Source organism: Hordeum vulgare, chromosome 3H, assembly GCF_904849725.1.
Source record: "Hordeum vulgare subsp. vulgare chromosome 3H, MorexV3_pseudomolecules_assembly, whole genome shotgun sequence".
Taxonomy (NCBI): domain Eukaryota; kingdom Viridiplantae; phylum Streptophyta; class Magnoliopsida; order Poales; family Poaceae; genus Hordeum; species Hordeum vulgare.
The window spans coordinates 568080182-568152270 of record NC_058520.1 but is presented as its reverse complement, the minus strand read 5'-3'; positions in this window follow the sequence as shown (position 1 = coordinate 568152270).

Here is a 72089-nt window from a genome sequence, read left to right as displayed (position 1 = left end):
GCCTCTAGGGCATATTTCCAACAATAATACCACCTCAAAGGATCAAGGAAGAACAAATGCACTTGAAAATGCAAGAGAACGGATACTTGAGAAAAGAATAGATATCATGAGTCACTCCGGAAGAAGAATTGAAATCATTTGATGACACAAAATAAGAATTATGTTATGCTAATCCTTCATCAAATTAAATTGATGACAAGCAACGGATCTAGCATACAACTTATTCCTCTTGAAAGAATTTTGAAGAGATAGAGAGATAAGCACCACTTGAGGCCTAATTGAAGGAAGCACCGGTAAGAATTCACAATTGAATGGAAACACCATGAATCAATGGAGATACATGAGAATGAAGAGATCACGAGCCACCTGAGAGAAAACTTGAACAAGGCACCGGATAACCGAGAGACGAACGAAGAGACTACAATTGAGAAGAATTGAGGATGAAAGCTGAAAGCTGAGAACGAAGAATCTTCTAAAATGATGGCCTTCAAAGGAACGAGAAGTAAAAACTACTCATAGAAGCACCGGATAGCACGAAAGGGATTACTCATTATTGGAAATAATGAGAGGGTAACACGAAGCTGAGATGACAATCTTCACAAGAACGGAGCAAGATTTACGAGGAACACTCCTTCGAATCTTCGAAGGAGAGAATGACGAGGAAAACATCACCAAGAATACTGAGACACTCCGGAATAAAGAAAAATGCAAGGTTGAGCCAATATGAGAATTAATTCTAATTGATCTAGAAGAAGGAATATGACTGATGAAAATCATACTTACGTCATAGTTGAAAGGAATTAATGATCTCCGGAAGATTGCAAGAGCTATAACAGATCCTGGGAAAACCTATGGGTTATGGGCCACTCAAAGAAATCCACCATTAGAGAAGATTGCTGGAAAGATTGATATTGCACCGGTATGAAGAGGACTAGATGAAGTTAGCACCCCGAAATAATTAAAAGAACTGAAAATGAGAAACTACTGAAATATCTACAACACACCGGATAAAAAGGAGATGAATGAATAACAGGATAGGCTGATAAGAATCTATAACATAGGAAGAATTACAAGGATGAATAGGATATGAAGACACGGATAATTGAATTAAATTCATCGGTAAAGATGACAAGAATGAACAAATAAGACACGAAGCTCCTGAGAATCTTCACGATGAATCACCGGCTAAGAGAGAAAAAGCACACAGCGGAAGCCCAATGAAATGAATGCGCTTGGATGAAATCCAATCATCGAAGGAAAAGGGCGGGAGGGCGGGGAAAACAAAGACGACTTGGGACAGAAGAGACGAACTCCGGATGAAAAGAGAACGATCTTGCAAAAATTGGAGAGGATTAAATCCACTTGGAGAGAAACACACCGGCTGAATGGAATTGATACGACGATCTGATTGAGCAAAGAATTTGCATTCCCATAAAATATGAGAACACAGATTAGGAAAGATCTGAAATCACCACTTGACATGGAAGCAACTTGAATTACCATAGTTCAACAAAACAAAGGGTGTGGCTTACGAAACAAGCCAGAACAAACTCATGAGAAAGATTTCGTCCGATATTTTCGTGGACAGGATCGCACGGGCTCGATTTTACAGTGGCCATCAAGTGCAAGGCAGTGCGCTCGACATACGAAGCGTCCCCGAGTCGTAGCAAGCTACAAGGACTCTTTAAGACACAACGTGTACCGCTGTAAGTCGACCGTGAACAAACAAATCCACTAGATGTCGAACCCCAACCTAACATCATGCCTTTGTTGGAAGATTGTCCTATAAGCAACTACTTGAATTCCCACCTATGAATTCCCGAAATATCTGGTCATGAAATCTGGTACACGGATACAAGGAGTAATATCAGACAACTCCTATACTAACCCGTCACTTGTATCACATCCGTCAACACACGACCAGAATCTCGGACCTTCATCTACAACAGACCCTCGTGATCACAATGATACAAAGTATGGCAGTACCCCCGAACAATCTGCACCAGTACTGGGGACATCGGGGTTATCTCGCCACCAGTAGTATTGAAGCAATTATGAACATCCTTTGTCCTGAGATACTAAGAAATCTGAATGATAATGATGTGCTCAAGAATCCCCTGGAGCTCAACTCCCCGGAAGAAGATCAAGTCAGACAGGAGGCACCTAGACAGAACTCCGTCACATCGGCATCATATAGATCCCAAGAATATCCGCGTGATCCTAAAAAAAATTTGAGTGGGAAGAGGAGTAGAATTAAAACATTACGTCAAGAATCCTCACCAGAGCATAGAAGAGGAGAAAAAAGAATCCTACTCTCCGATATATAACTAGACTCAAATTAGTCTTTCACTACACTCGACTCGGCCAAGTTCGATCAATCAAGGGGGCTCCTAGGTCGGTCCTTGCTCTGATACCAACTTGTCACGCCCAGATGCGACCCTATCCTCAATTAGGCACGAAGGCCTCGTCAGGGATAGAAGCGCATCTTGTCGTGTTGCAAGAATGGATATCGTTACAAGTACATGTACTAAAAAGAAGAGATATATATACAGAGTTGGCTTACACTCGCCACAAGCTACATCAGAGTCACATCAGTATATTACAACATCATCAAAAGTAAGAGCAGGGTCCGACTACGGACGAAAACAAACGAGAAAAATAAGAACGACGTCCATCCTTGCTATCCCACGTTGCCGGCCTGGAACCCATCCTAGATCGATGAAGAAGAAGGAGAAGAAGCAACTTCAAATGTACAATCAACGCGCTCGCGTCAAGTAACCTTTACCTGTACCTGCAACTGGTGTTGTAGTAATCTGTGAGCCACAGGGGACTCAGCAATCTCATTTCCAAAGATATCAAGACTAGCAAAGCTTAATGGGTGAGGTATGGTTAAGTGGTGAGGTTGCAGCAGCGGCTAAGCACATATTTGGTGGCTAAACTTACGAGTACCAGAAATAAGAGGGGGAAGATCTACGCATAACGGACGTGAACTACGAATGATCAAATGTATGATCCTGAACACCTACCTACGTCAGGCATAACCCCACCGTGTCCTCAATCGGAGAAGGAACTCACGAAAGAGACAGCCACGGTTACGCACACAGTTGGCAAGTTTTAATTAAATTAACTTCAAGTTATCTAGAACTAGTGTTAAACAAAGTTTCCACGTTGCCACATAACCGCGGGCACGGCTTTCCGAAAGATTTAACCCTGCAGGGGTGCTCCAACTAGTCCATCACAAATTACCCCAAGCCGCATAGAAATCCTCAATCACGAAGCTCGCGATCTCGTCGAATTCCCTAGTGGAAAACCTCAACTCTGAGATTACTCAAAGCATCACCGGAATCCCGATGCACAAGATATCTCGTCAAAGGAAAAACTAATCCAGCAAGGCCGCCCGACGTGTCGACGATCCCGATAGGAGTCGCGTACCTCGTTCTCAGGACACGACGGATAAGCGATGCGTACAAGTGCCAAACCTCGAGTTTCCTCGCGGTGGCCCCGCACAGTGCTCTGTTTTGGACCAACACTCATGAGCAGCACTGGCCCGGGGGTTGATTAAATTATCCTCGGGGCCCGGGAAGTCCCTATGCAACTTTATTAGGCGATTAGGAAAATGTAGTACCAAAGTTGGGCCTTGCCAGACCAGCTTTAATCTAAAACAAATTATCAAGGGGGTCCCCATAACAACCCCGATCGTGTTTGGAGCGCTCATTTATGGAACATAACACCGGTAGCCGGAAACTAAGGGGGCAAAGGTGGAACAAAACACCAGGCTAGAAAGGCCAAGCCTTCCACCTTTTACCAAGTATATAGGTCCATTAAATTAAATAGCATGTAAATATGGTGATATAACAAGGAACCCATGTTGTCACATGGAAGCAACTGCACCTGCAACTAGCAACGCTATCAACAGGGTTAAGCACGCGGTAACATAGCCAATCAGTGGTTTGCTAGGTTGAACAGGTTGAAGGTTTCATGGCATTGTTGAGAGGCTGATATTTAACATGTGGTAGGCAACGAGACATAATCGATAGAAGCGATAAAACTAGCATGGCAATGATAGTAATGGTATCTGAGGAAATGGTCATCTTGCCTGAGATCCCGCTTGGAAGAAGAATGCCTCCGTGAAGCAGACGAACCGACGTAGTCGAACGGGTCCTCACATCCGACACGCTTGCGGAACTCTATCGAGACGGAGCAAACCGGAAACACAAATCAACACACGAAATTCACCACACGATGCACAACACATATGATGCATGAGCTACTGAATACATGCAAGTCACGGCAGGACAAATCACACAATCAAACACTACACATTAAGTGAAGTTCAATATGCACGAGTTGCATTTTGACGAAACTCCACGTTAATTATTTAGTTCACTCCCGGTTATCTACACGGCAATATTAGTGTTGTCAAACATGCAAGAAGTGAAGCGGAAATTAAACTACCTATCTAGGCTTTTTGAGTGAGGTCGGAAATGACATATAGCACCTCCGAAACGACCTCACATGTTAATTTACAATTCTGTCCAGATCTGAATTAACACCTTTAATTAGTTGTTAAACAGCAAAAAAAATAGGATCACGTGATTCTACGCGTCAAGGCAAACAATCTACACATAAAGAACATCTCCAACGGAGCTACGGTTCAAAAGATACAAGCACCGCAAGATATGATGGCATGAATGCAATATGTGTGCAACGGCGGCTACGAGCACTTCAAAACATACAAACACCAAGAGAAAATGAAACTACACGAGATTCTAAGCAAGTTTCATGTAGGACACGATCTAATCGGAGCTACGGTTCAACATCTACAAGCAAAACAAGAAAACACTACAATCTGCCAAAATCAGCCACATAGCATTTTCAACGCCTCACAACTACGAGGTACACAACTCCGACAAACTCAAGCAAGGCATGGCATGAAATAGGGCAAGACGCACTACTACAAACAACTAACAGCAACTAGCATGGCCGCAAGGAGCACTAGGAAAAGAAGACACAAAATGGCATCTCACGCACTATTTCAGACTTAGTGAAAATTACACCTCGTGAAAGTGCAGTTTTCGATCTGAAGCAATATTGACAGCAGCAAAACCTATAGCTACGGGAATCCAAATGTCATGAAACTTTACAGCATGCTAGAGAAACACAAGGGGTACAACTAACTCCATTGGACCAACCTCAAAAGAGCTACAGATTACAAGATGCAAGCAAGACAAGACAGCAACAAAATATAACAGATTCCAGACTTAGAAATATTTCAGCTCCTCTAAAACAGCACTATTCTAGCAACTTGAGAGCAAGCAAACAACACCTAAACATGCATTTCTATTGCAACTAAAAAATACCAGGGGCTAAACAAAACATCCAAGATCAACTCTCTAGTTGACAACTCCGTCAAACAACGCACGGAATAAATCCTACGAATTAATCAAAAGGGCAACATAGCAAAATATCTCGCGAACTAATTTACTCGAAAGCTAAAACTAATCGCACAGAAAAATCCATGGGATTTTTCTACCCGGAAACATATAAAATATGTGGGGTTTGCAACACAAAATAATGCCACACATTAATGCCGGAAAAATAACCTATATACGGAAAAATTAACTACCGGCAATCCATACACGCAAAAATACAAATGACCGCTCTAAAATGCATGGAAAAATGGTCCCTAAAACATGGGCATTTCTAAAACGGCATCCGGGCAATACGGTCTAGCGCGAAAAATAAATACGGCCTAAATCCTATTGGGACAGCACGCTAATCTATGCATACAGCACGCTAAATTACGTCAAACAATTGTGCAAGTTGTGAAAACATATTCTACGCGCAAAACCACCCCAAAACCATATAAAGTTCACCTCGATCCGACTTACGGAATATAAGTTACGGGGGTCCTAATATATGTCTAATTCTGAAATTATCTAAACCGAAAATAAATGAATAAATCCTATAGAGCTACTGGGCCGAAACTGAGGCGTCAAACAACTAAGAGGCGCCTATGCGTAATTAAAAAAAAGGGGGGCTGGGGATCTCACCTAGCGGGCCTCCACTTGGGCCGGCCTGGTGCTGCTGGTGGAGCAGGCCGGGGGGAGAGGCGAGGCGGGGCCGAGCCGCCTGCTGGGCCTGGCTCGGGGGAGCTGTGGAGGCCGAGGTGGGCCGCTGGGGCGCTCTGGGCCGCCGTTGGCCTGCTGGAGCTCAGCCTAGGCCAGCGCCTGGGCCGGACGGGGCAGATCGGCCCAGCCGGGCGCGCGTCACGGGAGGCTCGCGCGAGCAGCTCGCAGACGGGAGCCATGGCGGCGCTACAGGAGGGCTCGGCGAGGCCGGCGACCTCCAGCGAGGCGAGGGACGCGAGGGGCGTCGCGGATGGCCGGATCTGGCCGGATCCGGGGCGGCGGTGGGGCTACACCGGCCGGTGGCGGCGCGGCGGCGCTAGGGCGCGGGCAAGGAACCGGCAGACAGGAACCGGGGAGCTCCAGCCGGCGGTCTCCGGCAAGGCCACGGATGGCGACGGGGCGCCTAGGCCAGGGACGCACGGGGGCCGAGGGTGGCGCACTCCGGCAGCGGCGGCTGCTGGCCGGCAGCGGCGCAGCGACGGAGAGGAGCTGCAAGGAGCTCGGGAAGGCGGCGGCGGCGGATGGGTGCTTCGGGCTCGGATGGGCTCGGGCGGGCCCCACGCGGGCTTCGCGGGCCCGGCGGCTGCTGGTGGGAGACAGGAGAGAGGTGGGAGGCTAGGGTTAGGGGCGCGGAAAACGAGGCAGGTTAGGGTTGGCTGTCTAAATGTGATGGTGGGGGTATATATAGACAAACGGGGGGGCTCGGTTAACCGGAATCGCGCTCCGGATCCAACCGCGGGGTCGGATTCGGACGATTCCGAACGCGGGAACGGGTACGTGGCCGTGTCGGGTGGTTATCCGAAGATGAGAGGGAGAACGGGCAACGCGACACGAATTTTAAAACACCGACAGACGTCCGACGAATAACCAAAGACGGTGCCGCTATGGGCGACTGTTCGGGTACCAGACGGTCTCCGATCGCGACGAAATTCGACAGGCGGCCTCGCTATAACTAACCACGAACGCACGTCAAATCTCAACCCGATCAGAGAAAGTTTTAAACGCACTTTAAAAACAGGTTCCGACGGTGCCGCGGGCGCGTGCAAGTGCGGTCAGGCTCGAAACAAACAACGACGCGAACCGGCAACTAACAACGGATGCAAGTTTTGAAAACTGGCGGCAATGGAGATGTCGATGCAATGCTGATGATGCGCATGATGCAATGATGATGCGACCAATATAAATAGACACACGACGAAAACGGAAAGAGAGGGGAATCTTCTAGAACGTCGGCATCGGGCTGTCACACTCCACCCAGCGGCGGCAGCGGGCGTTGCCGGCGGGCTGGATCCAGGGGGACTTCCTCCCCTCCTCGGTGACGGAGAACGACGTCCTGGAGCTGGTGGAGCACGGCATGGTCGCCAACAAGTCCTGGAGGCTGCCGGAAGGCGAGACGGAGCTGGCGCCGAAGGAGGGGGAGCGCGTTCTGCTGCTCAGCCATGTGGCCAGAGGCTTCTCCTTGCCTCCCCATCCTTTCTTCCGAGGTATCATGACTTACTTCGGGGCGCAGCTCCATCACTTTCCTCCGAACACAATAGCTCACCTTGCTGCATTCGTCACCCTCTGCGAGTGCTTCATTGGATGTCCTCCCCACTTGGGGCTCTTTAAGTATGTCTTCTCCGCTAGATCCCAAACCGTCAAAAAGCTTAGCCAGTCGTACGATAAGACTCACATCCTCCAGCTCTGCGGGGGTTTAGGCTTCCAGAAGAAAACAAAGAGTAGCTATCCCTCCCTCCAGCTATCCGAGTCAGTTAGGAACTGGCAATCGTCCTGGTTCTATTGCCAGGACATTGCTTGTCCGAATGCTTCGAGTGGTTTGCCACCTTTTAGTTTAGACCGTCCGGGCCCTCCCAAGAAGCTTGCGCTCACTAAGGGAGAAAGGACCCAGATCCAGCCTTTGGTCGATGCACTGATAGCCATCGTCCATAAGGGAGTCACCAGCACGGACCTGTTGGAGACTTTTCTAGGTCGGCGCATCCAGCTGCTGCAGGCCCGAGACCACGCCATGTGGCACTACGCGGGGCCTTCGGATTCCACTCGGTCTCATCCAGAGGACGTGAGCGGGGAGACTGTGAGTGCGTGGGTCCGCAGCATCACAGGCACGTGTGATAACCCTGTGGGAGCCCGACGGGTGAAGCCCTTCCGCGCCGAAAATCCTCCTCCGAATGAGGTGAGTACATGTTGTCGAGTGCTTTTAATCTTCTCAGCTTTATTGCTTTTCTTGTCCCGCTGACTGACGTTGCCGACTGTGTTTTGTGCAGGAGTGGACTAACTAGAATTCTGCAGTCTCGAACGGGAATCCAGCCGAGGAAGAGGAGGGCAGCCAGGAAGGGAGCGCGGATAGCGCCGAGTACGTCTTTGACAGTGGGGAGACGGAGGAGGAGACAGAAGAGGAGGAGGAGGAGGATGGAGAGCAGAGCTCGCCACCCTCACCACCAGAGCACCGAACCAAGCGCCGTCATGACCCCACTGCTCCGCCGGCTCCCCCCGCGGCCTCGAGTGCTCCGCCAGCTCCTCCCGTGGCTCCGAGTGCTCGGAGCGTGAAGTGAACCAGGGGTGCTTCTACCGAGCCCGTGAACCAGCCGTCCAAGGTGGCCAAACCTAGTGGGCCTAAACCTCGGAAAGCCTTGCCCCGGATGAGGATCGTTGTTCCGGTCGCCTCAGCGTAAGTATCTTTACTCTTTCATCTTCCTTCAATATCCGATTGAACTCCTCTTTTTGGGAACTCATGTTTATCCGTCGAGTGGATTTCACTCAACAGAGCTGCTACCTCCGCCACCTCTCTGCCGCGCTAGGACGATGATCCCATGGACACGGATAACGCCGCCACGTCCCAGCAAGGTACGTTGTCACGACTCCGAGAGCTGCATTACTGTTTCGCGAGTGCTGTCTTTGATCTTGACCTTTTTCTGTAATTTTATTTTGTTCGGTCGGGCTTCCTTCGGAGGTGATCCATCTGGACGATGACGACCAAAGGAGGTCGGAGCCAGCTTTGGCGCCTATCCCTGGGGTTATCCAACCTGCTGTTGATCCCGCCATGAACGTGCCGCCGACTGAGACGGTGCCGCCGACTGAGATAGTGGCCCTCATGGCGGAACCGACTGGAGTGGAGCTCGGGATGCCCAGGGAGCCTTCTGCCGCGTCGGGTCCGTCGGCTGTTCAATATGATGCCCGACGCCTCCCGGAGGATTAGGTAGGAGCCGCCAAGGACTCCATGGTGCAGGTGGAGCTGATGGTGGGCGACGCCAAGGGAGCGTATGATTCCATCGCGTCCCTGTATAAGAAGATCTTGGAGCTTCGGGACGACATCCGAGTAAGTGCACTAGTAAGTGTTTACATTCCTCTTGGAACCCACTGGGTGTTACAGCGAGGTACTCGGATGCAATAGGTTTCTTTTGTAGTGGGTTCACTTTGAGTGAACCCAGTGGGTGTAGTCCCCGAGACTTCTGCCGAGTGCTTGCGCCGGCAGTTGTCTTTATATGTATTTTCCGTAATCTGAACATATCAGAGCTGATCTGCCCAAATGGTACCAGTGGGGGCACTCCGAGTGCACCCAGTGGGTGTAGTCCCCGAGAGTAGTGTTACTCGGGTCGAGTAATAGTAATCTCATAATGTTGTTGGTTTGCTATGGAGCTCAATAGGGCCGACCTGTTTGAGCTTCATACCAGTGGGGTCACTCTCAGTGAACCCACTGGGTGTAGTCCCCGAGACCACTGTCAATTGCTTGCATCGGCACGGGTCTGAAGAATTTTGATCTTTGATTGTTTTGTCATATCTGTTGAGACTTTTTCCTTGTTGAATGTGGCTGATCCTCCCTTTGTGTCTCTTTGGCATAAGACTTGTGAAATGGGATCTGCGTACAATGCTCTGAAGGCTGAGAAGACTCAGCTTGCTGCGGACTTGGAGGTGGCTGTGAATGACCTGGCTGGCGTGAAGAAGGCTCTCGCTGACCGAGAGAATTCTTCGGAGGAATCTCTGGAGACCAACAAGGCACTGGTGGCCGAGGTAGAAAAGATGAAGAAGGAGAGATCTGACTGGATGGCCCAGCTGAAGGTGATGAACACTCGGTGCAGAGCGCAGGAGAACTACGTCAGCGACTGGGCGAGGAAGATGGACGCACTGCTTGGTGGTAAGTTCTTGCCGAGTGCTTTTTGACTTTGGAGTTCACTCCGCGCTTATTTTATGCTTGTCTTTTCTTTGCAGATTTCTGTCGGGACGTTGAGGCTGAAGCAAACGAAATTGAACGGTCGCTTGTTCCGAACGTTCCACTCGGCGATGAAGCTAATCGGGACATGCTCCGAGCGCATTCTCGCCTTAACAGGGTGGGCCCTTACATTGGTCGCCTGAGAAAAGTTGTCGGCCGAATCGACAAGGAGCTGTGGCCTGAAGACGACTCCCGGAGCAAAATAGATGGGTTGATGACTCGGCTGGAGGACATTCCAAGCAGAGTGCAGGCATGAAAGAAGTCTGCTGCTCGGTGTGGTGCGGACGTGGTGCGGTCTCTGGTCCGAGTGCACTGCAAGGAAGCCCGCGAAGACAAGCTGAAGACGTTGCAGGTCGCCAACACCAAGAAGCTTCGATTCGAAGATTTCATGGAGACCTTCCTCGACACAGCCACTCGCATTGCATACGGAATCGACCTTGACACCTTTGTGGAGCCTGCCAGTCCCGGCGACGCTTGAAAAAACTTTATGGTGAACCCACATTTACCTCGGTATGCCGAGTGGAATCTGTATTAAACTTTGGCCACTGCTGTTGGCCGTTACATTCGTGGTTCGGTGTGATAAACTTGATTCACATCGAGCCGACTGATCGTAGATCCAACTTGAATTCGAATCGGATATTTTGCTCTTCTTTCGCTGAGTTTTTTTTTGACACGATTTTGGCTCGTGGTTTTTGTTTGGCGTCTCTTGGTGAAGCCAATGGCAAACATGCGGAGCATGTAGTTGTCAGTTGTCTTCACATCCGCATGAGCCTCAATGAGGGTCTGCTAAGCCTCCGAGTGTATCTCGAGTGCCCACTCGGAGGAATCTTTTTACTTAGGCGATTCTAGTTCGCAGCTAAGTCTCCAAGTGTGACTTTCGGTGCACACTTGGAGCGAGTTTTTACTTAGGCGACTCTGGGTCGCGGCTAAGTCTCCGAGTGTGACTGTTAGTGCGCACTCGGAGCGAGTTGTTACTCATGTAGTTGTCAATTGTCTTCACATCCACATGAGCCTCAATGAGGGTCTGCTAAGCCTCCGAGTGTATCTCGAGTATACGCTCGGAGGAAGCTTTTTACTTAGGCGACTCTGAGTCGCAGCTAAGTCCCCGAGTGTGACTTTTCGTGCACACTTGGAATGAGTTGTTTACTTAGGCGATTCTGGGTTGCAGCTAAGTCTCCGAGTGTGACTTTTAGTGCACACTCGGAGCGAGTTTGTACTTAGGCGACTCTGGGTCGCAGCTAAGTCTCCGAGTGTGGCTTTTAGTGTACACTCGGAGCGAGTTTTTACTTAGGCGACTCTGGGTCGCGGCTAAGTCCTCGAGTGTGACTTTTGGTGCACACTCGGAGCGAGTTTTTACTTAGGCGACTCTGGGTCTCAGCTAAGTCCCCGAGTGTGACTGTTAGTGCGCACTCGGAGTGAGTTGTTGCTCATGTAGTTGTCAGATGTCTTCACATCCACATGAGTCTCAATGAGGGTCTGCTAAGCCTCCGAGTGTATCTCGAGTATACACTCAGAGGAAGCTTTTTTACTTAGGCGACTCTGAGTCGCAGCTAAGTCCCCGAGTGTGACTTTTCGTGCACATTCGGAGTGAGTTTGTACTTAGGCGACTCTGGGTCGCATCTAAGTCTCCGAGTGTGACTTTTAGTGCACACTCGGAGCGAGTTTGTACTTAGGCGACTCTGGGTCGCAGCTAAGTCTCCGAGTGTGACTTTTAGTGCACACTCAGAGCGAGTTTGTACTTAGGCGACTCTGGGTCGCAGCTAGGTCCCCGAGTGTGACTTTTAGTGCACACTCGGAGTTGGTTTTTTAGACCGAAGTCTGCAAACGCAGAAGAATTTTGAATCGGCAAGAAATCAATTTGCTTTGTATTACTTCAATGATACTTGTTCCTTACATTGTCTCCGTTGGCGGTTATGTGTAGAAGCGCTTCAGTAGATCTCCATTCCATGCTCCTGGCTCGTCCGTTTCCCTGTCGAGGTTGTAGAGTCGATATGCTCCGTTGTTCAGCACCTTATAGATGATGAACGGACCTTCCCAGGCGGGAGCCAACTTGTGTGGTCTCTACTGATCCACTCGGAGCACTAGGTCGCCCGCTTGGAATGTGCGGCTCCTGACGTGCCGCGCGTGAAATCATCGTAGATCTTGCTGATAAATTGTTGAACGGATCAGTGCCATCTCGCGCTCTTCTTCTAGAAGATCCACTCCGTCTTGCCTGGCTTGCTCTGCTTCGGCTTCGGAGAAGAGTTCGACTCATGGAGAGTTGTGAAGCAAGTCACTCCGAAGGACTGCCTCTGCTCCATAAACGAGGAAAAACGGGGATCGCCCTGTCGATCTATTTGGAGTTGTGCGGAGGCCCCACAGCACCGAAGGCAGCTCGGTGACCCATGCGCCGGCGGCATGTCCAACTTCTCGCAGGAGTCGAGGCTTCAACCCTTGAAGAATGAGTCCATTCGCCCGCTCTGCTTGCCCGTTTGTTTGGGGGTGCGCCACGGATGCAAAATCTACTCGGATACCTTGGCCTGTGCAAAAACCTTTGAACCTGTCCGAGTCAAAGTTTGTGCCATTGTCGGTGATTATGCTGTGCGGAACCCCGTATCTGGCATGATGTCTCTGATAAATTTGATGGTCGTAAGTGCGTCAAGCTTCTTGATAGGCTTGGCTTCAATCCACTTGGTAAACTTGTCGACTGCTACCAGCAGATGAGTGAATCCTCCTTGGCCTGTTCTGAATGGTCCGACTGTATCCAATCCCCACACGGCGAATGGCCAAGCAAGAGGAATTGTCTTTAGCGCAGACGTTGGCTTGTGGGACTTGTTTGAATAGAACTAACACCCTTCGCAATGGTCGACCATATCTTTTGCCATTTCATTCGCCTGCAACCAGAAGAAACCAGCTTTGAATGCTTTGGCGACGATTGCCCTTGAGGAGGTATGATGACCGCAGGTTCCCGAGTGAATTTCTTCCAAGATTAACTGTCCCTCCTCAGGAGAGATACACCGCTGAAGGACGCGTGAAACACTTTCCCTGTACAGCTGGTCATCAATGACAGTGAAGGACTTCGACCTGCGAACGATCTGTCTAGCTTGGACTTCGTCTTCCGGTAACTCTTGCCTCATGATGTACGCAATGAACGGCACAGTCCATTCGGGAATGACAGCTAAAATCTCCATGATCAAATCAACCACAGCGGGGACCTCGACTTCAGTCGGATCTGTTGAGCTCTTCGGTTGTATTGGTTCCTATGTAAAAGGATCTTCTTTCACCGAGGGGAGGTGTAGGTGCTCGAGGCAGACATCACTCGGGACCGGTCTCCGAGTGGATCCAAGTTTTGCCAATTCATCTGCTGCTTGGTTTGTCAGTCGGGGACCATGGTGAAGTTCCAGACCTTCGAACTTCTTCTCGAGCTTCCTTACTGCGTTGCAGTATGGAGTCATGGTGGGGTTCCTTACATCCCATTCCTTCATTACTTGATTAACCACCAGATCTGAGTCGCCATAGACCATCAGGCGACGGACGCCGAGTGTGATGGCCATGCGCAACCCGTAAAGGAGAGCTTCGTACTCTGCTTCGTTGTTGGAAGAATCAAAATGTATCTGCAACACATACTTGAGTTTATCACCTTTTGGGGATATGAGCACTACGCCAGCGCCGGAGCCATTCAACATCTTGGACCCATCGAAGAACATGGTCCAATGAGCCGAGTAGATGTGAGTCGGTTGCTGTTGTTCTACCCATTCCGCTATGAAATCAGCAAGAGCTTGAGACTTTATAGCTTTCTTGGCTTCGAACTTGATGTCACGGTATAGCATCTCCATTGCCCACTTTGCCACTCGGCCTGATGCGTCCCGATTGTGGAGAATTTCTGACAACGGAGCATCAGATATGACAGACACCGAGTGGTCTTGGAAATAATGAGCCACCTTCTTTGCAGTCATGTAGATCCCATAAATAAGCTTCTGATAATGGGGATACCTCTGCTTGGAAGGAGTCAGGACTTCGGAAACATAATATACTGGCCACTAAACCTTGTACGCTTTGCCTTCTTCTTCGCGTTCGACTGTTAGAACGGTGCTGACGACTTGATTTGTAGCCGTGATGTACAGAAGAAGGGGTTCTTTACTGAGCGGGGCAGTAAGAACCAGCTGGGTGGAAAGCAGGGCTTTGAGGTCATCGAATGCAATTTGGGCTTCGTCTGTCCACTCGAAGGTATCTGACTTCTTCATGAGTCGGTACAGACGTAACGCCTTCTCGCCGAGTCGAGCGATAAACCTGCTCAAAGCCGCTAGGCAACCTGTGAGCCTTTGAACATCATGTACTCCTACCGGCCGCTCCATTCGGACAATGGTCCCGATCTTTTCGGGGTTGACATCGATCCCTCGTTCGGAAACGAAGAAACCGAGTAACTTCCCGCTGGGAACGCCGAATGAACACTTGGCTGGGTTGAGCTTGATATCGTACCTACGGAGGTTGGCGAATGTTTCTGCCAAGTCAGTCAGCGGGTCAGAACCTTTGCGTGACTTGACAACAATATCATCCATATATGCCTCCACGTTTCGACCGATCTAGTCTAGGAGGCATTTTTGGATCATGCGCATAAAAGTTGCTCCTGCATTCTTCAAACCGAATGGCATAGTGATGTAACAGAAACACCCGAATGGGGTGATGAAGGCTGTTTTTAATTCATCTGGACCATACAGACGGATCTGATGATAGCCCGAATAGGCATCAAGGAAGGATAAACGCTCGCAACCCGCAGTCGAATCAACAATTTGGTCAATGCGGTGGAGCGGGAAGTGATCTTTCAGACAGACCTTATTGAGATGCTTGAAATCCATGCACATACGGAGAGACTTGTCCTTCTTGGGCACCATGACAACATTAGCGAGCCACTCGGAGTGGTGTACCTCGCGAATGAAGTTGGCTGCCAAAAGTTTAGCCACCTCCTCTCTGATTGCCTTCCTCTTGTGCGCAGCGGACCGACGCGAGCGTTCTCGGACGGGCCGAGCAGCAGGATCCACGTGCAGTCGGTGCTCAGCCAACTCCCTGGGTACACCTGGCATGTCAGCAGGCTTCCATGCAAAAATGTCCCAGTTCTCACGGAGGAATTGGATGAGCTCGGCTTCCTATTTTGGATCAAGGGTGGTGGAAATGTTTATCGGGGCGGCGGTGTCGTCCGTCGGATGGATGCTGACTTTCTTTGTGTCTCCCGCCGACTGGAATGTGGACTCAAAAGCTGGCTTCTTTGAACGCATCAGGTCAGCGGGGTCGGCGGTCTTCTTGTACTCATCCAGCTCAAGAATAGCCATCTGCTGATCAGCAATCCTCGACCCCTGCTGCAGACCTCCTCGGCCCGCTGCCGATTGCGTGTGACTGTAATCACACCTTTGGGACCTGGCATCTTCAGCTTCAAATAGACGTAACATGGACGGGCCATGAAGCGCGCATATGCCGGACGGCCCAGAATCGCATGGTATGCACTCTGGAAGTCCACCACCTCGAATGTCAGCTTCTCCTTGCGGAAGTTCTTGTTAGAGCCGAAGACGACATCCAACGCAATCTGGCCAAGTGATTTGGCCTTTCTTCGTGGGACGACTCCGTGGAACTGCATACTTCTCTCGCTAAGTTTGGACATCGGAATGCCCATTCCCTTGAGAGTGTCGGTGTACATGATGTTCAAGCCGTTGCCGCCGTCCATGAGGACTTTGCGCAGCCTGACTCCTTCCACCACCGGGTCGATGACCAGAGCTTGCCTCCCTAGGGTGGGTACGTGTGCTGGGTGGTCTGACTGATCAAAGGTGATCGCAGTCTGTGACCACTTGAGGAACATGGGAGTGGATGGGGTTGCCATGTTTACCTCCCAGTTGACGAGCTCCAGTCGACTTTTGCTTTCCACATCAGCAAAAATCATCAATGTTGCATGGACTTGGGGGAACGGATCCTCCTTGTCCTCATCATCCTGCTCGGTGTCCTTCTCACTCGGTTGTCCTTCACCGAATCCTTGGATCAGGAGGCGACACTGCCGAGTGGTATGCTTCGGCAATATGGCATTGCCTTCTTTATCCATCTTCGTGTGGATTGGACACGGTTGATCCAGGATGGGATTTCCTGACTGCCTCTTCTTGGGGGTGTACTATACTTTCCCCTTGCCTTTGAACTTGGCATTTGTAACAGCTGCTGCCTCTGCCTGCGGAGTGGATTGAGCTTTCTGCTTCTGCTTCCGATTGTTGTTCCCATCTCCATCGGCGACTGACTTATGCTTGCCGCTACGTATGCGGTCCTCCTCTTCGCCATTTGCATAGCGCGCGGCTATCTCCATCATCTTGCTCATGGAGATGTCGCCTGTCCGACCAAACTTCAGGTACAGATCTCTGTACCGCACACCTGCCTTGAAGGCGCAGACTGCTTGGTGCTCTGTGACGTTCTCCACCGTGTGGTAGAGGGTCGTCCAGCGCTGGATGAAATCGCGCAAGGGCTCGTTCTGCTTCTGGACACAGTGCTGGAGCTCTATGAGACCAGCAGGGCGTTTGCACGTACCCTCGAAGGTCCTGATGAAGACTCGGGCCAAATCTGCCCAGCTGTAGATGCTTGACAGAGCTAACTGGTTCAGCCAGGCTCGCACCGAACCGTCGAGCATCAGTGGGAGATGGTTCATGGCGACATGGTCATCTCCGCCACCGATCTGGACCGCCACTCTGTAGTCATCCAACCAAGTTTCTGGTTTGGACTCTCCTCTGAACTTGCTGATTCCCGTCGTCAATCGGAAGTTGGGAGGGATGTCAGCTGAGCGGATGGCCCAACTGAAGCACTCGGGGCCCGAAACAACGATCCTGCTTCCACTCGGACGGTCTCCATTGTGACCATCACGGTGGGCTCGACTTCTGTCGACCTTCTTCTCGGTGATGTACCCTCTTGCATCAGGCCTTGGATCATGCGCGTCACCGCCCGAACGACGCTCATCGTGATGCCGGGGCCCGTAAGGCCCACCCCGTGGAGGAGTACGTGAACGGCGACGATCTTCTGGATGAGACCGAATGGGAAGCCGATTCCGACTCGGGTCCCTGGAACGGCTGTCCCCTTTGCGTCGCTGATGAGAGTCGGGACTGAAAACCGACCGATGCGTGTTTGCTTGAACAGAATTGTTGTGGATCCTCTTGTGTGACTGGGAGACCGCCGAATTTTGCTGCTGCGCCGTATGCAACAGGGCACGGATCTGCTCGATTCCTCTACCAGCCTCTAAATCAGTCGGCTGGAGAGAATCGGCTATCCTGGCGGTTGCAGCCAAGTTGAGGATGGGTGTGCGGAACACCTCGATGTTGCTCTGGCGAGTGCGTCGACTAGAAGAATGATGGTGTTGACGACAAGCGCCGGATGATTCTCCGAACTCACGCTCGTTCCGACCAGTCCCGAGGGGACTTTCATGGGAATCGGCCATGAGAACTTCAGCTGCAGGCCCGCGACCCGGATACTCGGAAGGTAGCTCAGTCGGAACTGACTCCAAGCACTGGGATGGCGGCGGGACCACAACCGATTCGAGCACCGCCACTTGAGAGGACGCACTTTGTCGCGCCTGGGCGTGTCACACCCAATGATGGAGCCGCAGACGACGGGATCGCTTTTTGCGGCGTGTGACGGGAGCGAAGATCGACACCGGGGTCGATGGCTGGAGAAGAAGAACACCGCGGGAGCTGGCACGGAAGTGCGTAGCCCCGCGATTGAGAAGCGCCTCGACATCGAGGGGCGCATCCCGAAGCCATGCCGAATCATCGGCGATGAAGGAGAGGGCACCGAAGAGGATCTCATGACCCATGCATATCTCCGCCGGACGACATGACGAAAAGATGAAATCGCAAACTCGCCGGAAGTCGCTTAGACGCCTGCCCCACGGTGGGCGCCAACTGTCGTGGGTATAAGTCTGACAGTAGAAGTATGGGGTACGAAAGGATGGGAAGAGCCTTAGCTACGGCGAGGATGTATGAGTTCAGGCCCCTCTACGGAGGAGGTAAAATCCCTACGTCTCAGTGCTCTTGGGAGCTTTGTGTCGAGTGGGTTATAGGATTACAGCAAGTGCCAACCCTTGCTCCAGTGGGGAAGGGCGGCTTATATAGAGTGCGCTGCCCTTCATAATGGCCCAGTGGACAAGGGTGGAATAGTGGTGAATAAATGCCTACGTTAATATAAGCTTTTATTCACCACTATTCCACCCTTGTCCACCGGGCCATTATGAAGGGCAGCGCACTCTATATAAGCCGCCCTTCCCCACTGGTGCAAGGGTTGGCACTTGCTGTAATCATATAATCCACTCGACACAAAGCTCCCAAGAGCACTGAGACGTAGGGCTTTTACCTCCTCCATAGAGGGGACTGAACTCATGCATCCTCGTCGTAGCTAAGGCTCTGCCCATCCTTTCATACCCCATACTTCTACTGTCAGACTTATACCCACAACAATAATGGTGTATGAAAACGTATGACCGTTGCCCTCCTGGGAGGTTACGATGTACAGAGTGGATTCCAGTCGGTACGTTAGGTATGCTCCGAGTGGATCGTCGCCGACTGGATGATGGGGGCATCCTTAGTTCAGTCGGGACTGTCTAAGGGCCTTGTCTTCTATGAACTGTAGTCCTTGGGTAGGACCTATAGGGCAGACCTATGACCCTACCCTGGGACTATAACCCCATCAGTGACCTCACCCAGTGAAAGAAGGGATAGCGAGGCACGCATCATGTTGTTGCCATCAAGGGTAAAAAGATGGGGTTTTCATCATTGGTTTGAGATTATCCCTCTACATCATGTCATATTGCTTAAGGCGTTACTCTGTTCGTCATGAACTCAATACACTAGATGCATGCTGGATAGCGGTCGATGTGTGGAGTAATAGTAGTAGATGCAGAAAGTATCGGTCTACTTGTCTCGGACGTGATGCTTATATGTATGATCATTGCTTTAGATATCGTCATGACTTTGCGCGATTCTATCAATTGCTCAACAGTAATTTGTTCACCCACCGTAATATTTGCTATTTTGAGAGAAGCCTCTAGTGAACACTATGGCCCCCGGGTCTACTCCACACCATATTTTCAGCCTTACTCTTTTAATTTGTTGCACTTTCCGCCTTCAGATCTCACTTGGCAATCAATCTTGAAGGGATTGACAACCCCTTCATAGCGTTGGGTGCAAGCTCTTTGTGTTTGTGCAGGTACTCTGGACTTGACGAGATTCTCCTACTGGATTGATACCTTGGTTCTCAAACTGAGGGAAATACTTACTGCTCCTGTGTTGCATCACCCTTTCCTCTTCAAGGGAAAAACCAACACAAGCTCAAGAGACGATAGAAGGTTTATGTCGACGTAGCAGAGTTAGACATAATTACAACAACAAGATCAAACAGAGTTCGTAAAAGTTTTTCTTTTGTCTATTTCAGTTTGTCAACTGAATTGCTTGAGGACAAGCAAGGCTTTAAGCTTGGGGGAGTTGATACGTCTCCATCGTATCTACTTTTCCAAACTCTTTTGCCCTTGTTTTGGACTCTAATTTGCATGATTTGAATGGAACTAACCCGGATTGACGATGTTTTCAGCAGAATTGCCATGTTGTTGTTTTTGCGCAGAAATAAAAGTTCTCGGAATGACCTGGAAATTTACGAGAATTTTTGTGGAATATATAAAAAATACTGGCGCAAGAATTACCTGGAGAAGCGGAGCCAGGAGCCCACAAGCCCAGGAGGCGCGGGCCCCCGTGGTCGCACCTGGCAGGCTTGTGAGGCCCTCGTGGCTCCGCAACCTCCAACTCCAGCTCTATATATTCTCTTTCGCCGAGAAAAAATTAAGAGAGAAGAGTTCATCGCGTTTCACGATACGGAGCCGCCGCCACCACCTGTTCTTTCTGTGGAGGGCAGGTCTGGAGTCCGTTCTGGGCTCCGAAGAGGGGAAATCGACGTCGTCGTCATCTCCAACCATCCTTCATCGCCAATTCCATGATGCTCTTCATCGTTTGTGAGTAATCTCATCGTAGGCTTGGTGGACGGTAATGGGTTGGATGAGATCTATCATGTAATCGAGTTAGTTTTGATAGGGTTTGATCCCTAATATCCACCATGTTCTAAGATTGATGTTGCTGCTACTTTGCTACGCTTAATGCTTGTCACTAGGGCCCTAGTGCCATGATTTCAGATCTGAACCTATTATGTTTTCATCAATATATGTGTGTTCTTGATCCTATCTTGCAAGTTGTAGTCACCTACTATGTGTTATGACCCGGCCCCCAGAGTGACAATAGCCGGAACCACTCCCGGAGATGACCATAGTATGAGGAGTTCATGTATTCACTATGCGTTAATGCTTTGTTCCAGTTCTCTATTAAAAGGAGACCTTAATATCCCTTAGTTCCCATTAGGAACCCGCTGCCACGGGAGGGATGGACAATAGATGTCATGCAAGTTCTTTTCCATAAGCACGTATGACTAAATACGGAATACATGCCTACATTACATTGACGAACTGGAGCTAGTTACATATCACCCTATGTTATAATTGTTACATGATGAATTTCATCCGGCATAATTATCCATCACCGATCCAATGCCTACGAGTCTTTTCCAACTGGTCCTGGCTAAGTTGCTTTACCGCTACTGCTGTCACTACTACTGCTGTCACTGCTGCTGCTGTCACTACTGCTACCGTTACTATCACACTACTTTGCTAATGAAACTTTGCTGCAGATACTAAGTCTTTCAGGTGTGGTTGAATTGACAACTCAACTGCTAATAGTTGAGATTATTCTTTGGCTTCCCCTTGTGTTGAATCTATAGATTTGGGTTGAATACTCTACCCTCGAAAACTGTTGTGATCCCCTATACTTGTGGGTTATCAAGTACTCATAAGAAGATGAAGAACAAGGAAGGGTGTGACAATGCCAAGAAGGGCAAAACCACCCCCACCAACACTGCCAGCAATTTTAACCCATCTTATGTTTTATGTCGTGCTAGTGATGGGCATGTTTATGCCAAATTGGTTGGTTCTTATTATGAGTACATTGATTGGGCTATTTGGGCTCCTAAGACCCTTATTTCTAACATCAAAGGACCCATTCAAAAATGGGTACCTAAATCCAAGCATTGATCTCTTCCAGGAGTTTGCTTCTGGTGGAGTGTCATGGTTGCTCGATAGTGGAGAAACAAATCATATGACCGGGAGCAAGGACTTGGTGATGGATGTGCATCGAATACCATCTATGCCCACCCATGTCCAATTTGCTGATGCTTCAACATCAAAGGTAATGGGATTTGGTAAGGTGGTCATCTCTCAAGATTTATCTATAGAGAAGGTCATGCTTGTTGAGTCCCTTGCATACAATTTGCTTTCAGTTCGTGAGCTTGCAATTATGGGCTTTGCCACGTTCTTTAATCTTGATACCGTGGCCCTTTTATGGAGCAAGACTCTTAAAGTAGCCTTTGTTGGATATGTCGAGAACGGTCTCTATGTAGTGAACTTTTCAGAGTGACCTACTAAGACCGCGACTTGTCTAATGGCTAAAGTTGATGTGGGTTGGCTATGGCATCGCCGACTAGCTCATGTCAATATGAGATATTTTTAAAGTCTCCTCAAAGGGGACCATGTTCATGGACTAACAAATGTGAGTTTTGCCAGTGACTGTGCTTACAGTGCTTGTATTGAAGGAAAACTCCATGAAACAACTCACCGTCCCACAGCTATCATATACTCTAAAAAGGCATTTGGAGCTCCTTCACATGGATATCTTTGGCCTTCCGTCTTTTGATAGTCTTGGGGAAGAAAGAATTGCTTGTTGACTATGGATGACTACTCAAGATACACTTGGGTATATTTCTTCAAGAGGAAGAGTGAGACTCAACAAACTGTCATCGACTTTGCTAATGAAGCTCACCATTAACATGAAGCAAAGATTTTGATGATTAGAAGTGACAACGGCACTGAGTTCAAGAACTACACCTTAAATGAATTCCTTAGTGACGAGGGGATCGAGCATCAATATTCAGCACCCTATACCCCCAACAGAACGGTGTTACAGAAAGGAAGAACCAGACGTTGATGGATGCGGCAAGAACCATGATGGTGGAATTCAAATCTTCGTACAACTTTTGGGTCAGAGCCATTAGCACCGCATGTCATGCATCCAATCGGCTCTACCTCCGCAAAGGCTTGAACAAGACTCAGTATGAGATTCTTACCGGGAAAAAGCCCAATCTCAAGTACTTCTGGGTGTTCGGTTGTAAGTGTTTCATACTCAAGAAAAGTGTTCGTTTGTCTAAATTTCAAGTTAAAGCTCAAGAGGGCATATTTGTTGGTTATGCTACAAACTCTCATGCTTACCATGTTCCCAACAAGTCCACCGGACTCATTGAGGAGACTTGTAATGTGGAGTTTGATGAAAATAATGGCTCCCAAGTGGAGCAAAGTGGACTTTGTGATATAGGTGATGAAAATCCTCATCAAGCCATAATGAAAGTGCGTTATATGGACTAGAGGGGGGGTGAATAGGAGATTTTTAGAATTTCATCGCTGAGGAAATTCCTTTTGAGGAAATTCCTCACTGATGACTAACTTACAGCGGAAACAGTTAAGGATCAGACGTGCAAACGTTCACAACAGCAGTATTACAGAGTGAAGATTGTGAAAACAGATTGCACAGTAAGCAGGCACGCAGAATACGGATGATGATTAACTATTGTGAAGAATTTGGGGTTGAGGAAATTCGGAGAAAGTCTTCAGCAAATTCTTCAAACAGTCACAGTGAAAGTCATCAACACATAATACAGAGAAAGTAAAGAGTTGAGGAATTAGAACCCGATTCTTGGTGAAGACTTTTGTTGATGACCCAGTTCCAACTGTTGTGACAGTTGTACATCTGGTTTGGAGCGGCTTGGTATTGAAACCAAAGGACACCCAGTCCCGGGACACACAGTCCGTACCGTATTCTCCTTGAGCTAAGGACACACAGTCCTCGCCCAACACTCGTGGTAAGTCTCCACGGCAGACGTCCAAACCCTCACAAACTCGGTCATCCGGCGATCTACAATTGACTGCTGGATTGCTCTAGACCATGACGCCTAACCGTCTGGAGGATGCACAGTCCTCAAAGGTAAAAGGCTTCAGTCCCACACAGGAACAACTTCTTCAGTGATACTCAATCACTAGGTTTGGTTTGTGGTTTCGGTGGGTGGTGTATTTCCTCACTGATGAATTACTCTCGAAGGTTCTGAGGAATTTGGGTTGCTCTTATGACAAGTGTCAGTTTCTAACGGAGCAGCCAACCAGCTAGTGGTTGTGGGGGCGGCTATTTATAGCCTGGGAGCATCCTGGCATGATTTGACACTAATGCCCTTAAATAATATGACCGTTGGAGTGGATAAGACGAGTGACTTGGCGTGGTTATCGAAACGGTCGGGACCCTCAACTGTGAGAGTCCTCATGTCACTCATATTCCTCACTTGAGGCTTTTGGTAGGATTTGGCTTGGGTTGAGCATCATGAGGAAATACTTTGACCCCCTTTAACAGTACGGTGTTCCTATTCATCAAAATGCAAAGAAAGTAAAACAGAAAACATAAATCTTCACGCTTCAATTTCTTCAAAACGATTTTCTTCACGAACCACCGATCTTCTCAATATCTTCATGAGGGATATCAATTTCATCGCAGATTCCTCGCGATTCATTTCTTCAGCTTCAGACCAATTTCTTCAACTGAAGACATATATTTTTAGGGGTCGATATTCTTCAAATATGTCAAACTCCTCAATGACTTATAGATCATGTGTACACTTATAAACACATTAGATACTTAACCTATAAGTCTTCAAACCACCAAAATCACTACCGGGCACTAGATGCACTTACAATCTCCCCTTTTTTGGTGGTTGATGAAAATTAGGTTAAGTCTTCAACAGGGAATAAAAGTGTGGAGTGTAAATACTCAATTGAGGAATTTGAAGACAAGATTCACAGAGACTCCCCCTGAAGATGTGCATACCTTGAGGAATTCTGCTTTTATAGCAGATGCACATTGATGATTTATATCATGGAGATCTCCCCGTGAATCTTGTAAATCATGCATACATATAACATATTATATGAAGAATATGAAGATGCATGATGACAAATGGTATCTGACGAATTCCAGCATGCGTGCATTAAAACTTGAGGAATAAGCATGCGAAGAAAAACGTTCAAAAAGCGTCAGAGTACCATCGGGCTTAAGTTACAACTCATTACATAAGAACTTCAGAAGAGCCAAGAGTTTGTAACTTAAATATAGTTCATAGGGCCCAAAAATAAATCCCGTTTGAAGACTAACTCTCAAGTTTCTCCCCCTTTGTCATCAAGTGACAAAAAGGGACAAACTGAGGACTAACGCCCGTGAAGACTTCATTTCTTGGCGGTTGATGAAGACCCTTGACGCTTCTTGGGTGTAGTCTTCTTCCTTGGGCCTGTTGCGGTGTCGAGTTGTTCCTCATCAGACTCCGCGGTGCGGAATGAGGAGAAGGAGTTGTCTTCAAGGTCTGGCACTGGAATGGGCCTGAACTTCTTCTTGGGAGGCCACGACCAGTCAAAGTCCTGCTCAAAGTTCATTCCTTCAAGCTCAGTCTGGGTCTTCAGATGTGCAAGTGTAGCCCAGGTGCGATCAAAAACCTCATGCAGATAGTGATGATTAATCTTCACAGAGTTCTGGGTTTCGGTGAGGATTTTCAAAATGGCACCAAACTGGCGTTTGAACCATTTGTGATTGTGATCCACCTTCTGATGAAGACTGAGGAGAAGCTCTCTGGTGTTTAGCACGCGAGGAGGAACAGGGATGGGTGGACGAGTCTCAGTATCGTCCCACGAAGAATAAGCGTCTGGTTCTTTAAACTGGCCATCAAGGGGCCTGCTGCCTTCGTCAATCACAGACTTTCCTTTTCCCTCAATAGGCTCGAAAGTCTTCTTGTTGACCCGGATAGGAGGCATATAACCAACATGGTTTTGGAAATCAGTGTGGAAGTTGATGCATGTCCTTGTCCTGAGGAATCTCATGATCCATGGTGCATAAATCTTGTGATCATAGGGGCACATTGCATTGTCAGCCAAAGTCCTCAAGAAGAAATCATGGATATTCATAGGAATACCGTGAATGAGGTTGAAGAGGATATTCTTCAAGAGGCCGACAACATCTTCTTCATCATCATGGCCTTTGATTGGCGCTAGCACACTGCAGAGAATGCGGTAGACGGACCGAGGTGTGTACTTGAGCTCATGGACGAGGAATGTGGTTCTTGAGGGTTGTCCTGCAGCCAAAGGCTTCATGAGGACTTCCATCATTCCATTTGGCAGCTCACGCTCACCATAAAGCTGGTGGGAAACGTCGCATGGGAAACAAAAAATTTCCTACGCGCACGAAGACCTATCATGGTGATGTCCATCTACGAGAGGGGATGTGTGATCTACGTACCCTTGTAGACCGTACAGCAGAAGCGTTAATGAACGCGGTTGATGTAGTGGAATGTCCTCACGTCCCTCGATCCGCCCCGCGAATTATCCCGCGATCAGTCCCACGATCTAGTGTCGAACGGACGGCACCTCCGCGTTCAGCACACGTACAGCTCGACGAAGATCTCGGCCTTCTTGATCCAGCAAGAGAGACAGAGAGGTAGAAGAGTTCTCCGGCAGCGTGATGGCACTCCGGAGGTTGGTGATGATCTCGTCTCAGCAGGGCTCCGCCCGAGCTCCGCAGAAACGCGATCTAGAGGTAAAACCGTGGAGATATGTGGTCGGGCTGCCGTGGCAAAGTTGTCTCAAACCAACCCTAAAACCCCACTATATATAGGAGGGAGAGGGGGAGCCTTGCCTTCGGGTCCAAGAACCCCCAAGGGGTCGGCCGAGCCAAGGGGGAAGGATTCCCCTCCCAAACCGAGTCCTACTTGGTCTGGAAGGTGGAGTCCTTCTTCCCTTTCCCACCTCCTCCTTTTTTTTCTCTTTGAATTTCTTCCCAATGCGCATAGGACCCTTTTGGGCTGTCCCACCAGCCCACTAAGGGCTGGTGCGGCACCCCGAACACCTATGGGCTTCCCCGGGGTGGGTGCCCCCCCCCCCGGTGAACTCCCAGAACCCATTCGTCATTCTCGGTACATTCCCGGTAACTCCGAAAACCTTCCGGTAATCAAATGAGGTCATCCTATATATCAATCTTTGTTTCCGGACCATTCCGGAAACCCTCGTGACGTCCGTGATCTCATCCGGGACTCCGAACAACATTCGGTAACCAACCATATAACTCAAATACGCATAAAACAACGTCGAACCTTAAGTGTGCAGACCCTGCGGGTTCGAGAACTATGTAGACATGACCCGAGAGACTCCTCGGTCAATATCCAATAGCGGTACCTGGATGCCCATATTGGATCCTACATATTCTACGAAGATCTTATCGTTTGAACCTCAGTGCCAAGGATTCATATAATCCCGTATGTCATTCCCTTTGTCCTTCGGTATGTTACTTGCCCGAGATTCGATCGTCAGTATCCGCATACCTATTTCAATCTCGTTTACTGGCAAGTCTCTTTACTCGTTCCATAATACAAGATCCCGCAACTTACACTAATTCACATTCTTGCAAAGCTTGTGTGATGTTGTATTACTGAGTGGGCCCCGAGATACCTCTCCGTCACACGGAGTGACAAATCCCAGTCTCGATCCATACTAACTTACTGAACACCTTCGGAGATACCTGTAGAGCATCTTTATAGTCACCCAGTTACGTTGCGACGTTTGATACACACAAAGTATTCCTCTGGTGTTAGTAAGTTATATGATCTCATGGTCATAGGAATAAATACTTGACACGCAGAAAACAGTAGCAATAAAATGACACGATCAACATGCTACGTCTATTAGTTTGGGTCTAGTCCATCACGTGATTCTCCTAATGACGTGATCCAGTTATCAAGCAACAACACTTTGTTCATAATCAGAAGACACTAACTATCGTTGATCAACTGGCTAGCCAACTAGAGGCTTGCTAGGGACAGTGTTTTGTCTATGTATCCACACATGTATATAAGTCTTTATTCAATACAATTATAGCATGGATAATAAACGATTATCTTGATACAGGAATTATAATAATAACTATATTTATTATTGCCTCTAGGGCATAATTCCAACAGTCTCCCACTTGCACTAGAGTCAATAATCTAGCCCTCACATCATCATGTGAATTACATTGTAATAAATCTAACACCCATACAGTTCTGGTGTTGATCATGCTTTGCCCATGGAAGAGGTTTAGTCAGCAGGTCTGCTACATTCAGATCCGTGTGCACTTTGCATATATTTACGTCCTCCCCTTCGACGTAGTCACGGATGAGGTTGAAGCGTTGTTTGATGTGTCTGGACTTCTTGTGAAACCGTGGTTCCTTTGCTAGGGCAATGGCACCCGTGTTATCACAGAACAAGGTTATTGGATTCAGTGCGCTTGGCACCACTCCAAGATCCGTCATGAATTGCTTCATCCACACACCCTCATTAGCCGCCTCCGAGGCAGCCATGTACTCCGCTTCACATGTAGAATCTGCTACGACGCTCTCGTTGGAACTGCACCAGCTTACCGCACCCCCATTAAGAATAAATACGTATCCGGTTTGCGACTTAGAGTCGTCCGGATCTGTGCCAAAGCTTGCATCGACCTAACCTTTTACGGCAAGCTCTTCGTCACCTCCATACACGAGAAACATCTCCTTAGTCCTTTTCAGGTACTTCGGGATATTCTTGACCGTTGTTCAGTGATCCACTGCTGGATTACTCTGGAACCTACCTGCCATACTTATGGCTAGGCTAACGTCCGTTCTAGTGCACAGCATTGCATACATGATAGAACCTATGGCTGAAGCATAGGGGACGGAGCGCATATGCTCTCTATCTTCATCAGTTGCTGGGCACTGAGTCTTACTCAATCTCGTACCTTGTAAAACTGGCAAGAACCCTTTCTTGGACTGTTCCATTTTGAACCTCTTCAAAACTTTATCAAGGTATGTGCTTTGTGAAAGTCCTATCACGCGTTTTGATCTATCCCTGTAGATCTTAATGCCTAGAATGTAAGCAGCTTCTCCTAGGTCCTTCATAGGGAAACTTTTATTCAAGTAATCCTTTATGCTCTCCAAGAACTCCACGTTGTTTCCAATCAGCAATATGTCATCCACATATAATATTAGAAACGCCACAGAGCTCCCACTCACTTTCTTGTAAATACAGGATTCTCCAACCACTTGTATAAACCCAAATGCTTTGATCACCTCATCAAAGCGTTTGTTCCAACTCCGAGATGCTTGCACCAGTCCATAAATGGATCGCTGGAGCTTGCACACCTTGTTAGCATTCTTAGGATCGACAAAACCTTCGGGTTGCATCATATCCAACTCTTCCTTAAGGAATCGTTAAGGAACGCCGTTTTGACATCCATCTGCCAGATTTCATAATCGCAAAATGCAGCTATTGCTAACATGATTCTGACGGACTTAAGCATCGCTACGGGTGAGAATGTCTCATCGTAGTCAACTCCTTGAACTTGTGAAAAACCCTTTGCCACAAGTCGAGCTTTATAAACGGTCGCATTGCCGTCAGCGTCCGTCTTCCTCTTAAAGATCCATTTGTTCTGAATAGCCTTGCGGCCCTCAGGTAATACTTCCAAAGTCCACACTTTGTTCTCATACATGGATCCTATCTCGGACTTCATGGCTTCTAGCCATTTGTTGGAATCTGGGCCCACCATTGCTTCTTCATAATTTGCAGGTTCATTGTTGTCTAACAACATGATTGACAAGACGGGATTACCGTACCACTATGGAGCAGCACGTGGTCTCGTCGACCTGCGTGGTTCGACAGAAACTTGAACCGGAGTTTCATGATCATCATCATTAACTTCCTCCTCAACCGGCGTCGCAACGACAGAGGTTTCCCCTTGCCCTGCACCACCATCAAGAGGGATGAGAGGTTCGACAACCTCGTCAAGTTCTATCTTCCTCCCACTCAATTCTCTCGAGAGAAACTCCTTCTCGAGAATAGCTCCGTTTTTAGCAACAAACACTTTGCCCTCGGATTTGAGATAGAAGGTGTACCCAGAGGGATGAAGCTTTTTGACATAAGCATCACATCCCCAAACTTTAAGAAACGACAACTTTGGCCTTTTGCCATACCACAGTTCGTATGGTGTCGTCTCAACAGATTTTGATGGTGCCCTATTTAAAGTGAATGCAGTTGTTTCTAATGCATAACCCCAAAATGATAATGGCAAATCGGTAAGAGACATCATAGATCGCACCATCTCTAATAAAGTACAGTTAAGACGTTCGGACACACCATTACGCTATGGTGTTCCAGGCGGTGTCAACTGTGAAACAATTCCACATTGTCTTAAGTGAGCACCAAACTCGAAACTCAGATATTCACCCCCACGATCAGACCGTAGGAACTTGATCTTCTTGTTACGATGGTTTTCAACTTCACTCTGAAATTGCTTGAACTTTTCAAATGTTTCAGACTTGTGCTTCATTAAGTAGACATAACCATATCTACTCAAATCGTCAGTGAAGGTGAGAAAATAACGATATTCGCCGCGTGCCTCTACGCTCATCGGACCACACACATCGGTATGTATGATTTCCAACAAGTCACTTGCACGCTCCATTGTCCCGGAGAACGGAGTTTTAGTCATCTTGCCCATGAGGCATGGTTCGCACGTGTCAAGTGAATCAAAGTCAAGTGACTCCAAAAGTCCATCGGCATGGAGTTTCTTCATGCGCTTTACACCAATATGACCTAAGCGGCAGTGCCACAAAAATATGGCGCTATCATTGTTAACTCTAACTCTTTTGGTCTCAATGTTATATATGTGTGTATCACTATCAAGATTCAATATGAACAATCCTCTCACATTGGGTGCATGACCATAAAAGATGTTACTCATAGAAATAGAACAACCATTATTCTCTGACTTAAAAGAGTAACCGTCTCGCAATAAACAAGATCCAGATATAATGTTCATGCGCAACGCAGGCACTAAATAACAATGATTCAAGTTCATAACTAATCCTGATGGTAACTGAAGTGAAACTGTGCCGACGGCGATTGCATCAACCTTGGAACCATTTCCTACGCGCATCGTCACTTCATCTTTCGCCAGCCTTCGTCTATTCCGCAGTTCCTGTTTCGAGTTGCAAATATGAGCAACAGAACCGGTATCGAATACCCAGGCACTACTACGAGAGCCGGTTAAGTACACATCAATAACATGTATATCAAATATACCTGATTTTTCTTTGGCCGCCTTCTTATCAGCCAGATACTTGGGGCAATTGCGCTTCGAGTGACCCATACCCTTGCAATAGTAACACTCTGTTTCAGGCTTAGGTCCAGCTTTCGGTTTCTTCGTCGGATTGGCAACAGGCTTGCCGCTCTTCTTTGAATTACCCTTCTTGCCTTTGTCGTTTCTCTTGAAACTAGTGGTCTTATTCACCATCAACACTTGATGCTCTTTACGAAGTTCAAACTCTGCGACTTTCAGCATCGCAAACAACTCGCCGGGAGACTTGTTCATCCCTTGCATGTTGTAGTTCAACACAAAGCCTTTATAGCTTGGCGGCAGTGATTGAAGGATTCTGTCAGTGATAGCTTCTTGCGGGAATTCAATCCCCAGCTCAGCTAGACGGTTTGAGTACCCAGACATTTTGAGCACATGTTCACTGACAGACGAGTTCTCCTCCATCTTGCAAGCATAGAATTTATCGGAGGTCTCATACCTCTCGATCCGGGCGTTCTTCTAAAAGATAAACTTCAACTCCTGGAACATCTCAAATGCTCCATGACGCTCAAAGCGATGTTGAAGTCCCGGTTCTAAGCCATACAAGACTGCACATTGAACTATTGAGTAGTCCTCCTTACGTGCTAACCAAGCGTTCTTAACATCCTGATCAGCCGTAGCGGGTGGTTCATCTCCTAGCGCAGCATCAAGGACATAATCCTTCTTCCCAGCTTGTAAGATTAGCTTAAGATTACGAGCCCAGTCTACAAAGTTGCTTCCATCATCTTTCAACTTAGTTTTCTCTAGGAACGTATTAAAATTCAGGGTGACTGTCGCGTGAGCCATGATCTACAACACAAATATGTTCAAAGTGGACTTAGACTATGTTCAAGATAATTAGAGTTTAACTTAATCAAATTACTCGCTAAACTCCCACTCAAAAAGTACATCTCTCTAGTCATTTGAGTGGTTCATGATCCACTTACACTATCTCAAGTCCGATCATCACGTGAGTTGAGTATAGTTTCAGTGGTAAGCATCCCTATGCTAATCATATCATCTATATGATTCATGATCAACCTTTCGGTCTCATGTGTTCCGAGGCCATGTCTGCACATGCTAGGCTCGTCAAGCTTAACCCAAGTGTTCCACGTGCGCAACTGTTTTGCACCCGTTGTATGTGAACGTTGAGTCTATCACACCCGATCATCACGTGGTGTCTCGAAACGACAAACTGTAGCAACGGTGCACAGTCGGGGAGAACACAATTTCGTCTTGAAATTTTAGTGAGAGATCACCTCATAATGCTACCGTCGTTCTAAGCAAAATAAGGTGCATAAAAGGATTAACATCACATGCAATTCATAAGTGACATGATATGGCCATCATCATGTGCTTCTTGATCTCCATCACCAAAGCACCGACACGATCTTCTTGTCACCGGCGCCACACCATGATCTCCATCAACGTGTCGCCATCGGGGTTGTCGTGCTACTCGTGCTATTACTACTAAAGCTACATCCTAGCAAAATAGTAAACGCATCTGCAAGCACAAACGTTAGTTATAAAGACAACCCTATGGCTCCTGCCGATTGCCGTACCATCGACGTGCAAGTCGATATTTTCTATTACAACATGATCATCTCATACATCCAATATATCACATCACATCGTTGGCCATATCACATCACAAGCATACCCTGCAAAAACAAGTTAGACGTCCTCTAATTTTGTTGTTCCATGTTTTACGTGGTGACCATGGGTATCTAGTACACTAGTGGAGAAAGGGGTATTAGAACCGGTTGGTAAGGGCCTTTGGACCCAGATACACATCCGGTGCTACGTATCCGGGACTAAAGCCCCCCCCTTTAGCACCGGTCTCTTACAAACCGGTGCTAAACGCCTCCACGTGGGCGCCGAAGAGTGTGCGCAGGCGGAGGACCTTTAGAACCGGTTGGTAACACCAACCGGTCCTAATGCTTTTTTTTCTTTTTTTTTTCCTTTTCTTTTCAGGGTTTCCGATTCCGTATTTCGGTGTTTCCGTGTTCCGTATTTTCAGGGTTTTCGTTTACGTGTTTCCGGTTTCGTATTTCCGTTTACGTCTTTCCGATTCCGTGTTTCCGATTCCGTGTGTCCGTGTTCCGTTTTTTACGAACACGGAATCGGAAACACCGATTCCGTGTTTGCGGTTAAATGTTGATGCACCAAATAAAAGTACATATATACATGTAACACGAAGTACTGGACCGATTATCATTACATAATTTGAAGTTCGCTTCCTATAGCTATATACTTGCATAGAGAAGGGAGCTGGCTATTGGTTCATAGGATGGAAAAATTCTCCGTCTTCATCTATGACTTGCGTGAGGAGAAATCCTGCCAATTCCTCTGCAACTGCCTTGCAACGTTGGATTGGTCTGAGCATCGCCCGCTTTCGTTGCAGCTTAAAAAGAAGTAGATGAAAACAATTAAGTTATGAACAAAACTAAACATAATTGATGGCAACATAAATAAAGTTGTGAAGATCCGGTTACGTACCTCTAGATTTCTGGAAGTACGGGATTTCTCATTGATAATCCTGTGAATGTACTCGCAAACGTAGTATCCACAATAATCAGTGCCCTGTGGTTGTTGCGGGACGCCCTATATACGAGAACATAATTCAGTCAAATTAATAATAATCAAGAGAATGGTAATGGTATTAAAACCAGGGTACGTAGTACTACTTACTTTGTTAATCTGAAAGTGGAGCTTGTCTGCCCATGTACCGGGTTCTTCCTTGATGAACATTTGCCAAACCCTGGCCGACAAAGAAAAATGAATACAAGATTTAATTATTACTTACTTGATATCAGGAAATGAACGAAAAAGAGGCCGATGAACGAAAGAGGCCGATATATATATACCTTTGAAGCATCTGACGCGCGCTCTTCCATTTGTCAGCGTCCCAGGTTAACGGGTCCCAGACTTCAAGTTGTCCTTGATCGATTCTAATGATGAACAATATGAAGTGGGACCTGCGCACGTGTACACACGCAGTCATGCATACTCATCAATTACACTTAACATCAGGTAAGCAAAATGGAATGTGTACAAGACAGAAACACTCACTTGAATCCGTAGGGCCAAAGTATTTCTTTTTTGGTACTTTGTCGCTTCAAAAACCTTAGCAAATCATCCGGTGTATCCTTGTTGAACTTTTCTATTGTCTCTTGATGAAACGAATACGGGTCAATGAACCCAAAGTCCCAGATTCCTGCCAGTCTGCATTCACGAATCTTCATTCTGCATAGTAGCGTACAAAAAGAATGTCTCGTGAGTGATAATTATACGGGCAATGAACGCGAGCTTAACTAAATAATTAAATTACACAAATAAATCACTTACAAACAGTAGCAGCTAACGATAGCTTTGTCGAGGGCACGTTGATTGTACATCTGGAAAAAATCATCGAACCCAACCACCACACCGTACTCTCCGAACTAGTGTTGATCCTGAACTGCCGCCATGATACAGTCTCTCTTTTGCCTTGCGGCCTCCAAGTACCAACCATGTAAATTCCATAGTTGGGTTGTTAGAGCACTAGGATTTTCGACCAGAGGGTGCTCGGGCTTATATTTATATACCACATCAGCAATAGCGTAACCTACGTCGCCCATGCGTGGACCGGACACTGAAGCCTGGTCAGATAACACCTTGAGCGGGGCAATTGACTGTGCTTCTTGTTGTCCGAGATGGGGAACTTGTTTCCCGCATTTCGTCTGCTCCGCCTGCTTCATCTGCTCCGCCTGATTCATCTGTGCGGTGTGCATCTTTTCAATGAACCGTTCATAGTCTGAAAGGGGCGGCGGTGGCGGCGGTTCAGGATAATATAAGTCGTCGATGGTGCGCTCAATTTTCCACTTTGGTACGTTCTTCAGAGTTTCCTTCCAGATGTCTGGAGGGGGCTTCAGGGGAAACCGTGCGAACCATGCTTTGTTTTTGGCTTTCACGGCCTCGTCTAGTTCCTCCGGAGTCATCAGGCCTGGTAACTTCGGGGGAGTCTTGACTTTATTGGGTTTCCTTTCTCTCTTCTTGGGAGGAGTTCCGTTTCTTCTGAACTGCAGCTTCTGCTTTGCCGTACCCGTAGTGGGCGCATCCGTCGGCTCACTGGAGTGCACGGGCGATGGACTCTCGGCCTCGGGCTCCCTATCTTCGTTGTGGGGTCGACTTGGAGGTGCGTTGGGGGGTGGACTTGGAGGTGCGTTGGGGGGTGGACTTGGAGGTGCGTTGGGGGTGGACTTGGAGGTCGTGCATTCTCTGTACGAAAGTGAAAAAATATTAAAAATAGGCTTACATGTGGTGCAACATTCAGTAATTGTTGGAGGTGGTGCATTTGTACCTGGAGGAGTCGGTGGCCTTGGCGCCGCGTTAGGAAACACGATGTGTTTCTTCTTCCACAAGATGATACCAAGCTCCATTTCTCCCAGTGTCTTCTCGCCTTCACCTCCAGGAATATCAAGCTCAATTGACTGGCATCCCGACGTAATTGTTGACAACCCGACACGAGCATGGGATGCTGGAATCTGACCACCATGGTAGGTTGCTCCAGGTTGATTCGGTAAAGCATAGCCTGACGCCACCATGAAGGATATGTTCCCCATTGGCATATGTATCTCACAGTTTGTCTTCTCCGTGACATCATCCACGGGGTAGTGAGGCGCCGACGGTTCGACTGCAGGACCGTCTTCTAGCTGCAGCTGCGTGGAACCCACGCTGCTTCTATGCTGAGATGGGACGGCATCTGCTACAGGATCGTCTTCTAATTGTTGCTGATCAGCGTCAGGTGCAGGATCTTCTTCCTCCTCTTCAGTGTCAGGTACAGGGTGTCCCCCTTTCTTCAAGAGAAACGCCACCTTTTCTTCTAATGTCGATATCCGTTCCAGCGCCTTCCTCTTGCTTCTACCACGGCTTCTGTAAGTGCCAAGGTCCGCCGGAAACCCTTGGTTCCACGGGGTAGTGGCTCCAAAGCCTCGTGTTCGTCCCCACTTTTCGGGGTTCCCGAGTGCCTTCATCAACTCGTCGTTCTCTCTATCGGGAACAAAAGTTCCTTTTCGAACAGCTTCTATTGCCTTCTCTAGATCTGATACGACTTGTGTTATTTTTTCCGACCATGGTCCCTCCGCAACAATCATCCCAGTCTCAGCGTCCAACGTTGCCCCATGCGCAAACAACCAGAACTTGGACCTATCGGGCCAGTCATGTGTCTGTGGAATGATATTTCTTTTCAGAAGCGCATCTTCATAGCGTCGCCACCTAGGCAGGGCAGTCATGTAGCCACCTGACCCCAAAATATGGTGATATTTCTTCTTCTTCGCATTCTCCGTATTTGTGGTTGATCGGGATGTAAAGACACCCGATTTCTTGTACGCCTTAAAATCAGGCCAAGCGTCTCTTATCTTCACTAGGTGCCCAGTGAAAACTGGATCTTCGTCCTTATATTTCTTCCACAAGTCTTTCTTCCACCTCTGGAATTGTGTGGCCATCTTTTTCAAAGCCCACTCCTCGACTTTCTTCTTCTTATCTTCCGCTACGCTGAAATTTAGCCAGACCGTGTCGCAAAGCACTCTTTTCAATCTGTCATCGACATAAGTAGCTCCAACGTTGGCGCCGGTCTTCGGCTTATTCCATTCTATTAAGTTGATCGGGACCAGGTCTCTTACAACAACTCCGCACTGATTTACAAATTTGCGATAAGTTTCTGGGGCTTCCAGTGGTTTGCCATCAGCAGCAACTTTATCGATCGAGTAACTTGCAGTATCTTTCAACCTTGCGGCCGGGCCTCGTTTCGACTTTGTCTCAGTACTTGCGCTAGGTGTTCCGGAGGGCACCTAAACGGGAAAACAATGATTCGTTAGTAAGTGCAATACAAATTAATTGTTGCGTCAACAGTGACTTGAGATATACATTGGCAGAGTTTGTTCCGGAGGGCACTTCTGCATCTACTACATCTTCTATATTCTCAGCTCCGTCACCGGAGTCGTTCAAAAATTGATTTCTAAACGCATGTCCACCGTCGTCATCATGATATATGGCCGTTGCATCTTCAAAAATCATCTGGCACATGTATCTTTCCTTCTCCGCCTCACCCATTCCCGCGAGCTGATCGGCGTGCTGATCATGTGGTTCTTGGGGATCCATAGCTCAACACCTGCTAGTAACAAGAATTTAACTTAGCAAAATTATTTACGGAAAAGTTTTACGGAACCGTAAATTTTACGGAAAAGTTTTACGGAATCGTCGGAAAGTTTTACGAAATCATCGGAATCGTCGGTTTAGGGTTTTACGGAATCGTCGGAATCGTCGGAGTCACCTCACGTTGCACGAATGTTGACCGACTTCTTGGAGTAGGGGAGCGTCATAGGGGCCGAAAGTGAAAGCTCAAGGAATCGGTGTTGCAACCGTGCAAGTAAAGCAAGAAGAAACAGGTGGCCGGTGATGATGGTAGCCATCACCCATCCCTTTCACCGTCCAATCCATGCCAACTAATATCTCTCTCGATTTTTATGCTAAAATATCAGAGCTCTAGGCGATGTGAATTCTATTTTCTGATTATGTATGCCGCGACATTACAATTTGGAGCTTTGATGCCAAAGAAAGTTCAGGGGACCTTGATAGCGAGAAACACACGAAGTTCAGGGGACCTTGATAGCCAGAGCAACACGTATGGCGATTTTGACTGAAAAAGTGGGTCTACTAGAATCCTCTTCCTCGCTTTAGCGACATAAATGATGAAGGCGGCTTCAAATCGAGCCATGAGAGCATCTCTAGCAGGTACGATTTGTACGTCGATAGAACAAATCCTATATAAACCAATTGAATTTACGACAAGGTCCAACAAAATAGCAGCCTCTCCCGTAGAAATGGCCGAGAATATGCATGATCACGTAACTTTTTTTTTATAGGATGTCCTATTCGGGCCGGAAAAAAACTAATATCGACGGTTATTATACTGAAAAAAGCTTTCGTCCCGTTTTATATACAAAGCAAACCACCAGTCCCGTTTTATATATAAACCAAACCACCAGACCGAAAGTACAAGCATAAGTACAAGCATACAACAATATGGATATACGAAAATATGGATATATCGTACGTGAAGAAGATGAAGTGGGGCGGCGAGGAGGCGGCGTGGGGCGGCGCGCGAGGAGGCGGCGAGGAGGCGTCGCGAGGAGGCGTCGAGGCGGCGACGGCGCCGTGAGGAGGCGGTGAGGAGGCGGCGAGGAGGCGGCGCGAGGAGGCCGCGCGCGAGGAGGCGGCGAGGATCGGCGAGGAGGCGGCGGCGCGGCGAGGAGGCGACGGCGCGGCGAGGAGGCGGCGAGGATCGTCGGCCGGCGAGGCGGCGCGAGGAGGCCGCACGCGAGGAGGCGGCGAGGAGGCGGCGAGGAGGCGACGGCGGCGAGGAGGCGGCGAGGAGGTCGAGTCGGCGAGGAGAGAGGCGGCGAGGAGAGAAGGCGAGGAGAGACGCGCGGGAAGGCGAGAAGTTGGCGACCCCGGAGAGGTCTAGACCCTTTAGCACCGGTTTGTGTTATAACAACCGGTGCTAAAGACCCTTTAGCACCGGTTGTTAACACAGACCGGTGCTAAAGGGTCCAAAAATTGGACGCGAACCGAACCCACCTTTAGGACCGGTTGTTGTTACACACCGGTCCTAAAGGTTTTTTTTCCTTTTTCTTTTTTCCTTTTTTCTGTTTCCTGTTTTCTTTTTCTTTTTGTTTCCTTTTTCTTTTTCCTGTTTCTTCTTTTATTTTTCTTTTTTCCTTTTTTCTGTTTCCTGTTTTCTTTTTCTTTTTGTTTCCTTTTTCTTTTTCCTGTTTCTTCTTTTATTTTTCTTTTTTCCTTTTTTCTGTTTCCTGTTTTCCTTTTATTTTTGTTTCCTTTTTCTTTTTCCTGTTTCTTCTTTTACTTTTCTTTTTTGTTTCCCTTTTTTGTTTTCTTTTACATTTATTTACAAATTGTCAAAATGTCATTTTAACACTTAAAAAATAAAAATGATATTTATCAAAATGGTCAAATTTAGTGGAAACTGGTCAAATTTTTAATATTTATCAAAATGGTCAACACAATTACATAAAAGGTTTAATACATTATTACACATCACCAACAACACCCCCTATCTATTTTTGTTCTTGCCTTTCTTCTGATTGCGCCGTAACCATGGACTATCTTCATCATTTAACGGGATGCTTGGATCATCTTTGACTTTGAAGGGAGGAATTTCATCAAATTTATTGTAATCTTCTCACATGTCTGTCTTGTCCTCGACTCCCACGATGTTTCTTTTCCCTGAAAGAACTATGTGGCGCCTTGGCTCATCGTCTGATGTATTCGCTTCCTTATCTTTTCTTTTTCTCGGTCTGCTAGACATGTCCTTCACATAGAAAACCTGAGCCACATCATTGGCTAGGACGAATTGATCATTGCCGTACCCAAGATTCTTCTGATCCACTGTTGTCATTCCGTACTTCGGGTCTACCTTCACGCCTGACAGGTTGAACCATTTGCACCAGAACAAAGGGACCTTAAAGGAAGGTCCGTAGTCAAGTTCTCATATCTGCTCTATGTAACCATAGTATGTGACCCTTTGCCCGTTGTCGTCTTTTGCATCAAACCGGACGCCACTGTTTTGGTTGGTGCTCTTTTTATCTTGGTCTGCCGTGTAAAATGTGTTACCATTTATCTCGTACCCTTTAAAGGTCAATACAGTCGAAGATGGTTGCTTGGCCAACAAGTATAGCTCATCTTCAACAATGTTGTCATTAATGAGACGTCCTTGCAACCAACCGCCGAAAGTCTTCGCGTGTTCTTTAGCAATGAAATCTTCAAGTTGCTCCGGGTATTCCGAGCATAAAATATCCTTGTGTTCCTGGATATATAGAGCCGCCAAGCTGGAATTAACTAGAACTGTGTAGTGTGCTTGAGTGAAAGATTGCTCGTCCATACATGTTGTTGATTTCTTTCCTAGCGTGCCTTTTCCACGCAGTCTCCCCTCATGGCACGACTGAGGAACACCGATCGGGTTCAGGTCAGGAATAAAGTCAACACAAAACTCAATGACCTCCTCTGTTCCATAGCCCTTGACCATGCTTCATTCTGGCCTAGCACGGTTTTTAACATAATTCTTCAAGACTCCCGTGAACCTCTCAAAGGGGAACATATTGTGTAAGAATACAGGACGGAGAACGGAAATCTCTTGGACTAGGTGAACTATGAGGTGCGTCATAATATTGAAGAAGGTTGGTGGGAACACCAACTCGAAGCTGAAAAGACATTGGACCACGTCCTTCTGTAAACTTGGTAGAGTTGCTGAATCGATTGCCTTCTGAGAAATTGCGTTGAGGAATGCACATAGCTTCACAATGGGTACTCGCACGTTTTCTGGCAGAAGCCCCCTCAATGCAATTGGAAGTAACTGGGTCATGATCACGTGGCAGTCATGAGACTTTAGGTTTTGGAACTTTTTCTCTTCCAGGTTTAGTATTCCTTTTATGTTCGACGAGTAGCCAGACGGGACCTTGATACTGCTCAGGACTTGGAAAAAGATCTCCTTCTCTTCCTTGGTAAGAGCGTAGCTAGCAGGACCTTTGAAATTCTCTAGATTCATCAGGTCGTCTCGTTCGTGCATACGTTGGTGGTGCAGCCGTGCTTTTGGTGTATCTCTCGACTTCTTCCCATGCACGCCCAATAAGTTTAGCAGGTTCACGCAAATATTTTTCGTCACGTGCATCACGTCGATCACAGAGCGAACCTCTAGGAATTTCCAGGTAGGGTAGTTCCCAGAATATAGATTTCTTCTTCCACATGGCTACGTGGTTGTCGGCGTCATTCGGAACAGATTGTGCGCCAGGACCCTTACCAAAGATTACTTTTATATCTTTGACCATGTCATATATATCAGTACCTTTAGGGAGGGTTGGCTTCCTCCATGTATCTGCCTCGCCTTTGAAATGCTTTCCTTTCTTTCTTACGGGATGCCTGTCTGGAAGAAATCGACGATGCCCCGGGTACACATTCTTGCCTATATGTATACTTTCAGTCTCGCCTAAACAGTGTGTGCATGCGCTGTATCCCTTGTTTGATTGTCCTGAGATGTTACTAAGAGCGGGCCAATCATTGATGGTTACAAACAGCAACCCTCGTAGGTCAAATTCCTCCTGTTTGTACTCGTCCCACACACGTACACCTTCGTCAGCCCACAACTCTAAAAGTTCATCAACCAGTGGCCTCAGGTACACATCAATGTTGTTGCCGGGTTGCGACGGGCCTGGGATAAGCACTGGCATCATAATGAACTTACGCTTCATGCATAACCAAGGAGGAAGGTTATAGATACATAGAGTCACGGGCCAGGTGCTATGACTGCTACTCTGCTCCCCAAACGGATTCAGGCCATCTGTACTTAGACCAAACCTTAAGTTTCTTGGGTCACGTGCAAAGTCCTCGTACTTATCGTCGATGTTTCTCCACTGCGACCCATCAGCGGGTTGTCTCAGCATATCGTCTTCCTTACGGTCTTATTTGTGCCATCGCAGCAACTTGGCATGCTCTTTGTTTCGGAACAAACGTTTCAACCGTGGTATTATAGGAGCATGCCACATCACCTTGGCAGGAACCCTCTTCCTGGGGCGATCGTCGCCCTCAACATCACCAGGGTCATCTCGCCTGATCTTATACCGAAATGCACCGCATACCGGGCAGGCATTTAAATTCTCGTGCTGACCGCGGTAGAGGATGCAGTCATTGATGCATGCATGTATCTTATGCACTTCCAATCCTAGAGGGCAGACAACCTTCTTTGCTTCGTACGTACTGCAGGGCAGCACGTTATCTCTTGGAAGCATCTTCTTCATTATTTTCAGCAGCTTTTCAAATCCCTTGTCAGATATTCCATTCTCTGCCTTCCATTGCAGCAATTCCAGGGTGGTGCCCAGCTTTTTCTGGCCATCTTCGCAATTTGGGTACAACAATTTTTTGTGATCTTCTAACATGCGCTCCAACTTCAACCTCTCGTTTTCACTTCCGCAGTTTATCTGTTCTTCACGAATGACCTGACGAAGATCATCATCAGACTCATCAACAATGTCCTCAAGTTTAGGCTCGTCTTCCCCCATTTCAGTATCACCGTGTTCACCGAACATAGGATAGTTATCATTATCCTCTTCTTCTTCATTGTCTTCCATTACAACCCCTCTTTCTCCGTGCTTGGTCCAACAAAAATAACTGGGCATGAAGCCTTCTTGCAACAGGTGGGTGTGTATGGTTCTTGTGTTAGGGAAATTCCTCTTATTCTGGCATTTTTTACATGGACAAAAAATAAATCCATTCTGCCTGTTTTTCTCAGCCACATTGAGAAAACTATGCATGCCATTAAGGAATTCGGGACGACGTCGATAACTGTACATCCATTGCCGGTTCATCTGCATTATATAAATTTATCAAAAACCATTATGCTAAATCATCATGACTAAATTAATTAATTAATACAAAAAGTTCATCACACGTTAAAACCAAAGTAGCGTAGTGACCATACATATATAGTTTGTTGGAAATATGCCCTAGAGGCAATAATAAATTAGTTATTATTATATTTCTTAGTTCATGATAATCGTTTATTATCCATGCTATAATTGTATTGATTGGAAACACAATACTTGTGTGGATACATAGACAAAACACTGTCCCTAGTAAGCCTCTAGTTGACTAGCTCGTTGATCAAAGATGGTCAAGGTTTCCTGGCCATAGGCAAGTGTTGTCACTTGATAACGGGATCACATCATTAAGAGAATCATGTGATGGACTAGACCCAAACTAATAGACGTAGCATGTTGATCGTGTCATTTTGTTGCTGCTGTTTTCTGCGTGTCAAGTATTTATTCCTATGACCATGAGATCATATAACTTACTGACACCGGAGGAATGCTTTGTGTGTATCAAACGTCGCAACGTAACTGGGTGACTATAAAGATGCTCTACAGGTATCTCCGAAGGTGTTAGTTGAGTTAGTATGGATCAAGACTGGGATTTGTCACTCCGTGTGATGGAGAGGTATCTCGGGGCCCACTCGGTAATACAACATCACACACAAGCCTTGCAAGCAATGTAACTTAGTGTAAGTTGCGGGATCTTGTATTACGGAACGAGTAAAGAGACTTGCCGGTAAACGAGATTGAAATAGGTATGCGGATACTGACGATCGAATCTCGGGCAAGTAACATACCGAAGGACAAAGGGAATGACATACGGGATTATACGAATCCTTGGCACTGAGGTTCAAACGATAAGATCTTCGTAGAATATGTAGGATCCAATATGGGCATCTAGGTCCCGCTATTGGATATTGACCGAGGAGTCTCTGGGGTCATGTCTACATAGTTCTCGAACCCGCAGGGTCTGCACACTTAAGGTTCGACGTTGTTTTATGTGTATCTGAGTTATATGGTTGGTTACCGAATGTTGTTCGGAGTCCCGGATGAGATCACGGACGTCACGAGGGTTTCCGGAATGGTCCGGAAACAAAGATTGATATATAGGATGACCTCATTTGATTACCGGAAGGTTTTCGGAGTTACCGGGAATGTACCGGGAATGACGAATGGGTTCCGGAAGTTCACCGGGGGGGGCAACCCACCCCGGGGAAGCCCATAGGCTTTGGGGAGACACACCAGCCCTTAGTGGGCTGGTGGGACAGCCCCAAGGGGGCCTATGCGCCAAGAGAAGGGAATCAAAGGAAAAGAAAAAAAAAGAGGGAGGAAGTGGGAAGGGAGAGGGACTCCTCCCACCAAACCAAGTCCAACTCGGTTTGGGGGGGGGAGTCCTCCCCCCCTTGGCTCGGCCGACCCCTTGAGGGTCCCTTGGACCCCAAGGCAAGGTCCCCCTCCCTCCTCCTATATATATGGAGCTTTTAGGGCAGATTTGAGACGATTTTCTCACGGCTGCCCCACCACATACCTCCATAGTTTTTCCTCTAGATCGCGTTTCTGCGGAGCTCGGGCGGAGCCCTGCTGAGACGAGATCATCACCAACCTCCGGAGCGCCGTCACGCTGCCGGAGAACTCTTCTACCTCTCCGTCTCTCTTGCTGGATCAAGAAGGCCGAGATCATCGTCGAGCTGTACGTGTGCTGAACGCGGAGGTGCCGTCCGTTCGGTACTAGATCGTGGGACTGATCGCGGGATTGTTCGCGGGGCGGATCGAGGGACGTGAGGACGTTCCACTACATCAACCGCGTTCTCTAAACGCTTCTGCTGTACGATCTACAAGGGTACGTAGATTACTCATCCCCTCTCGTAGATGGACATCACCATGATAGGTCTTCGTGCGCGTAGGAAATTTTTTGTTTCCCATGCGACGTTCCCCAACAGTGGCATCATGAGCTAGGTTCATGCGTAGATGTCTTCTCGAGTAGAACACAAAAGTTTTTGTGGGCGGTGATGTGCGTTTTGCTGCCCTCCTTAGTCTTTTCTTGATTCCGCGGTATTGTTGGATTGAAGCGGCTTGGACCGACATTACTCGTACGCTTACGAGAGACTGGTTTCATCGTTACGAGTAACCCCCTTTGCTCAAAGATGACTGGCAAGTGACTGTTTCTCCAACTTTAGTTGAATCGGATTTGACCGAGGAGGTCCTTGAATGAGGTTAAATAGCAACTCATATATCTCCGTTGTGGTGTTTGCGTAAGTAAGATGCGATCCTACTAGATACCCTCGGTCACCACGTAAAACATGCAACAACAAAATTAGAGGACGTCTAACTTGTTTTTGCAGGGTATGATTGTGATGTGATATGGCCAACAATGTGATGTGATATATTGGATGTATGAGATGATCATGTTGTAATAGAAATATCGACTTGCACGTCGATGGTACGGCAACCGGCAGGAGCCATAGGGTTGTCTTTATACTAACGTTTGTGCTTGCAGATGCGTTTACTATTTTGCTAGGATGTAGCTTTAGTAGTAATAGCATAAGTAGCACGACAACCCCGATGGCAACACGTTGATGGATGATCATGGTGTGGCGCCGGTGACAAGAAGATCGTGTCGGTGCTTTGGTGATGGAGATCAAGAAGCACGTGATGATGGCCATATCATGTCACTTATGAATTGCATGTGATGTTAATCCTTTCATGCACCTTATTTTGCTTAGAACGACGGTAGCATTATGAGGTGATCTCTCACTAAAATTTCAAGACGAAATTGTGTTCTCCCCGACTGTGCACCGTTGGGACAGTTCTTCGTTTCGAGACACCACGTGATGATCGGGTGTGATAGACTCAACGTTCACATACAACGGGTGCAAAACAGTTGCACACGCAGAACACTCGGGTTAAGCTTGACGAGCCTAGCATGTGCAGACATGGCCTCGGAACACATGAGACCGAAAGGTCGAGCATGAATCGTATAGTTGATATGATTAGCATAGGGATGCTTACCACTGAAACTATTCTCGACTCACGTGATGATCGGACTTGAGATAGTGGATTTGGATCATGTACCACTCAAATGACTAGAGAGATGTACTTTTTGAGTGGGAGTTCTTAAGTAATATGATTAATTGAACTAATTGTCATGAACATAGTCTAATGGTCTTTGCGAATTACGATGTGGCTTGCGCTATAGCTCTACTGTTTTTTTTATGTTCCTAGAGAAAATTTAGTTGAAAATTGATAGTAGCAAACTTTGCAGACTGAGTCTGTAAAACCGAGGATTGTCCTCGTTGCTGCGCAGAAGGCTTATGTCCTTAATGCACCACTCGGTGTGCTGCACCTCGAGCGTCGTCTGTGGATGCTGTGAACATCCGACATACGCGTTTCTGATGATTACACGATAGTTCAGTGCAAAGTACTTAATGGCTTAGAAGCAAGGCACCGAAAACGTTTTAAACGTCACGGAACATAAGTGATGTTCTAAAGAGATGAAATTGTGATTTCATGCTTGTGCCATTGTTAAGAGGTACGAGACCTCCAACAAAATTCTTTGACCACAAAGTAAAGGAGAAAAGCTCAATCGTTGAGCGTGTGCTCAGATTGTCTGAGTACTACAATCACTTGAATCCAGTGGGAGTTAATCTTCCAGATGAGATAGTGATGGTTCTCCAAAGTCACTGCCACCAAGCTGTGAGAGCTTCGTGATGAACTATAACATATCAAGGATAGATACAATGATCCTTGAGCGATTCGCGATGTTTGACACTGCGAAAGTAGAAATCAAGAAGGAGCATCAATAGTTGATGGTTTGTAAAACCACTAAGTTTCAAGAAAGGCAAGGGCTAGAAGGGATACTTCGTGAAACGGCAAAATAGTTGCTGCACTAATGAAGAGACCCAAGATTAAACCCAAACCCGAGACTAAGTGCTTCTGTAATGCGGGGAACAGTCACTGAGGCGGAGCAACTCTAAATACTTGGTAGATAAAAAGGCTGGCAAAAGTCGAAAGAAGTATATTTGATATACATGATGTTGATGTGTACTTTACTAGTACTCCTAGTAGCATGAGGATATTGGATACCGGTTCGGTTGCTAAGTGATTACTAACACGAAATGAAAGCTATGACATAAATGGAGACTAGCTAAAAGCGAGGTGACGATACGTGTTGGAAGTGTTTCCAAGGTTGATATGATCAAACGTCACACGCCCCCTTTACCATCGGGATTGGTGTTGAACCTAAATAATTGTTATTTGGTGCTTGCGTTAAGCATGAACATGATTGGATCGTGTTTATTGCAATACGATTATTCATTCAAAGAGAATAATGGTTACTCTATTTGCTTGAATAATCACCTTCAATGGTTTATTGAATCTCGATTGTAGTGTTACACATTGGTGCCAAAAGATACGAGTTAAATGATGATAGTACCACTTACTTGTGGCACTGCCGCTTGAGTCATGTTAGTATAAATTGCATGAAGAGGCTCCATGCTGATGGATCTTTACTCACCTGATTTCGAATCACTAGTGACATGCAAATCATACCACATGAGCAAGGCCTTGTTTTCATTGAGATGAAACAAGATAGTAACTTGTTGGAAGTGATACATTTTGATGTATGCAGTCCAGTGAGTGCTGAGGCACGCAGTGGATATCATTATGTTCTTACTTCACTGACGACTTGAGTACATACAGGAGTATTTTAATGAATCACAAGTCTGAAATATTGAAAAGTTCAATTCTGTTTCAGAGTGAAGTTCGTCGTAACAAGAGGATGAACTGTCTACGATATGATCATAGAAATGAATATCTGAGTTACGAGTTTTTGGTACACAGTTAAGACAATGTGGAAATTGTTTCACAGTTCATGCCACCTGGAACATCATGGTGTGATGATGTGTCTCAACGTCATAGCCACGCACTATTTGGTATGGTGCATACTATGATGTCTCTTATCGAATTACCACTATCGTTTATGGGTTATGCATTAGAGACAACCGCATTCACTTTAAATAGGGCACCGCGTATTTCCGTTGAGATGACACAGTATAGACTAAGGTTTAGAGAAATCTAAACTGTCGTTTCTTGAAAGTTTGGGGCTTCGACACTTATGTGAAAAAGTTTCAGTCTGATAAGCTCGAACCCAAAGCGGATAAATGCATCTTCATAGGATATCCAAAACAGTTGGGTACATCTCCTATCTCAGATCCGAAAGCAAAGTGTTTGTTTCTAGAAACGGATCCTTTCTCGAGGAAAGGTTTCTCTCAAAAGAATTGAGTGGGAGGGTAGTAGAACTTGATGAGGTTATAGAACCATCACTTCAACCAGTGTGTAGCAGGGCGCAGGAAGTTGTTCCTGTGGCGCCTACACCAATTAAAGTGGAAACTGATGATGGTGATCATCAAGCATCGGATCAAGTTACTACAAGCCTCGTAGGTTGACAAGGTCGCATACTACTACAGAGTGGTACAGTAACCCTGTCTTGGAGGTCATGTTGTTGAGCAACAGTGAACCTACGAGTTATGGAGAAAGCGATGGTGGGCTCAGATTCCGACAAATGGTTGGAAGCCATGAAATCCGAGAGAGGATCCATGTATGAAAACAAAGTGTAGACTTTGAAAGAACTACTTGATGGTCATAAGACTATTGAGTAAAGATGGATCTTTAAAAGAAGACAGACGATGATGGTGATAAGTCGCTATTAAGAAAAGCTCGACTTGTCGCAAAGATGTTTTCAACAAGATCAAACAGTTGACTATGATGAGACTTTCTCACTCGTAGCGATGCTAAAGGTCTGTTAGAATTATGTTAGTTGTTGATGCATTATTTATGAAATATTGCACGTAGGATGTCAAAACATTGTTTTCTCGATGGTTTCCTTGAGCAAACATTGTATGTGATACAACCAGAAGGTTTTGTCGATCCTAAAGATACTAGCAAGTATGCAAGCTCCAGTGATCCTTCAATGGACTGGTGCAAGCATCTCGGAGTTGGAATATACACTTTGATGAGATGATCAAAGATTTTGGGTTTGTACAAGGTTTATGAGAAACTTGTATTTCCAAAGAAGTGAGTGGGAGCACTATAGAATTTCTGATAAATATATGTGGTTGACATATTGTGGATCAGAAGTAATGTAGAATTTCTGTAAAGCATACAAGGTTGTTTGAAAGGAGTTTTTCAAAGGAATACCTAGATTGAGCTACTTGAACGTTGAGCATCAAAGATCTATGGAGATAGATCAAAAACGCTTAATGGAAGTTTCAACAAGATGCATGCCTTGACAAGTTTTTGAAGGAGTTCAAAATAGATCAGCAAAGAAGGAGTTCTTGGTTGCATTGTGAGGTGTGAATTTGAGTAAGACTCAAAACCCGACCACGGCAGAATAAAGAGAATAGACGAAGGTCGTCTTCTATGCCTTAGCCATAGAATCTAAAGTATGCCATGCTGTGTACCGCACCTGAAGTGTGCCTTGACTCAAAGTATGTTGAGAGGTACAGAGAGAGATCCATGATTGAATCACTAGCAGCGGTTGAAATTTATCCTTAGTAACTAATGGACTAAGGAATTTTTCTCGATTATGGAGGTGGTTAAAGAGTTTGTCGTAAAGGGTTACGTCAATGCAAGCTTTGACACTAATCCGGATAACTATGAGTAGTGAAACGGATTCGTATAGTAGAGTAGATATTTGGAGCATTTCCGAATAGCACGTAGTAGCAGCATCTATAAGATGACATAAAGATTTGTCAAGAATGCACGAATCTGAAAGTTTCAGAACCGTTGACTGAAACCTTTCTCACGAGCAAGACGTGATAGACCCCATAACTATATGGGTGTTGGATTCGTTGGAATCACATGGTGATGTGAACTAGATTATTGACTCTAGTGCAAGTGGGAGACTGTTGGAAATATGCCCTGGAGGCAATAATAAATTAGTTATCATTATATTTCTTAGTTCATGATAATCGTTTATTATCCATGCTATAATTGTATTGATTGGAAACACAATACTTGTGTGGATACATAGACAAAACACTGTCCCTAGTAAGCCTCTAGTTGACTAGCTCGTTGATCAAAGATGGTCAAGGTTTCCTGGCCATAGGCAAGTGTTGTCACTTGATAACGGGATCACATCATTAGGAGAATCATGTGATGGACTAGACCCAAACTAATAGACGTAGCATGTTGATCGTGTCATTTTGTTGCTGCTGTTTTCTGCGTGTCAAGTATTTATTCCTATGACCATGAGATCATATAACTCACTGACACCGGAGGAATGCTTTGTGTGTATCAAACGTCGCAACGTAACTGGGTGACTATAAAGATGCTCTACAGGTATCTCCGAAGGTGTTAGTTGAGTTAGTATGGATCGAGACTGGGATTTGTCACTCCGTGTGACGGAGAGGTATCTCGGGGCCCACTCGGTAATACAACATCACACACAAGCCTTGCAAGCAATGTAACTTAGTGTAAGTTGCGGGATCTTGTATTACGGAACGAGTAAAGAGACTTGCCGGTAAACGAGATTGAAATAGGTATGCGGATACTGACGATCGAATCTCGGGCAAGTAACATACCGAAGGACAAAGGGAATGACATACGGGATTATACGAATCCTTGGCACTGAGGTTCAAACGATAAGATCTTCGTAGAATATGTAGGATCCAATATGGGCATCCGGGTCCCGCTATTGGATATTGACCGAGGAGTCTCTCGGGTCATGTCTACATAGTTCTCGAACCCGCGGGGTCTGCACACTTAAGGTTCGACGTTGTTTTATGCGTATTTGAGTTATATGGTTGGTTACCGAATGTTGTTCGGAGTCCCGGATGAGATCACGGACGTCACGAGGGTTTCCGGAATGGTCCGGAAACGAAGATTGATATATAGGATGACCTCATTTGATTACCGGAAGGTTTTCGGAGTTACCGGGAATGTACCGGGAATGACGAATGGGTTCCGGAAGTTCACCGGGGGGGCAACCCACCCCGGGGAAGCCCATAGGCTTTGGGGAGACACACCAGCCCTTATTGGGCTGGTGGGACAGCCCCAAGGGGGCCTATGCGCCAAGAGAAGGAAATCAAAGGAAAAGAAAAAAAAAGAGGGAGGAAGTGGGAAGGGAGGGGGACTCCTCCCACCAAACCAAGTCCAACTCGGTTTGGGGGGGAGTCCTCCCCCCCCCCCCTTGGCTCGGCCGACCCCTTGAGGGTCCCTTGGACCCCAAGGCAAGGTCCCCCTCCCTCCTCCTATATATATGGAGCTTTTAGGGCAGATTTGAGACGATTTTCTCACGGCTGCCCGACCACATACCTCCATAGTTTTTCCTCTAGATCGCGTTTCTGCGGAGCTCGGGCGGAGCCCTGCTGAGACGAGATCATCACCAACCTCCGGAGCGCCGTCACGCTGCCGGAGAACTCTTCTACCTCTCCGTCTCTCTTGCTGGATCAAGAAGGCCGAGATCATCGTCGAGTTGTACGTGTGCTGAACGCGGAGGTGCCGTCCGTTTGGTACTAGATCGTGGGACTGATCGCGGGATTGTTCGCGGGGCGGATCGAGGGACGTGAGGATGTTCCACTACATCAACCGCGTTCTCTAACGCTTCTGCTGTACGACATATTTTCATTTCCTGATTATATGACAATTAATTACGCCGACCAACTTGACATAGATATTTTTATCTAGGAGGTAGTGGAACGTCCTCACGTCCCTCGATCCGCCCCGCGAACTATCCCGCGATCAGTCCCACGATCTAGTGCCGAACGGACGGCACCTCCGTGTTCAGCACACGTACAGCTCGACGATGATCTCGGCCTTCTTGATCCAGCAAGAGAGACGGAGAGGTAGAAGAGTTCTCCGGCAGCGTGACGGCGCTCCAAAGGTTGGTGATGATCTCGTCTCAACAGGGCTCCGCCCGAGCTCCGCAGAAACGCGATCTAGAGGTAAAACCGTGGAGATATGTGGTCGAGCTGCCATGGCAAAGTTGTCTCAAACCAGCCCTAAAACCCCACTATATATAGGAGGGAGAGGGGGGAGCCTTGCCTTGGGGTCCAAGAACCCCCAAGGGGTCAGCCGAGCCAAGGGGGGAAGGATTCCCCTCCCAAACCGAGTCCTACTTGGTTTGGAAGGTGGAGTCCTTCTTCCCTTTCCCACCTCCTCCTCTTTTTTTTCTCTTTGATTTTCTTCCCATGCGCATAGGCCCCTTTTGGGCTGTCCCACCAGCCCACTAAGGGCTGGTGCGGCACCCCAACACCTATGGGCTTCCCCGGGGTGGGTGCCCCCCCCCCGGTGAACTCCCGAAACCCATTCGTCATTCCCGGTACATTCCCGGTAACTCCGAAAACCTTCCGGTAATCAAATGAGGTCATCCTATATATCAATCTTCGTTTCCGGACCATTCCGGAAACCCTCGTGACGTCCGTGATCTCATCCAGGACTCCGAACAACATTCGGTAACCAACCATATAACTCAAATACGCATAAAACAACGTCGAACCTTAAGTGTGCAGACCTTGCGGGTTCGAGAACTATGTAGACATGACCCGAGAGACTCCTCGGTCAATATCCAATAGCGGGACCTGGATGCCCATATTGGATCCTACATATTCTACGAAGATCTTATCGTTTGAACCTCAGTGCCAAGGATTCATATAATCCCGTATGTCATTCCCTTTGTCCTTCGGTATGTTACTTGCCCGAGATTCGATCGTCAGTATCCGCATACCAATTTCAATCTCGTTTACCGGCAAGTCTCTTTTCTCTTTCCGTAATACAAGATCCCGCAACTTACACTAAGTCACGTTGCTTGCAAGGCTTGTGTGTGATGTTGTATTATCGAGTGGGCCCCGAGATACCTCTCCGTCACACGGAGTGACAAATCCCAGTCTCGATCCATACTAACTTAACGAACACCTTCGGAGATACCTGTAGAGCATCTTTATAGTCACCTAGTTACGTTGCGACGTTTGATACACACAAAGTATTCCTCGGGCGTTAGTAAGTTATATGATCTCATGGTCATAGGAATAAATACTTGACACGCTGAAAACAGTAGCAATAAAATGACACGATCAACATGCTACGTCTATTAGTTTGGGTCTAGTCCATCACGTGATTCTCCTAATGACATGATCCAGTTATCAAGCAACAACACTTTGTTCATAATCAGAAGACACTGACTATCGTTGATCAACTGGCTAGCCAACTAGAGGCTTGCTAGGGACAGTGTTTTGTCTATGTATCCACACATGTATATAAGTCTTCATTCAATACAATTATAGCATGGATAATAAACGATTATCTTGATACAGGAATTATAATAATAACTATATTTATTATTGCCTCTAGGGCATAATTCCAACAAAAGCTTCACTGCCCCGTCTGAAGGAATTGGTACAGACAGTTCTCTGAGGAGTTCAGACGCTGGAGCCTTGTAGTGAGTGTTTTGAGTCATCCAGTCGAACACCCAAGTGTTAATGTCATCAGTGTTGCCAGAGATGTGCAGAGTTGCATAGAACTGAAGAATAAGTTCACTATTCCAGTCTGATATATCTGAGCACATAGGGAGCAAACCTGCATCATGGAGTACACTGAGGACTGGTTCCAGACAGGGTATTGCTTCAAGCTCCTCATGAGGAATGTGCCTGTGCTAGAATATCTTGTTGCGTCCACAGAGCACTGAAGCATAGTAGTTCATCTGAGTCCTTGTCCAAAACTTCAGATGCCTCATTTGAGGCTTGTCATAAGGGTTCTCTCTGATGAAATGCATGCGTTCCTCAAAGAAATCTTCTTTCTGAAACTTTGGCCGCTTCGAGAATGGCTGGCGCTGAACTGGCTTGATATTGTGCTGAGGAATGGGAGGGGAAACAACCATGGCAGTCTCTGGGTTGAGCACAATGAAGTCATTGTCAGGGGCGGGAACATTTTCTTCAGCATTTTCCTCAGGTTGAGGAATTTCATCAGCTGGTATTTCTTGCTCTGGCTGAGCTTCAGGCTGAGGAATTTCTTCTTCCTTCTCAGCTTGAGGAGTTTGATCAGCCTGTTCAGAGTGAGGAGCCTGCTTAGAATGGACATTTTCTTCAGCTTGTCTTTCTTCAGCTAGCTTTGTGGCAGAAGCAGATTCATCAGCTGCTGCAGCTGAAGCTTGAGCAGTCTCTGTCTGAGGAACATGAGGTTTAGGACTGTCATCAATCTGGATCTCCTCATCAGTATGTTCCTCAGAGGAAACATCCTTCATTTCCTCATCTGCCCTTGTAGTTTGGTCACCAATGACGACCATTTCATATGAAGGTGCAACATTTAGACGCACCGGGTCCAGAGGGGCAGATTCTTCAGTTTCCTTGAGGCGCTTTGCGTCAATCTTTTCTTCTGCTGAGGAAGCTTTTCTCTTCTTTGCTTCCTTCTCAGCAGCTCTTGTCTTCTTTGCGTCTGATGCAGACGGGATTATCTTCTTCACCTTTGAAGCTTTCGGTGAAGGTGTTCTTTCTGCAGACTCTTCAGCTGGTAGTGAGGAACGAGCTGGAACAGAGTCATCAGCCTGCTTTGATGAAGCAGCTGGAACAGGAGCAGTTTCATCAGGGGTTGCAGTTTCATCAGTAGCCGTCTCGGTGTTGATTTCTTCAATGGCCGGCTCATCAGCACGGCGCTCTTGGTGTTGTTCCTCGGCTTGAGGAATTTCCTCCTCATCAGGAGATGCATCTTCTGGCTGCTCAACCAGGGGCTGAGGAGTTGGTGCTGGTGATGGGTGTCGTTTGTTGTAGTCATCAACAGCACTAGTGGCTAGCTTGATGAAATTGTGCTTGATGCTTTTGCGGTCTGACAGTTTGTCACACTTGTCAGTTAAGACTTGCAGCTCTGCCTGGGTTGACACCAGTGCTTCAGGCGTCAGCTTGAGGAGATTTTGCCTAAGGAATTTCTCCTTTTTGGCCTTTGCAACTTTTGCCTGTCTGGCCTTCTGTTCCTTCCACTTGGCTTCATTTATGAAGGTGGCCACCATGTGACTGACGCCAGGAGGAAGTTTCAAATCATCAATGGGTGTGTTTGGATCTTCATACCATACATTGATGAAGTCGAGGAGGACCTTGGGGTCCATGGCCAGAGGAATAGCACTACCTGATGCTTGTGCTACCCTTTCTTGCTTGTTTCTTATGATGGCTTGCAGGGTTTCATTGTCATAGTCATCACTTCCCTCTGATCCAGACGGGACTGCGATGATTTTGCTGAGACTGGGCAGAGGTGCAGGTTGAGCAGTTGTCAAAGTCTTCACAAGAGGTGTTGAAGACTTTGTCTCCGAGCTTGTTGCAGCTGGGAGTGAGGAGCTGGAGCTGGCTGTCGTAGGCTTCACGACATTCTTCTGTGCTGGCTTTGGAGGTGGAGCTGAGGATTTTGGCGTAGATGAGATGGGTGCTGAGGGTTTTGGCGTTGACGGTTTTGGAACCGAGGGTTTTGGAGCTGAAGGTTTTGGAGGTGAGGGTTTTGTGACAGAAGCCTGTGCAGACTTCTCTTGAGGCTTTGGAGCCTTTGGCTTTGTTGGCACAGACTGTGGTTGAGGAATCTCTGAGCCTGAGGTTTCTGCTGCTGAGGAATGAGCAGCACCGGAGGCAGCAGCTGAGGATTCATTAAATTTCTTCACTGCTGCTTCTGCTTGCCTCTTGAGCTTGGCGAGATGCTTTTCTTTCTCATCTGGGTAGTCATCAATTGTCATGAGACTTGAGGGATGTGCTACTTGAAGATCCTCAAGTGGGGCCCTTCTGCCAGGAGGCTTCAAAGCGAATTTCTTCGCATATTTTGGAGTCACAAACATGTACTCCTTCCACTCCTTTGCCCATCTGCGCTCAATTTTCTGCAGCCTAACCTTTCTCTTGGCCATTGTCTCAGGTTCTTCATTAGGCGTGCAATAGTCCATGTATATGTCCTCAGGAATATCTGCAGCTGTGTTCTGCTCCAGTTTCTTTCCTCCCTTCTGTTTCCTCTCTTCCTCCATTTTCTTCAAACGAGGAATTTGCTGATGATTTTGAACTCTTGAGGATTCTGATGAGCCTTGAAGAGTTTCTTCCAGAAACGCTGCAAATGAGTTAATGTGATGAGAACCGAGAGATTCATCAGCTGACATATGTGTACCTGTGAACAGAGTATAGTTGCGAGGAATTTGGAGAGGTCATATGCGTTCTCAGATTTGAAGAAAATGAAAAAGTTTGACAGTTTGAGGAATATAACCAGTGGTTGAGGAATTTGTCTAAGCATACTGTTCTTGGGTTCCAGAGTTGTACAGATCCGAAAATTCGCACAATTGAGGAATCTCGTGAAAATCTTAGATGCTTAGCTAGTTCATCAGTGATTGCGGTAATAGGTAGTGTTTGAGGAATCATGTGCGCATCGTATCTTGAGGAAAAACATATTTCACTTGGGAGAGGTAAAATTTCAGATCTAATCTGCTGTAAAAATGGGGTATATTTACCCTAGAAGGTGCGAGCGAAGAACACAGAAGGTGGTGTTGGAGAGGCTCTTCGGTCGAGTGTCCAATGCACCCTAACTTGGCAGCAGCGGATGTCTACGGCGGCGGCATACGTAGATGGTCCGATTCCGGTGTGATCCTAGCGACGAAAAGGTCGAGGCAGTGAAGCTCTTCCTCACCGACGACAAGACTACCAGCGGTGGCGCTAGGGTTCGGTGGAGTGTGCTGTGGCAGGAGAACGATGAGGCGAAGAAGATGATACCGAGGGGGATAGGGACATATTTATAGCCCGAAAGTTACTGTTTGGCGCGAAAGTTTCGGACCAAATAGCCCCTGCCTCTACGTCTCCGCAGGACACGTGTAGCTCCCGTACGATGTGGTGGAGATAGTGGAGATCGTGGTTATCCGATCGTGGGAAGTGGGGGTTCAGTTACTGTTCCTTTAAAGAAAACAATTTTTGAAGATTTGAGGATTTTTGTTACAAAATCATCAGCTGGCAAGGATGCAGTGAGGATTTTGAACAAAGTTTCAAGTAGAACGCATATGAAGAATTGAATAGACTGGATAAGTATAGCATAGAGGGAAAGTCGGGTCCGATCACATTCACTTAGCAGAAACATCAACTTGAAGAAATAGCAATAAGTGAATGCTGTTGGGGACTAGAAATCACAGTCTACCTAGGCAAATGAAAGTCATCAAGTGTTTTTGAAGATTTTGTAATAGATCATCACAATGAAGAACAGCTGTTTTGAAGAAAAATGCATTGTGAGGAAATTGATCATTTGAAGAAAATCAACTTGAGGAATTTCACATTGGGCGGTGGCGTTACCCACCATATAAGGATGTTGATTACAGACGCCGCATACAATTGTCATAGGGCCCTGAGAATCAATTTCTTCGTTAATTTCTTCACATTCAGAGTGACTTTCTTCATCGGTTGAAGAAAATCGTTTCATCATGTGTTGCACATCTAAGTCATCAACTTTGCATAAGTGTTAGGATGTGTGCATGTTTTTACAAAACATTTGAAGACTCTAAGATATTTAGCTCACACCGCAACTTGCAAAACCTTTTCTCATCCAAGGGCTTAGTGAAGATATCAGCCAGTTGATCATCAGTCTTCACATGGTCGATGAGTATATTGCCCTTGAGGACATGGTCCCGAAGAAAATGATGACGAATCTGGATGTGCTTGGTCTTCGAGTGTTGCACTGGGTTGTAGGCAATCTTGATAGCACTCTCATTGTCACAGTAGAGAGGCACATTCTTCATGTTGATGTCGTAGTCCTTGAGGGTTTGCTTCATCCATAGCAATTGAGCACAGCAAGAACCAGCAACAATGTACTCAGCTTCGGTAGTGGAGAGTGATACGCAGTTCTGCTTCTTTGAGGACCAGCAAACTAGTGATCTTCCGAGGAAATGGCATGTGCCAGACGTTGACTTGCGATCCACACGGTCACCAGCATAGTCTAAATCAGAATATCCTACCAGATGAAGATTGGAGCCCTTGGGATACCATAATCCTAGTGTTGGTGTGTGAGCTAAGTATCGAAGAATATGTTTCACAGCCTTATGGTGTGATTCCTTCGGTTTTGCTTGAAAACGTGCACACATGCAAACACTAAGCATTATATCTGGCCTAGATGCACATAGATACAATAAGGAGCCAATCATAGAACGGTATACCTGTTGATCGAAATCTTTACCATTTTCATCAGTGCCGAGGTGACCGTTGGTAGGCATTGGAGTCTTGGCACATTTGCATTCGTGCATGTCGAATTTCCTCAGAACATCCTTGAGGTATTTCTCCTGTGATATGAAGATTCCATTGCTTTGTTGACGAATTTGAAGACCTAAGAGGAATTTTAGCTCCCCATCATGGACATCTGATATTCTTCACTCATCATGTAGGCAAATTCATCACTGTATCTTTTGTCAGTACAGCCAAATATGATATCATCAACATATATTTGACATACAAACAGCTCATTATCATAAGATTTTGTGAAAAGAGTTGGATCGAGTGAACCAGGTTTGAAGCCTTTCTTCATGAGGAATTCCTTCAATGTATCATACCATGCCCGAGGGGCTTGCTTGAGGCCATACAGAGCCTTTTTTAGTCTAAAGACTTTGTCTGGATTATTTGGATCCTCAAAACCTGGGGGCTGAGCAACATATATTTCTTCCTCAAGCTTACCATTGAGGAATGCACTTTTCACATCCATTTGATATAAGGTGATGTTATGATGATTAGCATAAGCAAGTAGAATTCGAATAGCTTCAAGTCTAGCAACAGGTGCAAAAGTTTCATCGAAATCTATTCCTTCAACCTGGGTGTAGCCTTGCGCTACAAGTCATGCCTTGTTCCTCACCACTTGACCGTCCTCATCTTGCTTGTTTCGGAAAATCCACTTGGTGCCGATGATGTTGTGCTTTTGAGGATCTGGTCGTTTGACGATATCCCATACGTCATTCAGCTTGAATTGAAGAAGTTCGTCTTGCATGGCTTGGATCCACTCCGGTTCCAGAAAAGCCTCAGCTACTTTTGAGGGTTCTGTGATGGATACAAAAGAAAAGTGCCCACAAAAGTTAACTAAGTGTGAAGCTTTTGAGCGAGTGAGAGGACCTGGCGCATTGATGTCGTTGAGGATTTTGTCAAGTTCTACTTCATTTGCAATCCTCGGATGAGCTGGTTGAGGATTTTGTCTGGGCTGAGGAAGTGGTGCTGTTGCAATTTCCCCAGGAGCATCTTCTTGGTTTTTATCAGCGATGGGGATTATTTCTTCTCCAATTTCCTCAATGAGGACAATGTCTTCAGTAGGCTTAAGCTTTATCGCTTCCTCAGGAGACAGCTTATCTGGATCAGAAGGCAATTGCTCTCTTTGTGAGCCATTAGTTTCATCGAACCGCACATCTACAGTCTCAACAACTTTGTTGTGATAGTTGTTGATGACTCTGTAGGTGTGCGAGTCCTTTCCATAACCGAGCATAAAACCTTCATGTGCTTTAGGTGCAAATTTTGAGCTATGGTGAGGATCTCTAATCCAGCATTTTGCACCGAAGACTTTGAAATAACTTACATTGGGTTTCTTGGCAGGCTCCGAGTTCATATGAGGTTTTGAAGATTTCCTGCACTTCAGTTTTATACACTATGATATGCACCCAAGTGTATCTGGAATAATCATCAACTATGACGAAGCCATATAAAGATGCTGCATTGGTTAGTGTGGCATAGTGAGTAGGTCCAAATAAATCCATATGAAGCAATTCGAATGGACGTGTAGTAGTCATGATGGTTTTAGAGGGATGCTTGGATCTGGTCATTTTCCCAGATTCACAAGCACCGCAAAGATGGTCCTTGAGGAATTTGACTGATTCGATGCCGATGACATGCTTCTTCTTTGCAAGCGTGTGCAAATTCCTCATGCCTGCATGACCTAGTCTTCGGTGCCACAGCCATCCTTCTGAGGTTTTTGCTAGTAAGCAAGTGGTTGGTTGAGGACCTGTAGAGAAATCGATAATGTACAAATCCCCTCTTATTACACCTTCGAAGACTTTGGATCTGTCAGATTCCATGATGACTACACATCTATATCTACCAAAGATAACAATCATATCAAGATCACAAAGCATCGAGACTGACATGAGGTTAAAACCAAGGATTCAACAAGCATCACTTTGTCCATATGCCTATCCTTGGAAATAGCTACTTTGCCAAGTCCCAATACCTTGCTTTTACCTTTGTCAGCATAAGTGATTTGCTTCAGAGGTGATGGAGTTAGTGGCATATTCATCAGTAGACTTTTATCACCAGTCATGTGATGTGTGCAGCCACTATCGAGAACCCACTCAGTATTTTTGGGTTTGTCATCCTGCAGATGAATTAGTACAGCTTACCATCTCATATGCTTCAGATTTGAAGAATATGATACTAATTTCATCAGTTCGGTGATTTCATCATAACAGAAATGTAAGGACGTGTGAAATATTTCTATTTCATCAATCATTAGCTTGCGTCCTATCAAGCATTTCTCAGGTCTCCAGCAAATTCTTCACATGATGATTTTCATCTGGAGACCTGTCATGCAGAAGTGATTAGTTTGATTTCTTCACCACCCACATCTGAAGGGGTGGCAAAGCATTCATCATCCTGCGAGCACCATATGAGAAAGGTGGCATTGAAGCTAATGCACTTCTTTTAGCAGTAGGGGGGTTAAAGTACTCATATGAGTATGCAGAGAACTGGTTTGAGGATTTATGAACATAATGATTTGAGGAGTAGCGCTCATATTCATATTCCTTGTAGTTTCCCTGCATGTTAGACGCATAAGCATGGGTACGATCATAGTTTTGACCAATTGAGGATTTTGATCCTCTTGAAGACTTTGGTCCTCCTGAGGAATTTGATCTGGGGTTCAGATTCTTCAAAGGTGGTGTCATGAGGACATTCACCTGAAGATTTTCAAGACATCTTTTGGGAACCTAGATTTTCCTCAGAGGAGGGCCATTCCTGCAGTTAGTTCCAACATATCTAGCAAATACTTCACTAGATTGATTTTTGAACAGTTTATAGTTGGAGTCAAATGACTCATCCGAGGAATAGGATAATTCACATGAGAAGCCAATTAGACTAGATGGATCAAAAGGAGGCCCAGTAGCAGCAACCCATGAGGTTTTGGGATACTGCTCAGGTTTCCAATAAGTTCCATCAGCATTTAATTTCCTCTCAAAGGCAATTCCTTCTTTCCTCAGGTTCCTATTCAAGATCTGCTTTTTGAGCACATCACAAAGGGTTTGGTGTCCTTTGAGGCTTTTGTACATGCCTGTCACGTACAATTCCTTCAACCCTGCATTTTCATCAGTAACATTTGTGTTTTCCTCAAGTGAGGAAATAGACACAACAGGTGCAGTTGAAGAATTTGTAGCATTTGATGATTCTGGTGAGGAATTAGCAGTTTCTCGTTCAATGCATTAAAGACATGGAGGACTAAATTCAACTTGACTAGCGTTGATCTGTTGAGCTAGTAATGAATCATTTTCCATGTGAAGATCATCATGAGACATCCTCAGTTTCTCAAGATCAAGCTTCCTTTGAAGAAATTCGTAGGAAAGCTTATCATGATCAGTGAGGAGAGTATCATAACGATCCTGAAGAATATCAAATCTAGACTGAAGATTTTTCATGTCATCAGCGAGGATTTGATTAAGATTCATTTCATCATTCAACAAATCATCACTTTTGTCTAGCAGTTTTTGAAGCTTTTCCATAGCAGTTTGTTGTTTAGTGGCAATGATAGCAAGTTTACTCTAACTGGGTTTCTTATAATCATTATGTTCACAGTCACTTGAATCAGAGGAGGAGGCATCATTTGATACCTTTGAACCTTTTGCCATGAAGCAATAGGTTGGAGCGATGTCATCAGCATAGTCATCAGTATGGATGGTGCAATCATTTTCTTCAAGATTGAAGATTGACTTGCTGACGAAAGTGGTTGCTAGTGCAAGACTAGCCTGTCCGGATTCTGAGTCTTCTCCAGAGCCTTCTTGTTCATCACATTCCTCTGATTCTGCCTCGAAATCCATTTCCTTGCCAATAAGTGCCCGAGCCTTTCTGAAGCTAGTCTTCTTGTGTGAAGAGGACTTTGAAGATGAGGATTTTGAAGATTTCTTCTTCTTCTTCGAGTCATCAGAACTGTCATCCTTGTATTTCTTCTTCTTTGATTCCTTTCCCCAGCGGGGACAATCAGCAATGTAATGACCTGATTTCTTGCACTTGTGACAGGTCCGTTTCTTGTAGTCCTCAGATGCAGATTCTGATTTCCTCATGTCTCTTCTTGATGATTTACCGAACTGACCTCGACGTGTAAATCTCTGGAATTTCCTCACAAGCATTGCGAGCTCCTGTCCAAATTCTTCAGGGTCACAACTGCTGTCATATGTTTCTTCTTCAGATGAGGAAATTGCTCTAGCCTTCAGAGCACGTGGTCTGGAATAGCTTTGTCCATATAGATCTCTCTTTTCTTCTTGCTGAAATTCATGAGTATTTAGCCTTTCAAGAATATCAGCTGGATCTAGCATCTTGTAGTCTGGTCTTTCTTGAATCATCAGAACTAGAGTGTCAGATGAAGGGTCCAAGGATCTGAGCAGTTTCTTCACAACTTCGTGATCAGTGATGTCTCGAGCTCCTAGTGCTTGCAGTTCATTTGATATATCAGTGAGGCGATCAAAGGTGTCTTGGCAGCATTCATTGTCATGTCTCTTGAAGCGATTGAAGAGATTGCGAAGAATATCAACACGAGAGTCACGTTGGGTTGATACTCCTTCATTTACCTTGCACAGTCTCTCCCAGATCAGTGTTGCAGAGCCCAAAGCACTTACTCTTCCAAACTGGCCCGGGCTCAGATAGCCACAGATGATGTTCTTCGCTTGAGAATCAAGTTGCTTGAATTTCTTCACATCAGCTGCAGAGACACTAGCAGAAACGATGGGGACGCCATTTTCCACAATATACCAGAGATCATTGTCAATAGCTTGTAGATGCAGTTGCATTTTGTTCTTCCAGAAAGGAAAGTTCTTCCCTTCGTAGGTGGGACATGGTGCAGTCACCTTGAACATGCCTGCAGTCAACATAACTAAAACTCCAGGTGGTTAAACCAAAATCACACAGAACAAGGGAGTACCTTGCTCTGATACCAATTGAAAGTGCGTTATATCGACTAGAGGGGGGTGAATAGGAGATTTTTAAAATTTCATCACTGAGGAAATTCCTCACTGATGACTAACTTACAGCGGAAACAGTTAAGGATCAGACGTGCAAACGTTCACAACAGCAGTATTACAGAGTGAAGGTTGTGAAAACAGATTGCACAGTAAGCAGGCACGCAGAATACGGATGATGATTAACTATTGTGAAGAATTTGGGGTTGAGGAAATTCGGAGAAAGTCTTCAGCAAATTCTTCAAACAGTCACAGTGAAAGTCATCAACACATAATACAGAGAAAGTAAAGAGTTGAGGAATTAGAACTCGATTCTTGGTGAAGACTGTTGTTGATGACCCAGTTCCAACTGTTGTGGCAGTTGTACATCTGGTTTGGAGCGGCTTGGTATTGAAACCAAAGGACACCCAGTCCCGGGACACACAGTCCCTACCGTATTCTCCTTGAGCTAAGGACACACAGTCCTCGCCCAACACTCGTGGTAAGTCTTCAGGACAGACTTCCAAACCCTCACAAACTCGGTCACCCGGCGATCCACAATTGACTGTTGGATTGCTCTAGACCATGATGCCTAACCGTCTGGAGGATGCACAGTCCTCAAAGGTAAAAGGCTTCAGTCCCACACAGGAACAACTTCTTCAGTGATGCTCAATCACTAGGTTTGGTTTGTGGTTTCGGTGGGTGGTGTATTTCCTCACTGATGAATTACTCTCGAAGGTTCTGAGGAATTTGGGTTGCTCTTATGACAAGTGTCAGTTTCTAACGGAGCAGCCAACCAGCTAGTGGTTGTGGGGGGTGGCTATTTATAGCATGGGAGCATCCCGACATGATTTGACACTAATGCCCTTAAATAATATGACCGTTGGAGTGGATAAGACGAGTGACTTGGCGTGGTTATCGAAACGGTCGGGACCCTCAACTGTGAGAGTCCTCATGTCACTCATATTCCTCACTTGAGGCTTTTGGTAGGATTTGGCTTGGGTTGAGCATCATGAGGAAATCCATTCCATAGTGTTACTTTGACCCCCTTTAACAGTACGGTGTTCCTATTCATCAAAATGCGAAGAAAGTAAAACATAAAACATAAATCTTCACGCTTCAATTTCTTCAAAACAATTTTCTTCAGGAACCACCGATCTTCTCAATATCTTCGTGAGGAATATCAATTTCATCGCAGATTCCTCGCAATTCATTTCTTCAGCTTCAGACCAATTTCTTCAACTGAAGACATATATTTTTAGGGGTCGATATTCTTCAAATATGTCAAACTCCTCAATGACTTATAGATCCTGTGTACACTTATAAACACATTAGATACTTAACCTATAAGTCTTCAAACCACCAAAATCACTACGGGGCACTAGATGCACTTACACATAAGAAGAATGGGATTGGTCAAATACTCCCCATTGAGGAACCCCTTGTGCCCGAAGGAGAAGGACAATGCTCTACTCAAGTGGGGCCATCACCCTCGCTAGACCCACACACTTTCGAAGAACAAAGTGAAGGCCCTCAACCCGATGAACCTGATCAAGGACAAGGTCAATCTCATAAAGATGGTGCCGCACCAAATGATGTCGAAGATCATGCTCCACATTCTGAGCCTGCTCAAGAGCTAGTGCAACCTCAAGATCAAGTTCTACCACAAGATCAAGGGAAATCTAGTGAGCAAGCTCAAGACGCTGCTCAAAGTGTTCAAGCAAACCCCCCTAAATTATTAAGTAGGGAAGTCATGAAGCATCGTGTTGCAAGATAGCCAACAGGCTCCGAGTTCGACAACATATCTTCAAGAATGTGCTTGGTAGCTTTAATAGAGGGGTAACCACTCGTCAACAATTATCAAACTTTTTTATGCATCACGCGTTTTTTTCGTGTGTTGAACCCAAAGTTTTCAGAATTGTGATTCAAGTCTTAGAATCTTACGACTTTACGATCCAAACTAACCCCTCCGATTCTATGATTTTGTTCATAGAATCTAAGTTCCTACGATCCTGGTAGTTATGATTCTACGATTCACGATCCTACCAACGGAGCTCCGATCCGATTCAGAATCGCGATTCTGATAACCTTGGTTGAACCCCAAAAGGTAGATGATGCGCTTGATGATGAGGATTGGCTTGAAGCTATTCATGATAAACTTAACAACTTCGAGCGCAATCAAGTTTGGGAATTAGTGCCAAGGCCAATGGAGGAACATAATGTCATTGGAACCAAATGGATCTTCAAGAACAAGCAGGATGCACATGGTGTTGTCATTCGAAACAAGGCAAGACTGGTGGGGCAAGGCTACTCCCAAGTCGAGGGTATCGACTACACTGAAACCTTTGCTCCTGTCGCTCGTCTTGAATCTATTCGCATGTTACTTGCTTTTGCTTCTCATCATGACTTTAAATTGCAACAAATGGATGTGAAGAGTGATTTTCTTAATGGTCCTTTAAATGAGTTGGTATATGTTAAACAACCCCCGGGATTCGAGGATCCCAAGTTCCCCACTCATGTATACGAACTCAGGAAGGCACTCTACGGTCTTAAACAAGCCCCACGTGCGTGGTATGAGTACCTTACTGAGTTGTTGCAAGATCGTGGGTTTGAGATTGGGAAAATTGATCCCACTCTTTTTACCAAGAAGGTCAAAGGGGATTTGTTCATATGCCAACTATATGTTGATGATATTATGTTTGGTTCTCCTAATTAATCTTTCAATGAATAATTTGTTGCACTAATGACCGAGAATTTTGAAATGTCGATGATGGGAGAGTTGAAGTTCTTTCTTGGGTTTGAAATCAAACAAGGAAGAGAAGGAACCTTCATCAAACAAGCCAAGTACACTCAAGACATGCTCAAGAGGTTCGAGCTCGAGGACGTTAAGCCAGTCAAATTTCCCATGCCAACCAAGTGCAAGCTCGACAGTGATCCCAATGGTAAAGCCGTGGCTCAAAAGGTATATCGCTCCATGATTGGATCCTTGCTTTACCTTTGTGCATCTAGACCCGATATCATGCTGAGTGTGGGAATCTGTGCACGGTTTAAATCCGCACCAAAGGAAGCCACTATGCGACAATCAAACGAATCTTTCGATATTTGGCTCATACCCCAAACTTTGGCTTATGGTACCCCAAAGAAGAAGCTTTAGTTTAGTAGGTTACTCTAACTCATATTGGGTTGGAGACTGTGTTGGAAGGAAGTCAACCTCTGGAGGATGCCAATTCCTTGGTCGTTCCTTGGTAAGTTGGCCTTCGAAGAAGCAAATCTGTGTGTCACTTTCTTCCACCGAAGTTGGGTATGTAGTTTCTGCAAGTTGTTGTGCTCAATTATTATGGATGAGGCAAACTTTAAAGGATTACGGTGTCACTTGTGACAAAGTGCCTCTTCTGTGTGACAATGAGAGTGCTATCAAGATATCCCTTAATCCGGTGCAAAATAGCAAGACCAAGCATATTGATATACGTCGTCATTTCATTAGAGATCCTATCAAGCAAGGAGATATTGAGGTCCTCTTAATCAACACTGAAGAGCAACTTGCAGATCATTTCACCAAACCTCTAGATGAAGCAAGGTTTCGCGAGTTAAGGCATGAGCTAAATATCATTGATTCAAGTAATGTAGATTGAAACCAGGCACACCACACCTCACTCATCATTATATTTGGCTCTAGGTGTAGGCATGGACATAGGGGGAGTGTTGTTCTCTTAATGAACTTCTCCTCCCCCTATTATGCATAAATTGATCAAGTCTTTCACATTAGCCATTGTTGATGGCACTTGTGCTTCAAAGACGAGTTGTGGTCATGAACCCAAGGATAATTCTTCGCGGTGTCATACCATTTGTATCAAACATTGGTGGCTTCGGGTACTGCCCTCTCTTCGTCAGAAGATTTAGTTCTGTGTTCAGGTGCGTACGTGTCTCTTCTTATCTTTGTTTGGGTTTTCTGTGTTTTTCCTTGTTCAATGGCCAAGTTCAAGTCCTTTTTATTATTGAGGAGAGTAGAGCAAGTTTTACGGGGTGTTTTGTCATTGTTTTATTTGTTGAACTTTAATTGCTTTGTTGGTTGTCTTTGCTTTATGGGTGAAACTATGAGACGTCACACTTTATCATATGGTGTGAGACATATGCTTTATCTTCCCTATCTCTTATCTCATTATTATCTAGTTGATTAGCATCTTGTGAGTCTTATTATCTTGTGCCTTTATCTTTATGCTCACATGTTATGCCTTGCTTCCTCCATACATAAATGTTTATTCTATTATGTTGCAAGGATTGCTTAGTCTATAAAATCTAGGGGGAGTGCTCTTTCTTTGGTTGTGTGTTGGTATGCACACATCTAGGGGAGAGCTTGTCTCTAATTTGTAGATTTTGGGTTTTCATATGCTTTCTCTATATCCTTTTTGTGCATATCCTGTATTGTCATCAATCCACCAAAAAAGGGGAGATTGTTAGGGCATATTTCTCTCTAAGTGGTTCTAGTGATTGATGACAATGCCTGTGCGGACTAATCGTGCGCATTGCGCATTTTAGATAATTCATATCTAGGCACGAGACGATTCGATGCCCCTCGGAATCTCTCGAATACGGTTGATACGTCTCCGTCGTATCTACTTTTCCAAACTTATTTGCCCTTGTTTTGGACTCTAATTTGCATGATTCGAATGGAACTAACCCGGACTAATGTTGTTTTCAGCAGAATTGCCATGGTGTTGTTTTTGTGCAGAAATAAAGGTTCTCGGAATGACCTAGAAATTTATGAGGATTTTTTGTGGAATATATAAAAAATACTGGCGCGAGAATCAACCGGAGGGGTGGAGCAAGGAGCCCACAAGCCCACCAGGCGCGGGCCCCCCTGGCCGCGCCTAGCAGGCTTGTGGGGCCCTCAAAGCTCCGCCGCCTCCAACTCCAGCTCTATTTAGCCCCTTTCGTCCGGAAAAAAAAATCAAGGAGAAGAGTTCATCGCGTTTTACGATACGGAGGCGCCGCCAACACCTGTTCTTCCTCTGGAGGGCAGATCTGGAGTCCGTTCTTGGCTCCGGAGAGGGGAGATTGTCGACATCGTCATCATCAACCTTCCTTCATCGCCAATTCCATGATGCCCTTCACCGTTCGTGCGTAATCTCATCGTAGGCTTGCTGGACGGTGATGGGTTGGATGAGATCTATCATGTAATCGAGTTAGTTTTGATGGGAATTGATCCCTAGTATCCACTATGTTCTGAGATTGATGTTGCTACTATTTTGCCATGCTTAATGCTTGTCACTAGGGCCCGAGTGCCATGATTTCAGACCTGAACCTATTATATTCTCGCCAATATATGTGTGTTCTTGATCCTATCTTGTAAGTTGTAGTCCCCTACTATGTGTTATGACCCGGCAACCCCAGAGTGACAATAGCCGGAACCACTCCCGGAGATGACCATAGTATGAGGAGTTCATGTATTCACTAAGTGCTAATGCTTTGTTCCGGTTCTCTATTAAAAGGAGAACCTTAATATCCTGTAATTTCCATTAGGACCCCGCTGCCACGGTAGGGATGGACAACAGATGTCATGCAAGTTCTTTTCCCTAAGCATGTATGACTACATACGGAATACATGCCTACATTACATTGACGAACTGGAGCTAGTTACATATCTCCCCATGTTATAAATGTTGCATGATGAATATCATCCGGCATAATTATCCATCACCGATCCAATGCCTACGAGTTTTTCCTACTGGTCCTTGCTATGTTACTTTGTCGCTATTGTTGTCACTACTGCTACTGTTACTCTGTTGCTACTGCTATCACTGCTGCTAGTGTTACTCTGTCGCTATTGTTGTCGCTATTGCTACTGTTACCGTTGCTACTGTTGCTATCACACTACTTTGCTACTGATACTTTGCTGCAGATACTAAGTCTTTCAGGTGTGGTTGAATTGACAACTCAACTGCTAATACTCGAGAATATTCTTTGGCTTCCCCTTGTGTCGAATCAACAAATTTTGGTTGAATACTCTACCCTCAAAAACTGTTGCGATCCCCTATACTTGTGGGTTATCAAGACTATTTTCTGGCGCCGTTGCCGGGGAGGCATAGCTATATTCTCTGAGTCACTTGGGATTTACGTCTGCTGATCACTATGAGGAATCCGAGAGATCCAAAAACTAATGTCTTGCCCTCAACTACGAGGACATGTAAGGAACTATCATCTAGCTCTGCACTTGATTCACCTTCAGTTATGAGTAAGTTTGCGACACCACCTCCTGCTAGAAATTTTGATGTGTCGCATGTGCTTGATGATGCTACTTCTACTATCCATGATGCTTGTGATGATGCTTTGCTTGATACTGCTTTGCCACTAGGTGCATTCCTAGATGCACAAATTGCTAGAGTTGCTGCTAGATGTGATGATACTTCTGAAACTGCTGAGATTATTGAAGTAGAACCTGCTATTTCACCTGTTAGAACTAGCTCTCCTAGATATGAATTGCCTGATATGCCTGAGGGTTATGTTATGGAGGGAGAGATAGCTGAGGACTTTCTTGCTTGTAAGGATAGCTATGATCTTGAGAAATTACTACGCAAGTGGAAAGAAAAATCTTTGAACGCTAGGATGAAATACGACCTGAAGTTTGCTACTTCGCCTATCTTTGTGACCGATAAGGATTATGAATTCTTTGTCGACCCTGAGTTAATCACTGTGGTCGAATCTGATCCTTTTCATGGTTATGAGTCTGAAATGGTTGTAGCACGTCTTACTAAGCTGCACGATATAGCCACCCTATTCACGAGGGAGGAAAAGATCTGCCACTACTATATCCTTAAGTTGTTTCCTTTCTCGCTAAAGGATGATGCTAAAACTTGGTTCACCTCTCTTGCTCCTCGTTGTGTGCGTAGTCCCCAGGATATGATCTACTACTTCTCTGAAAAATATTGCCCTACCCATAAGAAGCAAGCTGCCTTGCAGGAAATATACAACTTTGCGCAAGTTGAAGAAGAGAGTCTCCCACGAGCTTGGGGGAAGCTCGTCCAGCTACTGAATGCTTTGCGTGATCACCCTCTTGAAAAGAAGAAATACTTGATATCTTCTATAATGGACTAACCGATACTTCTAAGGACCACCTAGATAGTTGTGTCGCTTGTGTTTTTAGGGAACAAACTGTGGAACAAGCTGAGATCCTACTGAATAATATCTTGTGCAATGAGAATGCTTGGACTATTCCCGAACCACCTTCGAAGCCAACTCCTAAGAAAAGAGGTATTCTATTCCTCAATCCTGAAGATATGCAAGAAGCTAAGAAATCTATGAAAGAGAAAGGCATTAAATCTGAAGATGTAAAAAATCTACCACCTATCGAAGAGATCCATGGTCTTGATAACCCGACACAGGTAGTAGAGGTAAATTCTCTTCGTAGATTTAATGAGAGTGACATTCCTTTTGATAAACCTGCTAGCTTATGTGTGGATGAATTTGATAACTTTGTTGCCAAACAACAAAGTTTCAATGATTATGTTAGCACACAATTGGGACAGAATGCTCGTATGCTTAGTCATTTAAGTGCTTGTGTGGATAGAAATGTCAATGATCTTAAGCTCTTGAGTAAACATGCATCTATGGTTACTACTCAAGTAGAACAAGTACTTAAGGCTCAAAATGACTTTCTCAATGAGTTGAATGACAATTCTGTTAGAGTCGTCACTAGAGGTGGTAGAATGACGCAGGAACCTTTGTATCCTGAGGTTCATCCTAAGAGAATTGAACAAGATTCTCAAGGAGTTAGCACTGATGCACCTAGTCATCCTAGGAAGAAGAAGAAAGATGATAGGAACTTGCATGCTAGCAACCCTGTTGCTGTTACACCTGAGAATCCAAACGATGTCTTTGTTTCTGATGATGAAACGCAATCTGGTGATGAACATGAGCCTAATGATAATATCGGTAGTGATTCTCATGAAGATGCTCAACCTAGCAATGATAAGGATGTGGAGATTGAACCTAGTGTTGATATTGATAACTGCTACTACAACAAAAGATCTTCCAACGGTGCTAGAAACAAGCGTGTTGACGGGAGACTATCCTTGTCTTGATACTCCTCAGCAACGGCACCAGGAATCCTTCTGCTACGGCTACGCCTTTAGGCACTTCCTTGGCAAATATGCAAAGGATTCCCCGTGGCCTTGGAGCCTTGCGTTGGTGTTCCCTCGAAGCAGAAAGGGTGATGTAGCACAGCAGCGGCAAGTATTTCCCTCAGTTTTTCAGAACCAAGGTATCGAACGAGAGAAAGGATTGCGTCAAGTCACAAGTACCTGCACAAACACAAAAAGCTTGCACCCAACACTATGAAGGGGTTGTCAATCCCTTATACATTGTTTGCGAAGTGAGATATGAAAGCAACAAAGTAAACAAAGCAAAGTAAAAGTGAAAGCGGAAACGATAGTCGTGAATAGACCCGGGGGCCGTAGTGTTCACTAGTGGCTTCTCTCATGAAAACGAGTAGACGGTGGGTGAACGAATTACTGTCGAGCAATTGATAGAACCGCACAAAGTCGTGACGTTACCTAAGGCAATGATTATATCTATAGGCATCACGTCCAAAACAAGTAGACCGATACTTTCTACATCTACTACTATTACTTCACACGTCGACCGCTATCCAGCATGCATCTAGTGTATTAAGTCCAAAAGAACAAAGTAACGACTTAAGCAAGATGACATGATGTAGATGGACAATCTCATATCTACGATAAAAGCCCATCTTGTTACCCTTGATGGCAACAACATGATGTGTGCCTTCCTGCCCCTTCTGTCACTGGGAAAGGTCACCACACAGTATGAACCCAAAACCAAGCACTTCTCCCATTGCAAGAATCATAGATCTAGTTGGCCAAACAAAACCCAAGACTCGGAGAGACTTACAAGGATATCAAATCATGCATATAAGAAATCAGCAAAGACTAAAATATAAATCATATATAATCTGATCACAAATCCACAATTCATCGGATCTCGACAAACACACCGCCAAAGAGGATTACATCAGATAGATCTCCATGAAGATCATGGAGAACTTTGTATTGAAGATCCAAGAGAGAGAAGAAGCCATCTAGCTACTAACTACGGACCCGTAGGTCTGAAGTGGACTACTCACGAGTCATTGGAGAGGCGATGATGTTGATGTAGAAGCCCTTCAACTCCAAAGTCCCCTCCGGCAGGGCACCGAGAAGGGTCCCCAGATGAGATCTCGCAGAAACGGAAGCTTGGGCGGCGGAAAAGTGTTTTCGTGGATGCCCTGATTTTTTCTGGATTTTTAGGGAATTTATAGGCCAAAGAGCTAGGGCAGGGGAGCGCCAGGGAGGCCACAAGCCTCGTTGCCACGGGCCCCCCCTGGCCGGGGCAACAGGGCTTGTGGGTTCCCAGGGAGCCCTCAGCCTTGGCCCTCAAGCCTCCCGGTCTTCTTCCGTTCTGGAAAACTTATTTCGGGGATTTTATTCCGTTTGGACTCCGTTCCAAAATCAGATCTGAAAAGAATCAAAAACGCAGAAAAAACAGGAACTGGCACTTGGCACTGAATTAATAAGTTAGTACCAAAAAAGACATAAAAGGTAAACAAAACATCCAAAGTTGACAAGATAACAGCGTGAAACCATCAAAAATTATAGATACGTTTGAGACGTATCAAGCACCCCCAAGCTTAGCTCCTGCTCGTCCTCGAGTAGGGAAGTGATAAAGAATGACTTTTTAATGCTTTCATGCTACCTAACATAGATGTCCTTTGTAACTCCTCTTATGTGACGTGAATGTTCAGATCCATTAGATTCGAAACAATAGTTTGCTATTGATGTGGAGACAATAATA